General features: G+C 46.6%; 2 protein-coding genes across 2 annotated transcripts; both read left to right on the top strand.

Annotated features, from left to right (window-relative positions):
* Nucleotides 1–12,534: 12,534 nt before the first annotated feature.
* LOC130493422 (zinc finger protein 345-like) lies at nucleotides 12,535–43,024 on the top strand. The gene is made up of 9 exons (XM_056867158.1): nucleotides 12,535–12,655; nucleotides 12,960–13,055; nucleotides 20,598–20,683; nucleotides 20,796–20,922; nucleotides 28,992–29,052; nucleotides 29,491–30,257; nucleotides 30,426–30,782; nucleotides 30,951–31,239; nucleotides 43,012–43,024. The coding sequence occupies exons 1-9, from the start codon at nucleotides 12,535–12,537 to the stop codon at nucleotides 43,022–43,024; spliced, it is 1,917 nt and encodes a 638-aa protein (XP_056723136.1).
* Nucleotides 43,025–46,331: 3,307 nt separating this feature from the next.
* LOC130493421 (zinc finger protein 420-like) lies at nucleotides 46,332–53,145 on the top strand. The gene is made up of 3 exons (XM_056867157.1): nucleotides 46,332–46,391; nucleotides 46,643–46,769; nucleotides 50,783–53,145. The coding sequence occupies exons 1-3, from the start codon at nucleotides 46,332–46,334 to the stop codon at nucleotides 53,143–53,145; spliced, it is 2,550 nt and encodes an 849-aa protein (XP_056723135.1).
* The last annotated feature ends 827 nt before the right edge of the window (nucleotides 53,146–53,972 follow it).

Raw genomic sequence — 53,972 nt, 5'->3', positions numbered from 1 at the left:
AGGATTGGATCCTGCCCCACTCCCTGACTCTGCACCTTCCTGTCACCAGACCTGGTAGGGTTTTCTTGCAGCTCTGGCAAATTATATGGAGGGGTAAGAAATTCCCTAGAAGTGACTGCTGAAGCAGGTTGTGAAACCTCCCATTTGGAAGGTTAACACTTGGACACATATCAGGCACGGATTAGATCATATATCGTTGATTGAATTGGAATACCGGGAAAGAAAAGCCCTCACCTGTTCTGCATGCCTCTTCTCCTGTGCCTGACTCAGGAGGTAGCCTTCGGCCAGGGCCACCGCTTGGCAATTGGTCTCTGGCCCACATCCTCTGACCCAGCGCTGCATTTCCTGGGGCAGGATGGTCAGGAACTGCTCCAGGATCACCAGGTCCAGGATCTGCTTCTTGGTGTGTCTCTCTGGCTTCAGCCAGCGGTTGCAAAGTCCATGGAGCTGGCTGCAAACCTCTCGGGGCCCATCAGCCTCACAGTAGCAGAACTGCCGGAAGCGTCGGCAATGTACTTCTGAGTTCAGGGGCTCCTGATCCAAAATCTCTGGCATAGCTCTCTCCCAGAATTCAACACCATTCCCAGCTTGGATGGGCTGGGTACTATTCCTTTCTCCCTTGCCAGGACCAGCGCCTTCCAGGTCTTGCTCTTCCATCTCCTTCCCCTTCTCTTGGTTCACCTCCAACTGTGAAAATATGTTTGTACTCACTTGCCTGTGAAGAGATGCTTCTCCCTATAGGAGCGGGGGGGGGGGATGAGAGACAGATAGCAAAGTGCTAATGTAGGGCAAGGGTAAATCTGACACTGGCACAGAGTGGGATTGTGTCAGGGGTGTGGTCTGTGCCTGGAACGGGGTTCGGTTGACTTCCTGAAGCCCCTCTGAGTCAGGGCAAAAGGGCCGGCCAAAATCCTTTGCTTGACTGGAACCCACAACCTCCTGTGACTATGACCTTGTGTTCCTCTCTGTTGTGCTGCCTGCGGGGGGGGGGGGAGGTCTGTACCTCTCTTGCCTGTCAAAAGGATGCTGTTCCTCACATCCAAATCCCAGCACAGGAAGGAGAATTTACCTTCCCTCATGGCTGCCTTAGCCATATGAACTGGGGGACGGGGGGACGGGCAGGGATGCCACGATGCTCCCAGTGTTGCATATACCCTGTGCTATTTGTCCCTCCTGACCTTCTGTAGATGGTGGGCAGCAGGCTGATACCAGGGGGCATGGCCTCACCCGTTGATTCCAATGAAAGTAGAAGTTCTCTTCCTCCATGCCCATTATATGCATCAAATCCCAAAAGGCTGGTTGTGTTGTTGTTTGCAGAATTAAAATCACATGCAACAGAATGCTAGTTCCACACATTTAATTTTTATTGTGCTGAATGATGCCAACATTAGCCCGCCCACAAATAAAAACCCCAAACTCAACTTGGATAGTTGAGCAAAATTGGTGTCTGACCGGATTGTCAACCTCCAGGTGGGGCCTGAAGTTCTCCCAAAATTACCACCAGGTGACAGAGATCAGTTCCCCCTGGAGAAAATGGCTGCATTGGAGGGTGGACTCAATAGCATTATACGTCCACTGAGCCACCCCCCTCAGGCCCAAACCCCTCCTTTCTCAGCATCCAGGAATTTGCCCTCCGGGAGTTGGCAACCCCATGAACACCTTGGCTGAGAAAGATCCCAGTCTTCCTCCCTAACAAGATGTAAAAGCTTATCCCCCAATCACTTACTTCCAAGTAAACCTCCCAAGATCTGGCTGCAGGACTTTTCCCTTGTGCTGCGAAGCCCTTCCTGTTCTCCTGGGCAGTGCACAAGCAAACCCTTTCCACTTTTCGTCTCCCCCGCGACTTGTTTGGCCTCTTTAGCAAACAGCTCCTGTCTGTTCAGCCCTTTCAGTGCTGCAGAGAAATTATTAAAAGTTTCCTATCGTTTCCATTGGGAGCAGTGCCCCGACCCAGAGAGACTGGACTTCAGCCGGGCTGCCATCAGAGATGCTTGAAGAGCTCAATGGCACTGCTGTGGAGTTAACTCTGCACAGGGTTGCGTTCCCAGTGTATCCCATCTGGTTCAGCCATCTCAGAAAATGGCAAGGTGGAGTGGAGAAGGGGAAGATTGTGCCTTTTCTCCCTTATGTGGAGTAACACAACTCTTTAATCTCCCTCACAGGAGAACAAGTCTGTCTCTTTAGGAGCCAAAAAGGGCAAGAGTCCAGTAGCACCTTAAAGACTAACAAAAATATTTTCTGGTAGGGGATGAGCTTTCGTGAGCCACAGCTCACTTCTTCAGATACAGCTAGAATGTGAATCCATCGGTCTTTAAGTAGAGGAACAGTATGTAAATGTGAATAGCAGGCTTGATGGGATTAGGTGTGATATGCAGAAGAGTCTGTGATGTCCAGGGGAGAGATGGGTGTGGAGAAATCAGCATTGGTAATGGGCCATGAATGCAAGGTCTTTATTCAGCCCAGGTAAATGCATTGACTTTAGTTTGAATATCAACTGTAATTCAGCAGTTTCTCTTTCCAATCTCCCTTTAAAATTCCTTTGTAAGAGAACTGCTACTCACTGAAGAAGTGAACTGTGGCTCACGAAAGCTCATACCCTACCAGAAAATATTTTTGTTAGTCTTGAAGGTGCTACTGGACTCTTGCCCTTTTTGACTACTGCAAACAGACTAACACGGCTACCAACTGTGAATTATCTTTAGGAGCCAATTCTTTAAAAAAATCTATCTGCAGATAGATGTGTAGACAAAGCAGCAGAGCCCGGAAACGCTCATAGTATTCTGGGCTGGGAGGCTGGGGTCAGGGGGTGTCTACTGTCTCCATGCCCCCTCTTCCTTTGTCCTTTCTCTCCCCCTGAAATAATGCTCTGCGGCTTTCCATCTTCCATGGCTCCTGGAGGGTGAGAAGCATGCTCAGGCCCCACTGGTGGAATGGTTTGGGTTGGGGAAGGATCCTTTCCTTTCAATTCCCAAACTCTTCTGCATACCCCCCCCCCCCACACACACACACCCTGTTTGGGTGCAATACAGACAGGAATTGGACCAAAAAGATTATAGAGATGCCGCACCTCAGTTGAAGTTGGGTGCAAAAGGGGACTGGGTAAAAGTCAGATCGAGATTAATTTAAAATTGATCCTCATGAAATCATGTGATTTATTTTTACATGAATCCTCACTATTTTTTCATTGAATCGTTCCAGATTTACTACCAAATTAAATATCATGTCCATAGCCACAAATTAGGAGCTAAAACTAGACAGTCCGGCTCAAGGGGGCAGGTGGGAGATTCCAACCCGGAACATGGCAACTACAAATGGTCCTTTGCATTACGGAAAACTCCCCACACATAGAAAGCTAGATCTGCAAGGAGAAAGGTTGTGCCCACTGCCTCTGCTTGTGTGAATCAGGTCAAAGACTGTGGTCTCCAGACGTGTCAAATAAGGGCCTTGTCTCTCTTCTTCCATCCAGCACATGGCACTGCTGACCCTGAAGGGAGCCTGCAACTCTGCTTCATAATCTGGTGGAGCCGAAGCGAACCCCTTCCCCTCACACACGCTCAGGGTAGTACAGAAGCAGCCCGCAAGTCAGAGGAAGTGGAGGGGGGGGGTCTCTTCCTCACCTATTTCCCAAAGAGCCAAAGAAACGGCTCCATTTCTTCCTAAGCTGGAAGGAAAGGCCTGCTGGTGCCAGGCTGGCAATCAGCAGGAGGGGGCAGAAGAGGAGGGGGCTCCCCCCAATTCTCTTGCCCCTACTGAAAACTGATCCAGCGGCCCCCTCCCCAGTCTAAAGGGGCTAGAAGGCCCCTTTCCTAGTCACCTCTCCTGTGGGACGGTCTTAATTTCTCAACTCTTCTTTTCTTGGCGAATTCTTGGTCTTGCACAAAGAGGCTCTTTCTGGCCTAGGAAGGTGGGGAGGGGAGAACGGGGGGAAGGGGGGTCTTCCCCCAGTTCACTGTCCCCCCCTTTTTCCCCCTATGCTTTGGGTCTTGCATAGCAGTCCCTGACCCTACATTCCTCCCCCTCCCCAATGCCCCTTTCAGTTCACCAGACCCCTCCCACACATTCCTGCAGCAGCCCGGAAGACTCAAGCCTTCCTTCTGTAGGGAGGGAGCGGGAAATGCATCCCCCCCCCACCCCGTGCACTCATGTGTCCCTCTAGGACTGTGGACGCTCTCCCTTAAGGTATTCAGAGGTATTCTGTCCTCTCCCCACCCCCCACCATCAGAGCAAGGAAATAAACTGGTTTTTGTCCTCATGGGGTCCCAGAGTCAAACACTGTGACATCTCCCGTGCAAAGGAGGAATGCGGAGTCCTTCTTCTCCCCTTGGGCCTCGCCTGTTCCCCTCGTTGCTCTCTGCTCGGGGCTTTGCCCCCCCCCCCAGGAATGAGCATGGACGTCCTCTGCAGACCCATCCCCGTCTGGATGCACCTCATTTCCCAACACGTTGTTGGATGTAAATATACACTCTCCTCTGTGACCAGATTTATTATCACAAAGTAGAGACGACGCCAGGTTTAAGAAGCAAAGGGAGAAAAAAGCTTTTTTTATTTTGCCAGGCAAAAGAGGAAGACATTTCAGCCCTTTTTGGGTTCAAAAGTGAAAGTCTCCTAACAGACTCCGCCTAGTCCTCATATTTATACTTCTCCAGAGTTCTTTGTTCTAAGAGGATTTGAATATCTCCTCCTCTCAAATCCACCCTAACTCTGATCTCATTTTTGTGGTCACATGTATATGATCTCATCTGTTATTTGGTGATATCCTGTACCAGATACGAAAGATCACCTGCTTTGTTCAGTTTAAGTTAGACAGGACTATTTTCTACTGACTTATATAAATAACCACAGCTTACAAATATAATAGAAAAATAACATTTTTCCAATATGCTAGAATTAAATTAATTAAAATCTTACACATCCCACAACGTGACGTGCCCAGAGTCCTCCCCCCCCTCCCCCAGATTCCTTCTCTCAAAACAGCCCCCTACTGGGGGTCTGGCTCCAAACAGTCGCCCTCCAAGCACAGCCCCCCTCTTCACCCTGCCTTTTGTTGACTCAGTGACCCCCCACCCCAGGAATCAAAAGCCCCCCCTCCCCCAGGACCCACCCAGACTCTGCTCTCCTCCCTCCCACCCACCCACCCACCCTGCAAATCTGGATCAACCGCAAAGATGCAGGGAAGGGGCTGCATCTCCCCCCACTCCACTCCCAGCCTTATGCAGAGAGGAGGGAAGAAAGAGGAGAGCAGGAGGGAGCAGCCACCCCCCCCAGGCCTTTCGGTGGGGGCTCCCTCCCTTTCCCAGGTGGGGGCCCACCTACCCCTGACCTCGCTTCCCTTCCCCCAACCCCACCCTTCCCACCCTCGGGACCCCCCTTGGCTCACTTGGAAAGAGCTGCTGTTTTCCCGCATCAGGACCACAAACGCCGCCTTCCCATGGGCGGACTCCGGGAAAGACCGGAAGAGGCCTCTCTAGGGTTTTAGGCTCGCTGCCCTTCTGTGGTGCAGAGACCACCAACAGAGGCCACCCTCCGCCTAAGAGACGCAAACAGGACACAGGGTCTTATTCCAAGACACTGAAAGACTGGACAATTCCACCAACTATTTTGTCAGATTGCACAGAGAAGCCATTGAAATCCATAAACATCAGCGCAACTTTAACAGAAGAGAGTTTAAGAATGAATAAGGCTTGGCTTCCTGTCCTGAAAACCTCCAGACTAACAAAGACTACAGTCCACAATAGCCATGCAGATTAGTTTTGGATTCCACATGTTAACAGACCACTTCAGGATACAATGGTTCCATATTAACATACCACACCCTCATTCGCACATTATCTGGATACTTACAGGACAATGATTAGCACATTACCTTTGATACTTTTTGCAGGACAATGATTCAGCTCAAACCCAACCCCTTTCGGGCTATATATTACTCTCCCTACACACTTGACACTGAGAGACACTGTCCTTCAGTGTTACTCCTCTGAAGATGCCGGCCACAGCTGCTGGCGAAACGTCAGGAAAGAAAACACCAAGACCACGGTCACACAGCCCGGATAACCTACGAGAACCAAAGTCACCCCTCTGTTGGGGATGCAAAGCACAGACATCCCCCCTCTCCTTTCTCTGTGCAAAACGGGCTTTGCATTTGCTTGAGGAGTGGGAGAGGCAGGGCCAGGAGAGACGGGAGATTCAACATGGCTTACATCATTCTGCCAAGGAATTTCCCCTGAGGGAGTTGGCAATCCCACAAACATCCTGGCTGAGACAGTTCCCAGCCTTCCTCCCTTCCAAGATCTAAAAACTTATCCCCCAATGACTTCGAAATATACTTCCCAGGATCTGGCTGCAAGACATTCCCCTTGTACTGCGAAGCCCTTCCCGTTCTCTTTGGCAATGCAGAAGTAAAGCCTTCCCCTTCACACAGGACAGTAGCCTTTCCTCTTTTCCTCTTCCCCAGGTCTCTCTAGCAAACAGCTCCTGTCAGTTTAATCCTTTCAGCACTGTAGAGAAAAATTTTTAAACTTCCTGGCCTTCCCATCAAGCACCAAAAGATGCTTATTAATGGTTCTTCATCCACTTGGAGGGAAGTGGCTAGCAGAGTCCCTCAGGGGTCTTTAAAAATGATTTGGATGAAGGAATAGAGGGGATGCTTATAACATTTGCAGATGATACTAAATTGGGAGGGGTAGCAAATACGGTAGAAAACAGAGCCAGGATACAGGATGATCTTGACAGGCTGGAGAATTGGGCTAAAACTAATAAAATGCACTTCAACAAAGATAAATGTAAAGTTCTGCATTTAGGTAGGAAAAATCAAAGGCATAATTATAGGATGGGGGAGACTTGTCTGAGCAGTAGCGTGTGTGAAAAGATCTGGGGGTCTTAGTAGACCAAACACTGAACATGAGTCAGCAGTGTGATGCGGTAGCTAAAAAGGCAAATGCGATCTTGGGCTGTATCAACAGAAGTATAGTGTCCAGATCACACGAAGTGATGGTATCGCTTTACTCTGCTCTGGTTAGACCTCACCTAGAGTACTGTGTTCAGTTTTGAGTACCACAATTTAAGAAAGATGTAGACAAGCTGGAATGCATCCAGAGGAGGGCAACAAAGATGGTGAGGGGTCTGGAGACCAAGTCGTATTAGGAAAGGTTGAAGGAGCTGGGTATATTTAGCCTGAAGAGGAGAAGACAGAGGGGATGTGATAACCATCTTCAAGTACTTGAAGGGCTGCCATATAGAGGATGGTGCAGAGCTGTTTTCTGTTGCCACAGCGGGTTGGACCAGAACCAATGGGTTGAAATTAAATCAAAAGAGTTTCCATCTAAACATTAGGAGGAATTTTCTAACAGAGCGGTTCCTCAGTGGAACAGGCTTCCTTGGGATGTGGTGAGTTCTCCTTCCCTGGAGGTTTTTAAGCAAAGGTTAGATGCCACCTGTCAGCAATGCTGATTCTATGACCTTACGCAGATAATGAGAGGGAGGCCATCTTGGCCATCTTCTGGGCATAGACTAGGGGTCACTGGGGGTGTAGGTGGGAGGTAGTTGTGAATTTCCTGCATTGTGCAGGGGGTTGGACTAGATGACCCTGGTGGTCCCTTCCAACTCTATGATTTTAAGAGTGCTCAGACCTGGAGACTGGGCATCTCAAATTGTTAATGTTCCTCCCTCCAACTTTCACTCCACCTTCATCTAACTCTAACCCAACTTTCCTAATTATATGTTCTGCATAGAGATTGAAGAGATAGGGAGATAAAATACATCCTAGTTTAACACCTTTGCCAGTTTGAAACTATTCTGTTTCTCCATATTCTGTTCTAACTGTGGCCTCTTGTCCAGAGTTCAGGTTGCGCATCAGAACGATCAGATGTTGTGGCACACCCATTTCCTTTAAAACCAGCCATAGCTTTTCATGATCCACACAGTCAAAAGCTTTGCTGTAATTTATGAAACACAAGCTGATTTTCTTCTGAAATTCTCTCGTATGCTCCAGTAACCAACGTAAATTTGCAATATGATCTCTAGTGCCTCTTCCTTTTCTGAATCCAGCTTGAACATCAGGCTTTTCTCGTTCCATATATGGCAACAGCCTTTGCTGTAAAATTTTGAGCATCACTTTACTTGCGTGAGAAATTAATGCAATGGTCCAATAGTTGCTGCAATCCTTGATTTTTCCTTTCTTGGGAATCGGAATGTAAATGAATCATTTCTCGTCTGTAGGCTATTGTGTTTTTTTTTTTTTTCATATCTGTTGTCTACTCCGTTTTGATGTACTCCGTTTCTGTGGCTTGGAATACCTCTATTGATATGCCATCTGCTCCTGGTGATTTATTTCTCCCAATTGCTCTCAGTGCAGCTTTCACTTCACTTTCTAAAACTGTAGGTTCTTCTTCAAAAGATTATTCTTGGAAGGAATCTGTCATCCTTTCATCTCTCCTGTATAGTTCTTCAGTGTATTGTTCCTACCTTTTCTTTATCTGTCCTGTTCAGTTAATGTATTTAGTAAAATATTATTTTGAGAACGTTATTACAGTCCCATACATGAAAATATATATTCTCACACATCAAAAGACTTAAAATGCATTAATGAGAAAATTTTCCTTGATAAACCTTTATCTTGAACGTTGATCCCATGTCAGATGGACAGATGACTTAGGAAATACATATATCAATATGCATTCTCAAAATAAAATTTCCACTTCACACATCCTTCTTCAAAGGCTATTGACTACGAAGACAAAACAAATCATTATTATATATTTGCATATAATGCTTTTCCATATATTTTAAAGTCAGGTAGAAACCACATAGGCAGGAAAATCTTTCTATTCCCATTGGGGTGGGAAGGAGTGAGAGAGTGAGTTTCAAGTGTTGGTTCTTGTGGGTTATCCGAGCTGTGGGACCGTGGTCTTGGTATTTTCTTTCCTGACGTTTCGCCAGCAACTGTGGCAGGCATCTTCAGAGGAGTAACAGTGTCCTTCAGTGTTACTCCTCGGAAGATGCCTGCCACAGTTGCTGGCGAAACGTCAGGAAAGAAAAGACCACGGTCCCACAGCCCGGATAACCCACAAGAACCCATGAACTCTGACCGTGAAAGCCTTCGACAAAGAAAGCAGAGTCCTGCACTTCCATTTAAGGCAGCTCGCAGATGCCCAAATTCAAGACATATACATCTGTTTACATTGTGGCACACAACAACCCCCCCCCCCCCAAATGATTATTTTAGATTTTGGGAGATTTTTCCATTTCGGCCTTTACACCACCCCATTAAAAGAGGGACCATATCGATCCTGGCCCTCGGTTGTGGGATCTCGTGTCTCTGTATTGGATGTTGGGAACATCTCCCTGCCCTTTGGCCAGAGATGCTCTCTGCCTGCCTGGTCTCGCCTGGGTCTCTTGCACAGCTGAAAGGCTCTCGAAGGGTTAAAGAGGGGAGGTGGGTCAATCCTAAAGGGGCACATGGGGAGGAGGAGGGGAGGGGGAAGCCCTTTCCTGTCCCCTCCCCTTCGCAGGAGCCCCCTTTGTCTTTCCAGGGCTGCCGCTTGAATGGCTTGGAGGGATGCAGTGAGTGCAAAGGGGAGGGTTTTGGAGCAGGAGAAGGGGGGAAATGATGGGTCGGGGGCTGCAATGCAAGACCTAAACCAGAGGGAAAGAAGGGGAGAAGAACGGGGTGTGTGTGTGTGTGGGGGGGTGTCCAGAAAAACCTCCACCCCAGATACCCCCCCCGCCTCCTGCCAAAGGAGCGCCCCTTTGTGCAGAGCCACGAGGTCCCTGCATGGGCTGGAGAGCAGGATCCGAACCTGGCGCCTTTCGTGGCTGGACGGGCTCAAGTGGCCTGAGGTTCCGGAGGCGCTTTTAGACAGGAGAGGCGGAGGGCGAAGAAGGAGACGGGGTATGAGACTTTTTACAGTTTGCTCTTTGTTTGAGGTTTCAGGGAAGTGTGTCTATAGGGCGAAAACGCATGGTCCTTATATCCCCCTTTAATCCCTGTTTTAGCCAGGATCGAACGCACATTAGGCGAAACGCACGCAATCGATCCAGGCTGAACCCTGGATGAAACAGGGATTAAACGAGGATAAAGCAACCATGCGTTTTCGCCCTTGGTTTCTGTCCCCCCGCCCCAGTATTGTGGAGTATTCAGGCTCCTCCAGGAGTTTCCTTCGGCTTTTCTGTGATCTTTCCCAAACCTGCTTTACTGTGGTGCTGAATTTCTCACCCAAGCCACATGGCTGCCTTTTCAAATTCAGCTACCCACCCCGTCAGATGGTATCCAGTTTCCTTTCCCCTGCCCTGGAAAGGTGTGGGAGAGATGCCTTTCTTGGTGTTTTAACCAGCAGTTCTATCCCTACAACCAGGTGTGCATTACAGGGGTCCCCAGCCTTATCGAGCCTGTGGGCACATTTTGAATTCTGACAAAATGCTTGCCGCAGGAGGTGGGCGCAGCCACAAAACGATTGCCACAGCTTGACTTCAGCAACACAGTGCAGATCCTTGTGCTGTGGTGGCAGCTTCTGGCAAAGCGACGTTTAAAAGAAAATCTGCACCGCCAATCAAATCTCCAGTAGTCAATCCGAGTCCTTGCTGGACAAAAGCCTCACCTAGCTTCCCCCTCCAGTTCCATAAACCACAACGTGGGCACCAGGAAAGGAGATGGTGGGCACGATTGCTCCCACGGGCACCACGGTAGGTGTAAGTGCTGCCAAGTCACTTATGAACTTCTGGCGACCCGATGAATTAACGACCTCCGAAACCTCTTATCATTAGCAGCCTTCTTTCAGGTCTCGCAAACTGAAATCAGGTTATAGTGACACAAAGATACTGGATTGCTGATTTTATAAACCTGCTAAAAAAGCCCCAGTAGCATGTGGGAAGGGGTGGCCACTGCTGGGGCTTTGGGGGAGGTAGAAGAGGGGGGGGAGCCTGCATTGCAGAAACCCCGTTGCCCCTGGATTGTCTCTGCATGGCAGCAGCAATGAGGGAATCCCAGAAGCCTTTCGCCTTGTAGAAAAGGCCATAGAAGGAGCACCTGCACCCCCTCCTCTCCTTCTCCCTCGTCCTTTTCAATCTCCTCTTGTCTGGGGGCTGTTTTTCCACACTGGGCATACGTGAAGGGGAGTTTTCCCTCCAAGCCCCTTAGTTACTTCTTCAGGGACAGCAGGGAACAGACATGTGTATAAGTCTCAAAGCTGGACACATATCCAGGAGGAGGAGCAGGCAGAGGCCTGAGGCTGGGCCAGGGATTCATCCCCGCAGAATGGATTTGTAGAGTTGGGGAGGAAGCATTTCAGAGAATGGCCATCTGAGCAGAAAGAGGCTTGGGGTCAACGTTTCATTTATCCTTCATTCATCAAATCCGTTCCCTTGCATTGTGCCCCAAATCCAGGATGAACAGATGTTTACTTCAGGGACTGGCACAGAAAGTGTGCCTAACAAAACGGGTTTTCTACCCTCTTTCTTCCTCTCCCTCCCAGGTAGCAGTGGAAAGACACCCTGGATGCTTCCTCCTCTATGTGGTGAAGGGAGAAGAGCTGCCATGCAGCCGGCTCAGGTAAGAGGGTGTCCCTGGGAGGCATGGAGGGCAAGGAGGCTTCCTTCTCTGTGGGGATGCTCAGAGGAGGGGGCTCCTGGCCCTTGATTCTGGAGCAGCAAGAAGTCCAGTCTGCTCACTTTGGAGGCCGGAAAGTGGCCACCGGCCTGTCCAGAATGGCACCAGCAGAGAATCATAGAAAAGAATCATAGAAACATAGAGATGGGACCTCGAGGATCATCCAGTCCAACCCCCTGCACAATGCAGGAGATTCACAACTTCCTCCCCTCATACACACACACCTTCAGTGACTCTTGCTCTATGGCCAGCAGGTGGCAAAAAACCCTCCAGGATCCCTGGCCAATCTGGCCTGGAGGAAAGTGCCTTCCTGACCTCAAAGTAGTGATGGACATTACCCTGGGCGTGTAAGAAAGGGCCACCGTGAGAGCCGAGCACTGGCTCATCTCTTCCTCCCCTCGCTCTGACAATCTGCCTAAAGTTCACAGAACCAGCCTTGCTGTCAGATGGCCACCTAAACTCTTCTTTAAAATGGCCAAAGAAAGAGAGCCCACCACCTCCCGAGGAAGCCCAAGCTGGGACTGTGAAAGAATACTGGCCCAAGAATATCCCACAGAAAACCATCCCTTCCCTGTATGGACACCTCTGGCCACAAGAAGCACCCAAGGAAGACCAGCTTTCTAGTCATGTAAAGAAATGCCTCCCTCTTTTTCTTCTTGCAGGACGTGGTGTCCTTTGAGGAGGTGGCTGTGTACTTCACCCAGGGGGAGTGGGCCCTGCTGCGCCCCGCCCAGAGAGCTCTGTACAAGGAAGTCATGCTGGAGAATTTCGGGAATGTGGCCTTTCTGGGTGAGGATCTTTTTCTCCTGGGCTATTTCTCTCCTTGTTGCTGTGGGGAGTGACTGTGAGGAAGGTGCTCATGAGCCCTACGGCTGATGGTCCTGAGGTCCTAAGTGAGGAAGGACATGGTCAGGCTGTCTGCCCGGGGCCCGATGGCTGACCACTTTGCCGAGAGAGAGAGAGAGAGAGAGAGAGCCTTCCTGGCAGTGCTGTTCTTGGACCAACGTGAGAGGGCATTGGAAGAGGTGCCAAGTGATGCCTGGTCTGGAGAAGGTGAGGCCGGGCTACCCTCCAGTCTGGGCCTTGCTGTTCCTGGGCTGAGATGCGGCTGTGGAGGGACCTCTGGTGGCTTCTCTGTGACCCCTTTGTTCTCCTCAGGCATTTCCATTAGGTCAGAGTGAGGAGTCAGCAGAGAACCACCAGTGCCACATGGATGATCCTTGGCCCCACACTGTATTTCGCCCCACCCCATTAGTTTCCTGTTTTGTGTTTCTGGAGGGACAGAGTTTATCTGGCTTGGAATTGCTCAATTTATGTGCACCAAGAATACTTACAATTGTGTTCTTTCTCCTGATAGAAAGGCCTCTGATTGCCAAACCTGACGTGATATCCTGGCTGGAAGAGGAGGAAGACCTGTTTCTCCTGGTCTCTGATGAAGAGGATGGACTGGCAGGTAGCTGCTTAGATATCTGTCTTGGGCCTGCACTTCCTTCCAAGGGCTGGTGTATGTCTGTGGGCTTTTTTTCCTCTCACACAATGAGTTTGTCCCCATAAGAACATAAGAAAAGTCCTGCTGGATCAGACCAAGGCCCATCAAGCCCCGCAGTCTGTTCACTCAGTGGTCAACCAGGCTTGGATGAATTGTGAATGTCGAAATGGTGCCTGTAGGTCTTGAACCTGTGAAAACAGGCAACCTCCTTCTCCAAAGTCAGATCACTTCTGCGTGGTCTCGCCAAGTGTTCTCCTCTCTGAGAGGCCGGGACTATCTGGCAAAGTTGTTTCCCACCCCTGTTTCTCCTGGGATCCTTTTAACTGGAGACGCCAGGCCTTAATCCTGGGAAGTTTTGCCTGCAAAGCAAAGCATGTGCTTGACAGCAGAGACATGATCCGAAGGAGCTCTAGACAGCTCTCATGCACAGAGCAGGGTTGTGAGTGATTCTGAAGGCTCCAGCAAATACAGTGTGCCAGTATAAAACCCAGCCTCTTCCAGAGGAAATCCTGGTTTTCCTTGCATGTTTGAAACCCTAGCACATAATTGTCTCTTCCGGTTATCAGCTGATTGCAAACTGGTGGAGCAGCCAGCCTGGAAAGTGATTTAATACCCCAATAAATAATTAAACAAGGAATAGAGAATAAAACTGCTGCTATCGTACAGCCCTTGTTCAAATCTATGGTGAGACTACACTTGTAATACTGTGTACAGTTCTGGTCACCACACCTAAAATATATATACATTGCAGAGCTTGAGGGGGTGCAGAAAAGAGCAACCAAAATGAGCAACTAGAGCAGGGGTGGGGAAGGTCAGGCCCGGAGGCCATTTAAGGCCCGCGAAATCATTTGGTCTGGCCCTTCGTGGGTCCTGGCAGATCTGTAGCTCAGAAGATCTAAGACTGGCGATCCGCCCCCTCCCACGGACAAGAACAGCCTCTATTCAAGGCAGATGTGAGTTTGTTTTGCTGAGAAAAGGAACCTTCCCCCCCCCCCCTTGCAGAAGAGTCATTAGCTATGGAGCTGCTAGGACCACCCAAGAAACTGTGTTAACCTTTCCCACCCGGGCCATGGAGAAACATATTCCCTCTGTACTACAAGAGGGTTTAGGGAAGAAGTAGTGACAGTGGAGGGGTTAAAGGGGCTGGGCCAGAATACAGGGGGGGAGGCTAGTTCGTAGTCAGTGTGCCCTCATTTCATCCTTGCAGGCAGAGGTAGCAAGAGCTAGCTGTAGAATCCAGCCCTGACCGTGTGGAGCAGGAGCAACACCGGTGTGCAGCTGGATGGCTATGCCCGGCTGGTGCAACAGACCATCCTGTGCCACTAGGTTGGCGAGTGCGCTACCAGTTGGATGCCTGCCTGCTTGCTCGTGCTGGGGGAGTCATCTGGGGCAGCTGCCTGCTTGGGGCTTTGTCTGCTAATTTTTAAGTTGATAATTTTGTATGGCCCGCGAATGATGTTATAAATATCCACATGGCCTTGGCCTTCAGGGGTTCCCCACCCCTGAACTAGAGCAACTGTCCTATGAGGAGCAATTAAAACACTTAGGGCTGTTTAGCTTGGAAAGAAGGCGGTTATGGAGAGACATGATAGAGGTCTATAAAATTATGCATGGTATGAAGAGAGTTGGCAGGGAGAAGCTTTTCTCCCTCTCTCACTAGAACACGGGTCATCTGCTTAAGCTGGAGGGTGAGAGATTCAAAACAGATAAAAGGAAGTATTTTTTCATACAACGCAGTTAAATTGTGGAACTCCCTGCCCCAGGATGTGGTGATGGTTGCCAACTTGGAAGACTTTAAGAGGCGAGTGGACATATTCATGGAGGAGAGGAGTATTCATGGCTACTAGTAAAAATGGATACTGGTCATGATATTCTCTCCCAGATCAGATACCTATTATGTTAGGTGCTGTGGAACATAGGCAGCAGAATGCTGCTGCAGTTGTCTTGTTTGTGGGTTTCCTAGAGGCATCTGGTTGGTCACTGTGTGAACAGACTGCTGGATTTGATGGGCATTGGTCTTGTCCAGCATGGCTTTTTTATGTTCTTAAATGGGCAGAAGGGGTCTTAGTGGGGGGGGGGAGCTCCCTAGCAGATCCTTCATTGGGGCGGGGGGCAGAACAACTGCTAGCTCTCCCTCCTCCAAGAGCCAGCGTGGTGTAATGGTTATGAGCAGTGGACTCCAATCTGGAGAACTGGGTTCGATTCCCCACCCCTCCACATGAAGCCTGCTTGTTGACCTTGGGTCAGTCACAGTTCTCTCCGAACTCTCAGCCCCACCTAGCTCACAAGGTGCCTGTTGTGGGGAGGGGAAGGCGATTGAAAGCTGCTTTGAGACTTCTTAGAGAAAAGCCGGATATAAAAACCAACTCTCTTTGGAGGTGATGCAAGATTGGCAGCTGCCCCTCTTCAGCTCAAGGAGAGTTGGAGTGTGAATTGTCATATGTGAGATGGGCTTCTCTTTTTAACTGTAAGCGTGACCCTTTAGTTTTTTCTCTCTCCATTCCTGCTTTGTTCCTGTTTTTAATTACTAAAACAAAGGGTGCTGGAGCTAATGTGACATCTAGACTGGACCTGTTTTGAAAAATCCACCCCATGCCCTACCATGTTTGAAAGCCTTCGGCCAATCCCCCATTCTTGGGCCAGGTGCTCCAGCAGGTTGTTGCTTCTCAGCTTCATGGGTTCTTGGAAGAGGCTGTTTTTCTGGACTCTTTTCAGTCTGGCTTCAGGCCAGGATTTGGAAACTGCTTTGGTCGCCTCGGTTGATGACCTCTTTTGAGAACTAGACAGGGGGAATGTTACCATGCTATTTCTGCAAAGAGGCCATGAAGATGAAAACAGGTTTTCATCTTTGGATGCACACATCCTTCCCTCCCTCTCTGCCTTGTGGGCTGCCTTGTGGGTCTGAGTACTGCAGCGGCAGAAGGAGAACTGAGGGAAGGGTGCTCCCCACCCCTCCATCACGTGTCCAAAAGAACGGGAAGGACTGTTGATGGAGGGGGAGCAATCCTTTGTTGCTGGGCTAAAAAGAAGCTTTCCAAAAGAGCTCCCCGGCCGGCCCACACATGCGCAGTTCCCACATGGGACTGGAAAGAGGACCACTCAATGAACAACAGTTACAGGTAAGCAACATTGTTATCCTAGCCTTTGGCTGTGGGATCTCGTATCTTTTTCTTTGATGCTGGGTAACATTTTCCTGCCCTTTCTCCAGATGCTGTCTTGTGTGCCTGGTCTCACCTGGGTCTTTTGTACAGCTGAAAGGCTCTCTTTAACCCTTAGGTGGGGACCTGAGGTTCCAGAGGTGCTTTTAGACAGGAGAAAGAGGAGGAAGGAAAGGGGGTGGATGATGAGATAGGGTGAGAGAATTTGTACAGTTTGCTGTTTGCTTGAGGTTTCAGAGAAGTGTATTTTTGTTCCTGCCCCCCTCACCACCATCACCACCGTATTGTGGAGTATTCAGGCTCCTCCTGGAGTTTCCCTCCGATCTTTCCTAAACATGCTTTGCTGTGGTGCTGAATTTCGCACCCAAGCCACATGGCTGCCTTTTCAAATTCCACCCTCTACTCCAGATAGCATCCAATTTCCTTTCCCCTGCCCTGGAAATGTGTGATGGAGATGTCTTTTTTGGTGTTCTAACCAGCAGTTGAGTGGTGTTGCTGATTGTATAGGCCAATTAAAAAAGCCCCAATAGGATATTGGGAGGGAGTGCCACTGCTGGGATTCTGGGGCAGGAAGAAGGTGGGGAAACCTGCCATGGGAAAACCTTGTTGTCCCTGGATTGTCTCTGCATGACAGCAGCAATGGGAGAATCCCACAAGCCCTTCGCCTTGTGGAGAAGTCCTGAAATGGTGCACCTGCATCCCCCCCCTCTCCTTCTCCCTCGTTCTGCTCAGTCTCCTCTCATTTGGGGGCTGTTTCCCCACTTCATTGCTGGGCATGCATGAAGGGGAGTTTTCTCTCCAAGCCCCTACAGCTTATGAAACACAGTTTCTTCTTCAGGGTACACAGGGAACAGACACGTGTGTAAGACTGAGTCTCAGAGCTGGTCCACATATCCAGGAGGAAAGCAAGGCTGAGGCCTGAGGTGTTGGAGTGGAGGGCATGAATTTTGGCACTTTTCTCCTGCTTTTTTCGAATCTGGATTCAAGGTGGCTTCACTTGAGACTGCGGGTGCAGGAACATGTTTTCCCACTGAAAATCTCTCAACAATGGAAAAGCACAAAAGCAGCAGGGACCGTTTCCTGGGAGGGCTAGAAAAGAGTAAAATTTCTGGCAGGGTATGAGCTTTCGTGAGCCACAACTCAAATACAGCTAGAATGCGACTCCAACTATCCTAAAGTAGAGAAGAGTGAATTCTACACACAATAGCATGTAAATATCAATAGCAGGTAAATGACATTAGCAGGTGTGATTGGATTAGGTGTGTGATATACAGAGGAATAGTAGGCATGGAGAAATCAGCATTGATTGAGACAAGTTCTCCAGGAGAATGCATTGTCTTGAGCTTCATTATTAGTTCTAGTTCAGCAGTCTCTCATGGCGTAATGGTTAAGAGCTGTGGTTTGGAGCAGTGGACTCTGATCTGGAGAACCAGGTTTGATTCCCCACTCCTCCACATAAGTGGTGGAGGCTAATCTGGTGAACTGGATTTGTTTCCCCACTCTTACACATGAAGCCAGCTGGGTGACCTTGGGCTAGTCACAACTCTCTTAGAGCTCTCTCAGCCCCACCTAACTCACAGGGTGTCTATTGTGGGGAGGGGAAGGAAAGAAGATTGTAAGCCGGTTTGATTCTTCCTTCAGTGATAGAGGAAGTTGGCATATAAAAACCAACTCTTCTTCTAATCTCCATGTTTACTACCCCCCTGCATATCACACCTAATCCATGAACACATGAAGCTGCCTGATACTGAATCAGACCCTTGGTCCATCAAAGTCAGTATTCTCCACTCAAATCGGCAGCAGCTCTCCAGGGTCTTGCCCAGTCCCTTTAACTGGAGATGTCGGGGATTGAACCTGGGACCTTCTGCATTCCAAGAAGATGCTCTACCACTGAGCCACAGCCTCTCCCCTATCCAATCACACCTGCTCATGTCATTTACTTGCCTTTGACATTTACATGCTATTACATGCTATTGCCATTAGGTGTCTGAATTCACTCTTCTTTACTTAAAGATAAGAACATAAGAAAGGCCATGCTGGATCAGACCAAGGCCCATCAAGTCCAGCAGTCTGTTCACACAGCGGCCAACCAGGTGCCTCTAGGAAGCCACTAACAAGATGAGTGCAGCAGCACCATCATGCCTGTGCTCCACCGCACCCAAAATAATAGGCATGCTCCTCTGATACTAGGGAGAATAGGTATGCAGCATGACTAGTATCCATTCTAACAGCCATGAATACCCCTCTCCTCCATGAATATGTCCATTCCCCTCTTAATGCCCTCCAAGATGACAGCCATCACCACATCCTGGGGCAGGGAGTTCCACAATTTAACTATGCGTTGTGTGAAAAAATACTTTTTATCTGTTTTGAATCTCTCACCCTCCAGTTTCAGCAGATGACCCCGTGTTTTGGTATTATGGGAGAGGGAGAAAAACTTATCCCTGTCCACTCTCTCCAAACCATGCATAATTTTATAGACCTCTATCATGTCTCCCCTCAGTCGCCTTCTTTCCAAGCTAAACAGCCCTAAGCATCTTAACTGCTCCCCATAGGACAGTTGCTCTAGTCCCCTAATTATTTTGGTTGCTCTTTTCGGCACCTTCTCAAGCTCTGTAATATCCTTTTTTAGGTGTGGTGACCAGAACTGTACACAGTATTCCAAGTGTGGTCTCACCATAGATTTGTACAAGGACAAGATATGATATCAGCAGTTTTATTCTCTATTCCTCGTCTAATTATGGCCAGCATGGAATTTGCCTTTTTTACAGTAGCTGCACACTGGGTTGACATCTTCATCGAGCTATCCACTACCACCCCAAGATCCCTTTCTTGGTCTGTCGCTGCCAGCACAGATCCCATCAGTGTATATGTGAAGCTGGGATTTTTTGTCCCAATATGCATCACTTTACACTTGCTCACATTGAATCTCATTTGCCATTTTAATGCCCATTCTTCCAGTATGCAGAGATTCTTCTGGAGCTCTTCACAGTCCGATTTTGTTTTAACCACCCTAAATAATTTGGTGTCATCTGCAAACTTGGCTACTTCACTGTTTAATCCCAACTCCAGGTCATTGATGAACAGGTTGAAAAACTCCGGTCCCAACACAGATCCCTGAGGCACCCCACTGCTCACATCCCGCCATTGTGAGAACTGACCATTGATTCCTATTCTCTGCTTCCTATTTTTCAGCCAGCTCTCAATCCATAAGAGGACTTGTCCTCTTATCCCGTGACTATGAAGTTTGCTTAGCAGTCTTTGGTGGGGGACTTTGTCAAAAGCTTTTTGGAAATCCAAATACACAATATCCACAAGCTCATTCCTGTCCACATGCTTATTGACGCTTTCAAAAAAAACTCTAATAGGTTAGTGAGACAGGACCTACCCTTGCAGAAGCCATGTTGGGTTTTGCCCAGCAGACCTTGCCCTTCTATATGCTTGACAATTCTATCTTTAATAATGCTTTCCACTAATTTACCCGGAACAGACGTTAAGCTAACTGGCCTGTAATTTCCTGGGTCCCCCCTGGAACCTTTTTTATAAATGGGTGTTACATTGGCCATTCTCCAGTCCTCTGGTACAGAGGCTGATCGAAGGGACATATTACATATCTTTGTTAGAAGTTCAGCAATTTCCCATTTGAGTTCTTGAAGAACTCTAGGATGAATACCGTCTGGTCCCTGTGACTTGTTAGTTTGCAGTTTGCCTAGACATTCTAGGACTTCCTGCCTTGTTACCACTATTTGCCTCAGTTCCTCATTTTTCCCTCTCCAAAATCTCTGTTCAGGAGAAGGAATCTGCCCTGTATCTGGAAGGATTCACATTCTAACTGTATCAGAAGAAGTGAGCTGTGACTCATGAAGGCTGCCAGAAATTTTGTTAGTTTTTAAGGTGCTACTGGACTCTTGCTCTTTTCTTTTGCTACAGACAGACTTATGTGGCTAAAGATCATGATCTTTCTCCTTGGAGGGCTAGTTTTCTCAGTGCGAGGAGACTTTCATTCCTAGCTGGTCTCTCCTATCTGTAGCCATGAGTTCCACAGTCCATCCCATCCTCAGAGCTCTGCTTCCTCATTTGCAGCACACCTAGGAGGCATTGTGGGGCAAGCCAGAAGATTTTGGCTTCCCTCATGGGAGGAGGAAACAGTGCAGCTGCAGGCAGAGCCAGGGATTCATTCCCCCCAAAATGGATTTGCAGAGCTGGGGAGGAAGCCTTCATTTATCGAATCCCGTTTCTTACATTGTGCCCTGAATCCAGTCCGGCTAGAAGTTCCCTCCAGGGATTAGCACAGAAAAGGGATCTAGAAAAATGGGTTTTCCACCCTCTTTCTTCCTCTCCCTCCCAGGCAACAGCAGAAAGACACCCCAGATGCTTTCTCCACCATCTCCTCTGTGTGGTGAAGGGAGACGAGCTGCCATTCAGCCAACTCAGGTAAGGGAGTGTCCCTGGGGAGACGTGCAGTGGAGGGCAGTATGTTTTTGCCCCCCCCCCCAAGACCAGCTTTTTAGTCATATAATGCAATGCTTCCCACTTCTTCTTGCAGGGTGGTGTGTCCTTTGAGGAGGTGGTTGTGCACTTCACCCAGGCGGAGTGGGCCCTGCTGCTCCCAGCCCAGAGAGCTGTGTACAAGGAGGTCCTGCTGGAAAATTTCAGGAACGTTGCCTCTCTAGGTGAGGATCTTTTTCTCCTGGCCTGTCTTCCTTCTTGGTGCGGGGAGTGACTGTGAGAGGAAGGCGCTAATTGGTCCAACAGCTGATTGTCATGAGGTCCTGGATGAGGAAGGACGAGGTCAGGCTGTCAGCCTGGGGCCCAATGGCTGATCTGTGCCACTTTCCATGACCATTCCTCTGATATGGGAGGGGTCCTTGGTTCTCCTTGCAGAGAGAAAGTGAGAGAGAGCACCCCTGCCTGGCAGTCCTGTGCTTGGACTAACATGAGAGGGCATTGGAAGGGATGCCCTTTCTGGAGAAGGTGGGGGGTGACCTAAGCAGGTCTCACAGTCTGGGCCTGGCCTCACCGGGACTGAGATGTGGCAGTAGAGGGAACTCTGCTGCTTCTCTGCCACTTGACTTAGTGATCAGCTGGCATTTCCATCTGACCTGGGAAAAGAATAGGGACAGGTCTGAGTTGGCTTCGAATTTTTGCATTTATGGGCATGCTGAGGGTCCCTCATTTTGTTTGTTTTCCCTGTTAAACAGGACCTCAGATTGCCAAACCTGACCTCATATCCTGGCTAGAAGAGGAGGAAGACCTGTTTCTCCTGACCTCTGATGAAGAGGAGAGACTGACAGGTAGCTGCTAAGATTTCAGTCTTAGGCCTACAGTTCCTTCCAAGGGCTGGTGGATCTCTGTGGCCTTGTTTATCCTCACACGTTTCTTCTCCTTAAAACATTGATTAGTCATGGATTCTGAAATGGTGCCTATAAATCCACAAGTTGTCCATGAAAATGGGCAACTTCTTTCTGCCAGGTCACGTCACTTCTGCCAAGTCTTGTCCACTCTAAGGGGCAGAGTCTTTCCAGCCAGGGTATTTGAGTAGCCAAGACGGGTGGGTAAGGAAATGTGTAGACCAGGGGTGTCAAACAGGCGGGCTGGAAGTGGCCCCCGGAGGGCTTCCCTCTGGCCCGCGAGGCAGCCAGCTCCCCCTCCCCTGCCCCTTTTTGGGCTTCCTGGGGCTGCTCCTTCCCGAGGCCAGCCAGCTGCCTTCCTCCAAGATCGTGCTGTCTCCCCGCTGAGAGGCAGCCCGATCTTCAGTCCCTCCCCGCCCCAACCAAGCTCCCACATGGAGCTTGCCTGGGGTAGGGGACTGAAGATGGGGCTGCCCCTGGCCAGGAAGCAGCCCGATCTTCAGTCTCTCTCCCCCCTCCCAGTCAAGGCTTACATGGACCTTGCCTGGGGTGGGGTGGGGAACTGAAGATCGGGTTGTCCCCTGGGCGGGAGGCAGCGCAATCTTCATTCCTTCCCACATGGAGCTTGACTGGGGCGGGGAGAGACTGCAGTTGTTCACTCCTTCCCCTCTCCAGCCCAGAGGGACCTGTGTGTGTGTCTAAGAGAGAGAGAGTGAGTGAAGTGCGGTGAAGTCGCTTCCAACTCATGGCGACCCTATGAATCAAGGTGTGTGTGTGTGTGTGTGTGTGTGTAAGAGAGAGAGAGAGTGAGTGAAGTGCGGTGAAGTCGCTTCCAACTCAGGCGACCCTATGAATCAAGGTCCCCCAAAACATCCTATCTTTGAAAGCCTTGCTCAGGTCTTGGAAACTGAGGGCTGTGGCTTGCTTTGTAGAATCAATCCATCTCTTGTTGGGTCTTCCTCTTTTCCTGCTGCCTTCAACTTTTCCTAGCATGATTGTCTTTTCCAGTGACTCCTATCTTCTCATAATGTGTTTAAAGTAGGACAGCTTCAGTTTAGTTATTTTAGCTTCTAGGGTCATTTAGGCTTGATTTGATCTATAACCCATTGATTTCTTTTTTTGACAGTCCGCTGTATCCATAGCACTCTCCTCCAACACCCTAAATATGTATTTCCTAAATATGTATTTCCCTCCCTACATTGCACTGTTCAAATTATGCAGCAAGATGAGCAGCTTCCTGCTCACCAAGTGTAAACCTCAGCAGCTGGAGCTCTAGAGCAACTTCTGAGGGTTAGGACTAAGTGAGCAAGATGCTGATCTCCTATCCTCAAGTCTCTGCAATCTTGCACTGCTGCTCTATAGGCAGGAAGAACTTCCCAAATGTTAATTCTCCATGCAATTCCTAAAACAAACAAGGGGATGTACTAAAAGGAATGACAGGATTGCCCATTGGAAACAATGGCTTGCAGGCCCACTGGAGATAATGGGATCCAAGAATGCCAGTTGACTTGCGTGGGCTCCATTGAAATACATTACAGCACAAAAAAGTTGCAAAGAAAATGCAGAATGGATATTCCATTAAAGTTTCTGGGCCCAAATAGACTACTCTGGGACTGGAATGACAGGTCGCAGAGTGGAATGACAACCTCTGGGTAGCAGAAGCGTTCTGGGACTGGAATGACAGCCCCTGGGAGTACCGGAAGTGTTCAGGAATGAAATGACAGCACCCAATTGGAATGACAAGCCCTCTGAGTAGAAGTGTTCTGGGACTGGAATGACAGCCCCCAAGTGGAATGACAGCCCCTAGGAGTAGCAGAAGTGATCTGTGACTAGAATGACAGGTTGCAGAGTAGGATGACAGCCCCTGAGAGTAGCAGAAGTGTTCAGGAATGAAATGACAGCCCACAATTGGAATTATAGCCCCTTCGAAGTAGCAGAAGTGTTCTGGGACTGGAATGACAGTCCCAGAATGCTTCTGCTACTCCTAGGGGCTGTCATTCCACTCTGCGACATGTCATTCCAGTCCCAGAGCACAAATTCTGTTTTCAGACAGCCACCCCACCCCCCAGTCCAGATCAAATTTAATGCCAGGGACCAGAGATATAAACTGTACAGAAGACACAGGCAAAGCCAATTAATGATATTATTTTTACTTAAAATACAAACATGCTTAAACCAATATCCAGTAACAAAAATAATACCATTAACTGACTTTGCCTCTGTCTTCTATGAAGTTCGTATCTCTGGTCCCTGGCACTACATTTTATGGTATTTATTTGTTTGTTTATTTGGTACACATGGCCCAGCCCAACCTATTGACATTTATGTCATATCCGGCCCTCATATGAAATGAGTTTGACACCCCTGGTGTATGTGTGTGTGTGTGTGAAGTGTCGTCAAGTCGCTTCCGACTCATGGCGACCCTATGAATGAAAGTCCTCCAAAATGTCCTATCTTTGACAACCCCGCTCAGATCTTGCAAATTGAAGGCTGTGGCTTCCTTTATTGAGTCAATCCATCTCTTGTTGGGTCTTCCTCTTTTCCTGCTGCCCTCAACTTTGCCTAGCATGACTGTTCTTTCCAGTCACTCTTGTCGTCTCGTGACGTGACCAAAATACAATAGCCGCAGTTTAGTCATTTTAGCTTCTAGGGTCAGTTCAGGCTTGATTTGATCTATAACCCACTGATTTGTTTTTTGTTTTGTTTTTTGCAGTCCATGGAATCCGTAACCCTCTCCTCCAACACCACATTTCAAAGGAATCTATTTTCTTCCTATCAGCTTTCTTCACAGTCCAGCTTTCACACCCATACATAGTAATAGGGAATACGATGGCATGAATTAATCTAGTCTTGGTGGCCAGTGACATATCCTTACACTTCAAAATATTTTCTACCTCCTTTATGTCTGCCCTTCCCAGTCTCAATCTCCTTCTGATTTCTTGTCTGCAGTCTCCCTTTTGGTTGATGGTGGAGCCAAGGAATAGAAAGTCTTGAACAATTTCAATTTCCTCATTGTCAACCTTAAAGTTGTGTAATTCTCCTATAGTCATTACTTTTGTTTTCTTGATTTTCAGCTGTAGTCCTGCTTTGGCTCTTTCTCTTTTAACTTTGAACCGTAGTTGTTTCAAATCTTCACTATTTTCTGCCAATAATGTAGTGTCATCAGCATATCTCAAATTATTAATGTTCCTCCCTCCAATTTTCAATCCATCTTCATCTAAATCTAATCCTGCTTTCCTAATTATATGTTCTGCATATAGATTGAAGAGATAGGGAGATAAAATACATCCTTGTCTGACACCTTTGCCAATTGGAAACCATTCCGTTTCTCCATATTCTGTTCTAACTGAGGCCTCTTGTCCAGAGTACAGGTTGCGCATCAAAACGATCAGATGTAGTGGCACAGCTATTTCCTTTAAAACCAGCCATAGCTTTTCATGATCCACAGTCAAAAGCTTTGCTGTAATCTATGAAAGACAAGCTGATTTTCTTCTGAAATTATCTCGTATGCTCCAGTAACCAGCGTATATTTGCAATACGATCTCTAGTGCCTCTTCCTTTTCTGAAACCAGCTTGAACATCAGGCATTTCTTGTTCCATATATTGTAACAGCCTTTGCTGTAAGATTTTGAGCATCACTTTACTTGCATGAGAAATTAATGTGATGGCCTGATAGTTGCTGCAATCTTTGATGTCTCCTTTCTTGGGAATTGGAATGTAAATGGATCGTTTCCAGTCTATGGGCCCCTGGTGTAGACTCTCTTAAACAACTTTATTTCTACAAGGCACAAATGCAGGGTATTGCAGGACAGATCTAGGTGCACAAAATAAACAAAGTAAGAGTTACTAACTAGATGTTTCCAGTCCAGGGCACATTTGGCCTTTGTTGGTTGCATGATGCTCCTCTCCCTGGGTGCACCTGCCAACATCTTTTACGTCCTTCCCCTCCATCGTCCTTCATTGCAAAATGCATTCAGGAGAGTCAGCCCCAATAGACCGACCAGCAGCTGACCCCCAAACCAAGGAGCAATTGCCCTTTTCGGGGCCCTCTCCAGGTGGACTCCAGGGGCCTTCATCAATCTAGGTGCCAAGCTCTAGCCCACCAGAACATGGACTTGCCAGTCAAGAGGTTTTGACACATCCAAGAGCTAGCGTGTTTTCCATTTTGGTAGTAAATGGTGCTCTCTATCCAGAGAAGAGCAGTTTTCCCACATTCCCCCAGTGTGCTCTTCTGTCACCATAACTGTGACAGCATCTGTTGCCCTCTTGTCCACAACAAGGTGTCTTACTAGAGAGGCATGACTCCAAACAGCTCCAGTCAGCTCTCAGGATAGCGTATTTTACCACCCCTCCCAGCACAGAGCAGAGCTGATTCTGAAGGTTCTGGCAGATACAGCGTGCCAATATAGAATTCAGCCTCTTGCAGAGGAAATCCTGGATTTCCGCTTATTATCTGAAACCGTAGCCAGGATTCGACTCTTCTGATTAACAGCCAATTGCATCCAGTCTAGATCAGCAACTCAGGAAGGTGATTTTGTACCCCAATAAATGTGCAGAAGGAGTCTTAGAAGGGGCCGGGGGATTGAAGGGGATGTAAACAGCTGCCTTTTGTGGGAGGCAGGAGCGCTTCTCCCTTTAAGGAAAAATTGATGAGTTACAGCTGCCATTCTGTGGGACTCCAGGTGAATGGAGAGTGAAATCATTTCCCATGTTTAGTTGTGTTTTTGAACGTTATTTCAATGCTTTGTTTTTTTATTTTTCTGGGAGTTCCTCTGCCCATCCTGAACTTGTTTCTAGACCACAAGGAGAAACTGGGGCATACTCTCTGCTGGCCCCAACTGAATTATATTTGCAGTCTGTCAGCTGGTAGAAGGATCAGCCAATGCAGGGCTAGTCCGTCCACTAGGTGACCTTACACAATCTCTTGAACTGCCAGTGATCGAGGGGTGACAGCTCTATCTCCCTCCCACCCTCTGCTCAGCCATCCTCCTGCCTGGCTGCCTGCCAGGGCATCTGGGCATAGAGAAAATCAAAAGGTTAAAAACAAAATCCCTCTTTCCCGTGATCTGAAACATACCTCTGTGATGAACTTTCATGAGTCACAGAACACTTCTGCAGTGGCTCACAAAAGCTCATAACCCTGCTAAAAAAAATTGTGTTCGTCTTTAAGGTGCTACTGGAGTCTTGCTCTTTTCTACTGCTACAGACAAACACAGCTGTGTGTGTGTTAAGTGCCGTCAAGTCGCTTCCGACTCATGGCGACCCTATGAATGAAATTCCTCCAAAATGTCCTATCTTTGACAGCCCTGTTCAGATCCTGCAAACTGAAGGCCGTGGCTTCCTTTATTGAGTCAATCCATCTCTTGTTGGGTTTTCCTCTTTTTCTGCTGTCCTCAACTTTTCCTATCATGACGGTCTTTTCCAGTGACTCTTGTCGTCTCATGACGTGACCAAAATACGATAGCCTCAGTTTAGTTATTTTAGCTTCTAGGGTCAGTTCAAGCCTGATTTGATCTATAACCCACTGATTTGTTTTTTTTTGCAGTCCACGGAATCCGTAACCCTCTCCTCCAACACCACATTTCAAAGGAATCTATTTTCTTCCTATCAGCTTTCTTCACTGTCCAGCTTTCACACCCATACATAGTAATAGGGAATACGATGGCATGAATTAATCTAGTCTTGGTGGCCAGTGACACGAGCCATTGTGATATACCTCCCTGATGCTAAAGTAAAATAAATTAATAGTTCCAACTTATTGTTCACATTAGACTACCACTTTCTCTATTTGGCTGGCCACCTCTCTTCAGACACTCTGACGTATATGTTAAAGCATAAATGGCTTTCCCTCTCTTAACAGGTGTACCTCATTTCCCCACAACCTTCCCAAAACCGCTCCACCCTGTATATTCACCCGGATAGGAAAAGAGAAACTTAAAACCATTCAATCAGGTTTTTTTTATTTTTCCCTTATTTTAATACTTGAAAAAAATCAGTTTTGAAGTCATTTGGTGCATATATTGATGCAAATGTCCATTGGAAGCTGAGTTTAATCCATTTAAATTCACAGAAATTGTTTTTAACCTATCTATCGTTATTCTTTCATTTTGTCAGTCCTTCTGTTTCTGTAGATTTGGGTCCTGTGTCTTCAAATTCCAGACTTTGAGTACTTTCTTCTCTTTTTTCCCTTTGTTGCCCCTCTGTGGCTCAGCAGTAGAGCATCTGCTTGGCATGCAGAAGGTCCCAGGTTCAATCCCTGACATCTCCAGTTAAAGAGACTAGGCTAGTAGGTGATGTGAAAGACCTCTAGCTGAGACCCTGGAGAGACGTTGCCAATCTGAGTGGACAATACTGACTTTGATGGACCAAGGGTCTGATTCAGCATAAGGCAGCTGCCTTATAGAATCATAGAATCATAGAGTTGGAAGGAACCACCAGGGTCATCTAGTCTAACCCGCTGTACAATGCAGGAAATTCACAACTTCCTCTCCCCTCACCCCCAGTGACCCCTACTCCAAGCCCAGAAGATGGCCAAGATGCCCTCCCTCTCATCATCTGGTCATAAAATCAGCATTGCTGACAGATGGCCATCTAACCTCTGCTTAAAAACCTCCAGGGAAGGAGAGCTTACCACCTCCCGAGGAAGCCTGTTCCACTGAGGAACCGCTCTGTTAGAAAAATTTTCCTAATGCCTAGACAGAAATTTAATTTCAACATGTTGTTTCTGGTCTGACTTTCTGGAGCAACAGAAAACAACTCAGCACCATCCTCTACACGACAGCACTTCCAGTACTTGAAGATGGCTATCATATCCTCTCTCAGTCTTCTCCTCTTCAGGCTAAACATACCTAGCTCCTTCAACCTTTCCTCATAGGACTTGGTCTCCAGACCCCTCACCATCTTTGTTGCTCTCCTCTGGACACATTCTAGCTTTTAAGCCACTAGTCAGTGAGCCTTCTATTTCAGAAGGGGCTAGGGCTAATCTAATTAGATGATCCTGGTGGTCCCTTCCAACTCTATGATTCTATGATAGCCCTGCCTGGCAATTAATGCCTCCTAACAGGAGATGCAAGAAGGCACATTTTGGTATGCAACTTCACTCGGTCGCTATGAAAGCTCCTCCTCACAGTTGCTTCATGATGAGGCAGGAGTTCTCTATTGTATATTCTCTCTCTTTGGTTCTCTTGCTGTGTTCATTACTGATTGGCTATTCCGTTGACTTACTTCACTTAGAATTTAGAAGGTACTGAGAAAGCAAAGTGAAGAACTGTCTACAGAATGTTTGAGTTTAACCCCTGAGCATTCACAAAGTGCAAATATTCCCAAAAAATTCTGACACAGATACTACGGGAAAATGTGTGTTCTCACAACAGGTTTCTTTTTTTCAACAGGTGGAGTGTGGGAGACAGCAAAAGAAACATCTGAGCATCCAGTCATGGAGAAAGTAGATATGTATTCAGATGTGAAAGAGAAAGATGAATATTGTGATTCACTGAGGAAGGAGGGGGGAACACACACACACAAATGGAAAAATACTTCTAGTGTTTTACAGAGAGGTGACTCTCTTCTGCAGAAAATATACCAAAGAGACAATAGAAAGGAGCCTACTGCAAGCAGAGAAAATATTCCTGAAAAAGCAGATATTAATATTCACTGGAGCACCTACAACAGCAAGAAAAAATATAATTGCCTGGGATGCGGAAAAAGGTTCACTGTAACTGGAAGTCTAAGTTCACATGAAATAATTCACAATAGGGAGAAACTGTACAATTGTCTAAAATGTGGGGAAAGTGTCAGTCAGATTGGAAAAGATACTTCCCATCAGAGAATTCAGAAAAGGAAGCAACCATATGAATGCCTAGATTGCAGAAGCAGTTTCAATAACTGTAGAGGCCTCACTGTCCATCAAAGAATTCACATGGGGGAGAAGCCATATAAATGCCTAGAATGTGGGGAAAGTTTCAGTGATCGTGGAAGACTTACTTCTCATAAAAAATGTCACACAGGAAAGAAACCTTGTAAATGCCTGGAGTGTGGAAAATGTTTCAGTCAGAGTGGACACCTTAATATCCACCAAAGAATTCACACAGGGGAGAAACCATATAAATGCCTGGCGTGTGAAAAAAGCTTCACTCAGAGATCATATCTTACTATCCATCACAGAATTCACACAGGTGAGAAACCATATAAATGTTTGGAGTGTGGAAAAAGCTTCAGTTGTAATGGAAGCCTTACTTCTCATAAAAGAATTCACACAGGTGATAAACCACATAAATGCCTGGCGTGTGAAAAAAGCTTCACTCAGAGATCACATCTTACTATCCATCACAGAATTCACACAGGGGAGAAACCATATAAATGTTTGGAGTGTGGAAAAAGCTTCAGTTATAATGGAAGCCTTACTTCTCATAAAAGAATTCACACAGGTGATAAACCACATAAATGCCTGGAGTGTGGAAAAAGCTTCAGTCACAGTCACGGTTTGTCTTCCCATCAAAGAATTCACACTGGGGAGAAACCATATAAATGCCTGGAGTGTGGCAGAAGGTTCAGGAACAGTGGAAACCTTACTTCTCATAAAAGAATTCACACAGAGGACAAACCATATATATGCGTGGAGTGTGGAAAAAGCTACAGAGATAATGGGAGCCTTACTTGTCATCAAAGAATTCACACAGGGGAAAAACCATGTCTATGCTTGGAGTGTGGAAAAAGCTTCAGAGATAATGGAAGCCTTACTTCTCATAAAAGATATCACATAGAAAAGAAACTATATAAATGCCTGGTATGTGGAAAACATTTCAATCGCAGAAGTTCCCTTACAGTCCATCAGAGAATTCACACAGGGGAGAAACCATATAAATGCCTAGAATGTGGGGAAAGCTTTAGTCGGACAGACAGGCTAACTGTCCATCAAAGAATTCACACAGGAAAGAAACCACATAAATGCCTGGAGTGTGGAAGCAGCTTCAATAGCTGTTGGCACCTTACTGTCCATCAAAGAATTCACACAGGGGAGAAACCATATATATGCTGGGAGTGTGGAAAAGGCTTCAGAGATAATGGAAGCCTTACTTCTCATAAAAGAATTCACACAGGGGAAAAACCATATAAATGCCTGGATTGTGGGAAAAGCTTTAGTCAGGGTTCACACCTTACTGTCCATCAAAGAATTCACACAGGTGAGAAACCATATAAATGCTTGGAGTGTGGGAAAAGCTTTGGAGAAAGTGGAAAGCTTACTTCCCATCAAAGAATTCACATAGAGGACAAACCATATATATGCTTGGAGTGTGGAAAAAGCTTCAGTGATAGTGGAAGCCTTACTTCTCATAAAAGAATTCACACAGGGGAAAAACCATATAAATGCCTGGAGTGTGGGAAAAGCTTCACGCAAAGTGGACACCTTACTGTCCATCAACGCATTCACACAGGGGAGAAACCATATAAATGCTTGGAGTGTGGAAAAAGCTTCAGTTATAATGGAAGCCTTACTTCTCATAAAAAAATTCACACAGGTGATAAACCGCATAAATGCCTGGAGTGTAGAAAAAGCTTCAGTCACAGACACGGCTTGACTTCCCATCAAAGAATTCACACAGGCGAGAAACCATATAAATGCCTGGAGTGTGGCAGAAAGTTCAGGAACAGTGGAAACCTTTCTGTTCATCAAAGAATTCACACGGGAGAAACCATATAAATGCCTGGAGTGTGGAAAAAGCTTCAGAGATAATGGAAGCCTTACTTGTCATAAAAGAATTCACACAGGGGAGAAACCATATAAATGCCTGTTGTGTGGAGAAAGCTTCAGTCAGAGAGCCAGTCTAACTTCCCATCAACACATTCACACAGTAGAGAAACCGTAAGAATGCCTGGAGCGTGGGAAAAGCTTCAGTCCTAGTAAAACCTTGTCTTCTAATTAATGAATTCACACAGTGGAGAAACCATATAAATGTTTGGATTGCAAAAAGAATGTAAAATGGCTGATAGCATTACAAAGGTATTTAATAGTACCATATAATAATAGATTTTTAAATATTAGTGTAATCACATAAAATGTTTCACAGCCAAATTCTGAAAACTGAGAAAACACTGAAAATATCGAGCTGCTGGTGTGGCTCTCCTATGATGCTGTTCCTGATGGATGGAATCAAAGAATCATAATAAAGTTGGAATAATAAAATCATAGAGTAGGAAGTGACCATCAGGGTCATCTAGTACAACTCCCTGCACAATGCAGGAAATTCAGAATTGCCCCCCACACCCCTTTGACGCCTACTCCACAGCATCTATACAACAACCCTTCAAGTATTTGAAGATGTTATCATATCACCTCTCACTCGTCTCCAGGCTAAACATACCCAGCTCCTTCAACCTCTCCTCATAGGACTTGGTCTCCAGACCCCTCACCATTTTGTTCCAACTTGTTTACATCCTTCTTAAATTGTGGTGCCCCAAACTGAACACAATCAGAGCAGAGTAAAGCAATACCATCACTTTGCATGATCTGGACGCTATACTTCTGTTGATACAACCCAAGATCACATTTGCCTTTTTAGCTACCACATCTCACTGCTGACTCATGTTCAGTGTTTGGTCTACTAAGACCCCTAGATCCTTTTTGCACAGCTAAGGCAAGTTCCCCCATCTTATAATCATGCATTTTATTTTTTTTGTACCTAAATGCAGAACTTTACATTTATCTCTGTTGAAATGCATTTTATTAGTTTTAGCCAAGTTCTCCAGCCCGTCAAGATCTTCATGTATTCTGGCTCGGTCTTCTATTGTATTTGCTGTGTGTGCGTGTGTTAAGTGCCATCAAGTTGCTTCCCACTCATGGCAACCCTATGTCCTCCAAAATGTCCTATCTTTAAAAAATATTTTAAAAATAATAAAAATTTTATGAAAAAAACAAAATGTCCTATCTTTGACAGCCTTGCTCAGATCTTGCAAACTGAGGGCTGTGGTTCTTGTAGGTTATCCGGGCTATTCCTGTCCTGAAAACCTCAAGACTAACAAAGACTACAGTCAACAATAGCCATGCAGATTAGCTTTGGATTTCACACATTAACAGATCACTTCAGGATACAATCGTTCCATATTAACATACCACACCCTCATTAGCACATTATCTTGATACTTACAGGACAATGATTAGCACATTACCTTTGATACTTTTTGCAGGACAATGATTCAGCTCAAATCCAACCCCTTTCTGACTATATATTACTCTTCCTACACTCTTGACACTGAGAGACATTGTCCTTCAGTGTTACTCCTTTGAAGATGCCTGCCACAGCTGCTGGCGAAACATCAGGAAAGAAAATACCAACACCACGGTTACACAGCCCAGATAACCTACAAGAACCAATGAACTCTGACCGTGAAAGCCTTCGACAAATTTTGAGGGCTGTGGCTTCCTTTATTGAGTCAATCCATTTCTTGTTGGGTCTTCCTCTTTTCCTGCTGCCCTCAACTTTTCCTATCATGACTGTCTTTTCCAGTGACTCTTGTCTTCTCATAATGTGACCAAAATATGATAGCCTCAGTTTAGTCATTTTTGCTTCTAGGGTCAGTTCAGACTTGATTTGATCTATAACCCACTGATTTGTTTTTTTTGGCAGTCCGCGGTATCCATAACACTCTCCTCCAACACCACATTTCAAAGGAATCTACTTTCTTCCTATCAGCTTTCTTCAATGTCCTGCTTTCACACTCATAGATAGAAATAGGGAATACAATGGCATGAATTAACTTAATCTTGGTGGCCAGTGACACATCCTTACACTTCAGAGTCTTTTCTAGCTCCTTCATGGCTGCCCTTCCCAGTCTCAATCTCCTTCTGATTTCTTGGCTGCAGTGTTAGCCAAATTGCTCTTTGGGGAAATTAGCAAGCAAGATGGCAACTTACAATATTTATTTTTATAGCGGTATCGCAACCTTTGTATACCAGAGCCGGTAACTGTGACCTTTAAATAAAGACCGAGGCAAAGGATTCCGAATTAAGAGAGTTTATGTTTCCTTTCATTCAATGGTGCAACACAAACATACAGAGAATCTAAGAATTCAAAAGGTAGTAGAGTAGCGACATATGCCCATGTGGCAGGTATCGTTGGTGGGGGAACATTTACCGTTCTTGTAGAGGAGTTGTCCCAAGTTCCAGTAGACTAAGATAGCACAAAATAGAATAAAGGTGAGGGCAAGGGGTTCCCGTAGACTCGGCCAGCGAGGCGGGAGGGAGAGTGGTCGGGCTGCACGAAACCAAACCAACAGAGTAACGGCGAGTGTGCCAGGAAAGACCTTAGGTAAGGTTATGAGCTGTGGGCACCCCAGATATACTGTTTTTCTGGGGGCGAGGTAATTGGATTACCCCTCCTAGGTTCCCAGGTGACAAAAGGTGACAAAAGGATTAATGGTCGGCTGCCGGGGTGGGCGTACTGAGAATTTGGAAATCTATTCTAATTCCAGTGGTTTATGCAACACAGGAGGAACCGGGAGATCCTTGCTGATGTGCTTAACAATCTTAAACAAAAGGCGCAATCTCTGCTAACGTCTGGGGATCATTGCTGCATAGCTGGAGGAACGACTCATCGCTGATATCAGGATCGCTGCTGATTGCCCATTATGCTGCTGATGTTGCAATGGGAGGGGGGATATTGGCACTGACTACGTGACTGTCTGCTTGCCATGACATGGCGGCAGCTGGAACAGGGACGAACAGGAACATGGAGTCTCTCAGGTTCACTGGAGGTTGCCCTTGCCTCTGCTTCCCAGCTGCCGGCTGCTCGGAGCACACAGGAGCGGCCGTGTCAATTTCAACGGTGAGCGCTGTGGCCATTCCAGTAGCGTTTGGGGCAGGCGCTGTAACAATAGTCATGTGCCTGCATATCGGGGTTGCCATGACCAGTCCAGGAGTTAGGCGGCCTGTATGATTACAGCAGTCTCCCTTTTGGTTGATGATGGAGCCAAGGAATAGAAAGTATTCAACAATTTCAATTTCCTCATTGTCAATCTTAAAGTTGTGTAATTTTCCTGTAGTCATTACCTTTGTCTTCTTGATGTTCAGCTGTAGTCCTGCTTTTACACTTTCTCTTTTAACTTTGAACCGTAGGCGTTTCAAGTCTTCACTGTTTTCTGCCAGTAATGTAGTATCGTCGGCATATCTCAAATTGTTAATGTTCCTCTCTCCAATTTTCACTCCACCTTCATCTAAATCTAATCCAGTTTTCCTAATTATAAGTTCTGCATATAGATTGAAGAGATAGGGAGATAAAATACATCCTTGTCTAACATCTTTGCCAATTGAAACCATTCCGTTTCTGTATTTGCTACCCCATCCCAATTTAGTATCATCTTCAAATTTAATAAGCATCCCCTCTATTCCTTTATTTAAATCATTTATAAAGATGTTGAACAACACAGTGCCCAGGACAGATCCCTGAGGCGCTTCACTAGTTACTCCTCTCCAAGTGGATGAGGAACCTTTAACAAGCACTCTTTGGGTGTGATCTGAAGTGGACTCTGTGTTCAGTGAATAAACTTATAGAATGAATCCCTTCCTAAGAAGTGATATTTTATCTTACTTAGCTTAAACACCTACAATTTAGGCAGGACACAACTTATTTGAACTTAATCAAAAGTTATTTTTATTGTAAAGCTTCAAACAGAATAAATGAATTATAAAAATATTAGTTACAAAACATAATTGTTACAATATAGTATGTCTACTATGTCTATATACATACCTGTGATATAATTTATTGAAGTCATAGAGTCAATTAAGAACTGACTTTCCCTATTTAACCGCAGGGCCAGGCTGCCCCTGCCTCTAGTAAGTTCAGTCTAGCAAAAAAGATAAACACCTATGCTGCACGTGATTTAGATGATTAGTTTCTTCCTTGAGAAACTGTGGTTCACAGATCCGTCTTGCACGGTCCATTAATGTTTTGATTATTCCTCTTTTCTGTTGGGGGTGGTGGTTGGAGTTTTTGTGTAAGTAGCAATCTGTGTGAGTATGTTTCCGGTAGACCTTGTGACCTAACTGAAAGTTTGTTTTACAGATGACAAGGGTATCAAGAAATGGGAGTTTACCCTCAATTTCCTTTTCCATGGTAAACTGGATGTTTGGATGGATATTATTAAGATGGTTTAGAAAGTCCATTAATTTTTCTTCACCATGGCTCCAACCACCACCCCCGACAGAAAAGAGGAATAATCAAAACATTAATGGACCGTGCAAGACGGATCTGTGAACCACAGTTTCTCAAGGAAGAAACTAATCATCTAAATCACGCACTGCTAGCAAATGGCTATTCCAAGAATGAAATCAGAAGGGCCATTAAACCAAACAAAAATCAGAAAACTCAGGAAAAACAGTCTCCCATAGGAAAGGTATTCTTGCTATTTATTAAAGGAGTCGCTGATAGGATGGAGAAACTTTTGAAAAAACATAACCTACAAACAGTGTTTAAACCCACCAAGAAACTACAACAGATGCTACGATCAGCAAAAGACAAAAGAGACCCCCTCACCTCTGCAGGAGTATATCGTGTACCTTGCAGCTGTGGACAAGTTTACATCGGGACAACAAAACGCAGCATACAAACAAGGATAAAAGAACATGAAAGATACTGCAGACTTGGCCAACCTGAGAAATCAGCAGTGGCTGAACATGGACTGACACAAACAGGACACAGGGTCTTATTCCAAGACACTGAAAGACTGGACAGATCTACCAACTATTTTGTCAGATTGCACAGAGAAGCCATTGAAATTCATAAACATCAGCACAACTTTAACATTAAAGAAGAGAGTTTAAGAATGGATAAGGCTTGGCTTCCTGTCCTGAAAACCTCCAGACTAACAAAGACTACAGTCAACAATAGCCATGCAGATTAGCTTTGGATTTCACACATTAACAGATCACAGATACAATCGTTCCATATTAACATACCACACTCTCATTAGCACATTATCTTGATACTTACAGGACAATGATTAGCACATTACCTTTGATACTTTTTGCAGGACAATGATTCAGCTCAAACCCAACCCCTTTCTGACTATATATTACTCTTCCTACACACTTGACACTGAGAGACACTGTCCTTCAGTGTTACTCCTCTGAAGATGCCTGCCACAGCTGCTGGCGAAACGTCAGGAAAGAAAATACCAAGACCACGGTTACACAGCCCGGATAACCTACAAGAACCAATTTCTATTTCTGTTTCTAACATTTTTGAGCCTCGTGCTGTACTTTGGTCTAGTAAGTTCAGGCCTGAAGTTTCCTTGGTCAACTGAGACCTGATGCTCTGAACTTCGGTGTTGTCTGGTGTTCTGCCACTTCGAAGATATTTTTTTATTTATACTTAGATGTAGTAGAACTGCAGGAGAGATAGTCAGGCTGACTGAATGCCCAGTTCCTGGAAGTAAGCCCAGTCTCTAGTGATGATTCAGTGTCTTACAGAACAGCCGTCACTGTTGTCCGACACTGGCTGAAAGCTTTAACACAGAGAAGTTGGCTAAATGTAAACCAGGTACAGACTTCACCTTTTAAACCAGGGGTGAGAAACCTTTTTTCCGCCAAGGGCCATTTGGATATTTATAACATCATTCACGGGCCATACAAAATTATCAACTTAAAAATTAGCCGACCAATACGTATCTCCACGGCCCGGGTAGGAAAGGGTTAACATGGTTTCTTGGGCGGTCCTAGCAGCTCCATAGCTAACAACTCTTCTGCAAGGGGGGAAAAGGGTTCCTTTTCTCGGTAAAACAAACACACATCTGCCTTGAATAGAGGCTATTCCTGTCCGCGGGAGGGTGCAGATCACCAGTCTTAGATCCTTCTGAGCTAGAGATCTGCCAGGACCCACAAAGGGCCAGACCAAATGATTTTGCGGGCCTTAAACGGCCCCCGGGCCTGACGTTCCCCACCACTGTTTTAAACTGAAAAATTCTGTGGAGGTGCAAACAAATAAGAAATATATGGATCCCATATGCCTAGGCCTATGACAGATCTGTCAACCAGTTAGGATCTAAACCACATTTCCCCAGTTTGTCAACAAGAATATTATGTGGAACCTATCAAAAGCCAACCCAATTCAAGATAAACTATGTCTACAGCCTTCCCCTGATCCAGCAAGGTAGTAACTTTGTCAAAAAAAGGAGATAAGATCAGTCTGACCTGACTTGTTCTTGAGAAACCCATTCTATGAACTTGTTTGTGTTTTAATTAAAAAACAATATTATTATTCGACTTTGCCTGTATCTTGTAGAGTTTGTATCTCCAGTATCTGGCATTATATTTTATGGTATTTATTTATGTACACATGGCTCAGCCCGACCAAGTGACATTTATGTCATACCCAGCCTTCCTAACAAATGAGTTCAACACCCCTGCTTTAGACTCTACCCCTCTCAGTAGGGAATCCCCAATAACCAGAACATGCCTCCTCCTAAATTGGAGAGGACTTTAACACCTTCCCCCATAGTCCTCTGGGGAAGAGTGCCCATGTATCAAGGGGAATATGTGGGTCTGAGCCAATGGGGGCAGGGATGGAGGGTGGCTCAAAGGCCATGCCTGGCAATGGCCTGAGTGGCAGCAAAACCCAAGGCAGAGTCTCAGCTTGAATCCCTGCTCACCAGGCCCTTACCACCTGACCAATCAAGCATGTGCAAAGGAGGGATGGCATCAGATCTTAGGCAGCCCTGGCATGACCCCCCACCATATGGGGCCTGGCAGGGACTTTGCAAAGAGCAATGGCTCATGGCTCAGTGCTCTCCACCCCCTTGTGAGTTTTCTGTGCAACAGTGGTGGAGGGAGCCAAAAGGTTGAAAGGAGCAAAATAGTCACAGTAATACAGAAAGTAAATAACTATTGTATCTTTCTTTTGCTGCCTGCATCTTTTTGCCCTTTTGCTATATTTTAGTCCAACCTCCCCCCCCATCACCCTTTGAACCCTTTCGACTTCTGCCATTCTGGTCACTTTTCCATAAGTTTCCCCTTCCATATTTTCAATTGTCCCTAATTTGACCAAAAATAAGACAGCAAAAAGGGGTATCTCCCCTTTTAGTAACTATTTTTCTACTCATAGGAGCCTTTGAGCAAACAAACACTTAAAACCTTTGGGAAATGGACATATTGGAGCTCCTTCTGTTTGTGCTAAGTGACCAGCCAGTTTCTCAGATAATTTTAATCTTTAAGTTTATAGCCCATCCTTTTTTTAATCTATTTATTTCTCTAGCTTCTCTTTTCTATTTCTCAAGACTCTGCTTAACTGTTTCTGTTGTAATGGGGCTTATTGCTCCTCACACAATGGTAACTTGTCTCTGGTAATGGGCTTCTGTAGTAATGGTCTGATCACTCAAACAACGCTAATAGTAACTCAAATCTAATAAGCTTCAGTTTCCTAGGCCTCCATGCCCCTGTTTCCAGACCTGAGGGTCAGTAGCCGATTCATTGCTCTTCAATTGCAAATAAGTTCTATTTTTGGCATTATAACCTTGCTCTGAATATTGAATGACGTTTAGCAAGAGAGATTATAGCCCACAAATTACTCATTGCCATAATCATTCATTTTGTTTAGAAGACAAACTTATGTTTAAGATAGAAATATTTATTTCCATTCTGATCTGTCACCTCTATAAGAAGCATCCTGTGAACTTCTCATCTGGCTTTCTGCTGGTGGTTTATATTCAAAGAAGACTTTCTCCTGAGTGAGCATCTGATGTGTGCCGGGCATCCTATTTTACCCAGCATTCTCCTAGTCAGATGAAAACCTGTTTTGCCTTAATCTTAGAGAACAGCCAAACTTATGCATTTAGCTATGTCTGATAAATTTTAAGAGACCTGATTTTTATTGCATGCATTTTTTTCTGTACTTGTAGGATTAATTTGCCCCTGTTTATATTGATCAAGTTCTTGCCTAAGAAAAAGAGTTCTTTATTTAAAAAAAAAAAAATTCAACACAAAGGAGATCTGTTTCTTGTTCTGGCAAAAAGATCTGATGTCTACCATTTCACTGTGCTGGAAGAGAGATGTCTCTGTCAGAAAGTTTGTCTTAAACAGAACTAACGGGTGATTTTGCAGCCAAGTTCAGCTAGGAGGCTTTAACTGTCCAAGAGCTGAGTTTGCTTCCAATCCCAAGATTGGGTACAAATTACAAAATCCATCACGACTTCAGCACTGGATAGGTAAATGAACATTTTTTTGGGAAACACCAAACCCCTTACAGGGTTTTGTCTCCAACTGCTTCCATTGTTACCTGTCGTTTCTGACTATACAGCTGTTTCTATCCTTTTTCCTCAACAGCAGGGAGCAGCTACCACAGGGTTAATTTCTTAACAGGTTTTCACAGTCCCAAAAGGAGTGAGAGGGAGACTGGTATCTATCTGCTTACTTCTCCCATCCTCCCTGGCCCCTGGAGGTTGATGGGGGGGGGTAGGTTTGTGAGATCATGGATGGGAAACTCCTGGAGATTTGGGTATGGAACCTGGGGAAGTCCGGGATCTCAGTGGGGTACAGTGACATAGAGTCCACCCTCCAAAGCATCCATTTTCTCCAGGGGAAATGATCTCTGTGGTCTGGAGATGAGCTGTAATTCCGAGGGATCCCCAGGTCCCCCCTGGAAGCTGGCATCCCTCGCGGCCCTTCATGGGGTTTTTCAAGGCAAGAGACTATCAGAGATGCTTTTCCTTTGCCTTCCTCTGCGTAGTGAACCTGGACTTCCTAGGCAGTCGCCCATTCAATTACCAAGGAGGGCTGACTTGACGGCACTTTCCTCCACCACCACCTTCTAAAGGCTTAGCTCAGATGCCCACTATCCAGAAAGAGGAGAAGAAAAAAATAAAAAGCAATCCACATTGCTTAGGTTTTCCCTTAGTGTAATCTCACAGCCAACGATTTGCTAGCAGACAAGCAGGCATGCCCATCGCTACAAAGGAGAAAACAGCTGTGGAATCTGCCAACTTCCATCCCCTCCCAGGTGTTAAGTCAGCTTGCAGACTGATGAAGCTGCCAGGCCTTATCCCAACCTGCTGTTTGAGAATCTGGTCCAATTTATAGGTGATGCAGGGCCCATTCACGGGCCACCAATGTTCCTGTCTGCTAGGTGCAAGGTGGGTTTCTCTCTCCCCTTCCACAGACAGTTCTTCTCCCGTTACTGTAGGCAGCCCCTGGTCCCCCAGCCACAAGCAAGAGGTCAAGGTCCATTTCCTCTTACCTTTTGCTCCTGCCTCTGGCCCAGGGCAGGCTTCAAAACAAAGATGACCTGGTAGAGAACGAGAGCGAGGCACTTAGTACCAGATGCCCAGCCTCCAGGGAAATACACTCTTGACTGAGAAAAAGGGCAGGCAGGCAGGGAAGGCTGTGACAGAAATAGGGGGAAGGCAGAAGGAGAGATGCTCCTGTTCTCTGGGAGCCAAGAAAAAGTGCCACGCTTGTCCTGGAGGCAGAAGGCACATGGTTGTTCTCAATGTTCCTGGCATAGAAACAGGACTTTATAGAGATATTATACACAAGCCGCTATAGCAGCAGAAATGGCAGGAATAATGTGCCTAACAGGACAGCCACCGGAGCAGTTGGCCTGGCAGAAGAGCTTGTTTTTATACCCTACTTTACTGTAAGGAGCATCAAAGCAGCTTACAATCACCTACCACCCCACAACAGGCACCTTGTGATGTAGGTGGGGCTGGGAGAATTATGAGAGAACTGTGACTAGCCCAAGATCACCCAGTAGGCTTCATGTGGAGGAGTGGGAAATCGAACCCAGTTCACCAGATTAGAGTCCATAGCCCTTAACTGAGGGCTGGTCAGGTTTTTTGTTTTTTTTTGTTGGGGGAGAACAGACGGGGGTGGGTGGGTAGAAGCCCCTGTGTTTGTTCCAATTGATTGCTTTGTTCCCTCCCTTCATTGCAATCACTTCCTAGCAGGGAGGTTGGCCCCCCAGCTGGCCCTTCCTTCTAGCCTCTGCTGGTGGAAATATAATTTCCTTATGAGGACAGAGGCCCTGAGAACTTTGCTTCACTTTGAAGGTGTGGAGTAGAGGAACTGCGACTATGGTTGGGCCAGTTTCTGCAAGAAAAGAGCACTTCCAGGACATTGGCTACAGGACTGCAGGAGCTGCTTGTGACGTGACCTCAAGGGCTGTGGCTCAGGGGTGGAGCAACTGCTTGGCCTACAAAAGGTCCCCGGCATCTCCAGTAAAAGGAACTGGGCAAGTCAGTGATGTGAAAGACCCCTGCCTGAGACTCTGGAGAGCCGCTGCCGGTCTGAGTAGACAATGCTGACTTAGATGGTCCATGATGGTCTGCTTCAGTATAAGGCAGCTTCATGTGTTCAAAAAAAAGTCACAGCTGACTTTACATTGACCCCCTAGGGCACTGGCATTGGGGGAGGGGGTTGCCATACTGTGGTTGGGAAACTCCTGGAGATTTGGGGATGGGGCCAGGGGAGGATACAGACCTCAGTGGGGGGAAATGCCCTAGAGTCCACTGTCCCAAGCATCCATTTTATCCAGGGGAACTGATCTCTGTAGTCTGGAGATGTAAATTTGTGGGGGTCCCCAGGTCCCACCTGGAGGCTGGCATCCCTTGCAACCCCTCCTGGCATTTTTTTAAGGTAAGAGAGGATCAGAGGTGGCCGGCCTCTGTGCAGCAACTCCGGACTTCATTGGCAGTCACCCATTCGATTACTAAGGAGGGTCGACATGAAACATGACAGGAAGAATTATTACCTGTTGAATAAGTCCCCACTTTTGCAGCGCAAAAGTTAAAAGGCACAGTTATAATGTTTTAAAAAAACAAACAGAACATCTGTATAGGCGAGCTATTAGATGACTTGGTATTGATTTATTTGTGGAAGTGGCCACGGTTACTGGCAGAGACATTCTGAAGCTGCCCAGACTCAAGTGCACATGTCATTTTCTTTTGGGGCCAGAAGCCTCAAGGGCCCTTTGAGTGGAACGGCAGTGCCCAAATTACGAAAAGCAATGGGAAAAGAGCCGAGTCCTATTCTTCTATTAAAGGCAGCTAACAGGCTCCCAAAATCAGAACATAAACCTGATTTCCTTCGAGGCACCGCCTCCCCACCACCAAAGTTCATTTTAGGTTTAGGGAGATTTTTCCATTTCGAGTTTTTGCATCATCCCATTTAAGAGGGTCACAATAGAGATCCCGGCCCTCGCCTGTGGGATCTGTTATCCCTGTATTGGATGAGGGGGCACATTTCCCTGCCCTTTGGCCAGATGCTTCTGCCTGACTGGTCTCACCTGGGTCTCTTGCCCAGCTGAAAGGCTCTCAAAGGGTTAAAGAGGGGGGCTGGGTCAATCCTAAAGGGGCACATGGGGAGGAGGGGAGGGGGAACCCATTTCCTGTCCCAGCCCCTTCCAGGAGCCCTCTTTGTCTTTGCAGGGCTGTCGCTTGAATGACTTGGAGGGGTCCGGTGAGCACAAAAAGGAAGGGCTTTTTGGGGGGGGGGATGATGGGTTGGGGGCTTCAATGCAAGACCTAAACCGGAGAGAAAGGAGGGGAGAGGAAGGGGGGAGGGAAAAAGCCTCTGTCCCCTCCAGATCCCCCCAGCCTCCCTCCTTCTGCACCAGGGAACCCCCCCCCCCTTTGTGCAGAGCCACGAGGTCCCTGCATGGGCTGGAGAGCAGGATCCGAACCCAGCGCCTTGGGAAGTTGGACGGGTTCAAGTGGCCTGAGGTTCCAGAGGCGCTTTTAGACAGGGGAAAGAGGGGGCGGAGAGGGTGTGATAATTTTTACAATTTGCTCTTTGCTTGAGGTTTCATGAAAGTGTATTTTTGTTCCTTTGGATTCCTTCTTGTTTTGTAGCAATTTCAGCCTTTCATATATCAATAGTGTTTAAAATAATAGCCGTGATAAACAATATGTAATAAGAGAATGGACATCATTGATTAATGATTATCCTGATATTTTCATCATAAATCATAAAATTCTTTGATTAGCCACAATTTTTATATTCGCCAATATATTAAAATGACTTATAAAATTATATAGCTAAAATAACATATTGTTAATTAATTGTATTTCTACTTAAAGTTAACTGTTGTTTATATTTCTAATAATTATTCCCAATATTAAAGTATTGAGTTTTTCCTACCATATTTGACATGTATTCAGTGAGATGTATATCAATGAGCTTTTTCAAAGTTTGAACACCTGAAGCTGCCTTACACTGAACCAGACCCCCCTGGGTCCATCAAAGTCAGTATTGTCTTCTCAAACCGGCAGCATCTCTCCAGGGTCTCAGGCAAGGGTCTTTCACATCACCTACTTGCCTAGTCCCTTTAACTGGAGATGCCAGGGGTTGAACCTGGGACCTTCTGCATGCCAAGCAGATGCTCTACCACTGAGTCACAGCCCTTCCCCTAAAACGTTTCTAAATATATCAAATCTGCCGTTTCTTTGCTCTGGATTTTTAATTTAGTTCACAATCCAAACAAAGCCAGCTACTTTATAATATAGTATAATAGTTCCTTTTCTGATCTTGATTTTTTAGGGATAATATAAATAATATGCTTTCCAATTGTCTTGGAACTCTTTGTTTGGCTTTTTATTGACATAATTTGTCAATTTTGCCATTACTGCATATTCATCTAATTTGCTCTTCCAGTCCTCTCTGTCTGGGTGCTCTTCTGCTTTACATTTTGTTGCAAATGTATCTCTAGCTGCCATCATCATATATCTGAACAGTTTTTGAGATATTCTTTGGCAAGAAGCTCAATAGCATACTCTTAGTTTCCACTGGGAATTTGATTTTTAATATTTTCTGAATTTCAGCATGTATCTCTTTCCAATATTTCTTTGTCTTAAATAAGTGGGTTTTGGGTTGCAGTTTGGGCATTCGGTCTCTAAAAGGTTCGCCATCACATATCTAAGGGCTAAGAAGGGAAAGTCTGAACTCCTAGAGAGGCATCCACCGAGAAGACCATGTGACCTCCTAGTGCTTTTCCGGTGAAGAGGAAACGAGCCCGCGCCAGAGCAAGAGATGAGCCGTGAAATGAGGTTTCTTTTGCAAAAAACATGGAGCAGCCCGGAGAAAGAGGAGCTGCAATTGGGGTCTTGCAAAGAGCCCTGAGGGATTCATCCACTGGGGACCCCAAAGTGCAGCAAGAAGACCCCCCCCCCTTGGCATCAGTGAACCGGCGGGCTCCATTTTCCAAAATGCCCTTCCTCCCCCCCCCCCCCCGGTAGCTCTCTGTAAGAGCTCCTCTTCCCCGGAGACCGGGCTGAGCTTCTCCCTGCAACCCGGTCTCTGCACGGGCGGCTCTTTGCTTCTGCTCCATCGGCTGCGGTCTGCAAACTCCAGCAAGAAATCATCTCTCTTTTGGCATTTGGTTGTGATCTCGCCCATCAGCCTGGCTTTGTGGTGGGGCAGGTGGGGGTCCCTAAAGACCTGCAGGGGTTTCTTCTTGCTGTTCCGAAAGAGCAGGGTTGTTTTTTCTTTGAAAGGCTCCCTTCTCCACTTCAGCAGCTGGGCACACTTGGGTGGCCTTTAGTGATGCGAGATCTTTCCTTGCTGGAAAACTGCCTCTCCTCTTGGGGTCACGGACACCTGGGACAGTCCAACCCCTTCTTAATGAGCCACCAAGATCTCAAAAGTCAGCCTTGGGTTTCTCAAACCAGCCACAAACTGAAGGATCTCTGCCTGCCTTTGCTTTCTTGTAGGGCAAAAATATTGATCTACAAATGGGAACCCACAAGGATTTGTGCCCCACCTCCACTATTTCCTCTTTCCCTTTTCTGAAAGCCCCTTTAGCCTCCCCCCTTGAAGGACTGTCATGTAGAGAATGGTGCCAGTTGTTTTCTGTTGCCTCAGAAGGTCGGACCAGAACCAACGGGTTGAAATTAAATCAAAAGTGTTTCTGTCTAGACATTAGGCAGAACTTTCTAACAGCTAGGGCAGTTCCTGGGTGGAACAGGCTTTCTCGGGAGGTGGTAAGCTCTCCTTCCCTGGAGGTTTTTAAGAAGAGGCTAGCAGAGGCTAGATGGCCATCGGTCAGCAATGCTGATTCTATGATCTTAGGCGGATCATGAGAGGGAGGGCATCTTGTCCATCTTCTGGGCATGAAGTGTGGGTCACTAGGGGAGTTAGTTGTGAATTTCCTGCATTGTGCAGGGGGTTGGACTTGATTACCCTGGTAGGTCCCTTCCAACTTGATTATCTTATGATTCTATATTTGAATTTAACAAAGATTCTCAGTAAGATGCAATAATGTATTTGGGCTAGGACTGTAGACGGGGGAAATTCAGAAGAAGTGAGGTGACTCTAATGGAGAGGATGTGTCAGTGGCCTCTTTTCACTGTGTCGCCCAGCTGGGAAGTCAAGAGGGGAAGTGTTTGGTAAGGCTGCCTTTTCCCATAAGTTCTCTTCTTGCCCACCATTGTGAGATTTAGTACCTGTGGTTCTGCCCATGGGTTTAGTAGGGCCTGTTAGTTCTTCCTTGTGGATTCTGGACAGACCACAATTTTGTATATGATAACGATTAAGACTAGATTTGTCAGAAGTGTGAAAGCAAAAAAAAAAAAAATATGAAAGCAAAAAATTATCCGAAATAGGGATGCAAGGATAGTTGCAACCCTGAGCCAATACAGGGAGAACCTTATTCCATTCCCCCCTCAAGGAACTGAAAGGCAAAGTACTAGGAAAGCATAAAGTGCCATAGAGCTACCTTTTTATACTTCCAGGTGGTGTCTTAAAACCAACGATGGATTCTTTGCCGTCTCTTTCTGGCAGAGGGAAAGCAGCTTCCATGCGGCCTTATCAGGTAAGTTTGGAAATATGGCTCATGCCCCTGGGTGCAACCCCCACCCTCCGTAGACCAGGGAGAATCTCTCTGTCTCTTTTCCTCGGCTGCTATTTCTCCTGCTTGCTGGATAGAAAATGAAAACATCTGATGGAGGTCTGAGTTTTGAACATCAACATATTATTATCATCCTTTTGGATTGCACTTAGAAGGGGAAGAATTCTTATGTTATCTGTGACAACAGAGAAATATTTGTTTGTTTCTCTTTTCAGGGTCTGGTGACCTTTGAGGAGGTGTGTGTTCGTTTCACTGAGGAGGAGTGGGCTCTGCTGGATCTGGACCAAAGAAAGCTTCACAAGGAAGTCATGGAGGACAATTATCAGAATGTGGCCTCTCTTGGTAAGGCTCTCCTTTCCCTTGATTCACAGATGCTGAAGGCAAAAGTCTTTCCTTCTAAGAAGGGCTCCAGCTCTGACCTGGATGGCCCAGGCTAGCCTGATCAAGGAAGCTAAGCATGGTTGGCCCTCTTTAGTATTTCATTGGGAGACCACCAGGGAAGTCCAGGGTCACAGTGCAGAGGCAAGCAATGGCAAACCATTTCTGAATATCTCTTGACTTGAAAACCCTACAGGGTTGCCTTGTCAATTGCATCTTGGCTATCTTCTGGGCATGAAGTATGGGTCACTGGGGGTTGGGGTTGGGGAGGTAGTTCGAATTTCCTGTATTGTGAAGGGGGTTGGACTAGATAACTCTGGCGGTCCCTTCCAACTCTATGATTCTATGCAACCTGACAGCACTTTCCACCACCACCACCAATAAAGGACCCTGTTAGAGCCAGTGTGGTGTAGTGGTAAAGATCAGACTCTAATTGAGAGAGTCGGGTTTGATTCCCCACTCCTCCACATGAAGCCTGCTAGATGACCTTGGGCCAGTCACAGTTCTCTCAGAACTCTCTCCAGGCATGCAACTGCAAAACACCTCTGAATATCTCACCTGGAAACCCTACAGGGTTGCTATAAGTCAGCTGTGACTTGACAGTACTTTCCCCGACTTCCAGGGCTCTTCCGATGGATATTCTCAGAAGGGATATGTAGAAAGTAAAATATCAGTATGTAAGCTCGTTTGTAAAGGAAAAGGAACACAGCAGAGGAGGAAGGCCCACACCTGGTTGCCCATAGAGGACTGAGAGGGCTCATTGTTCTTCATGGGGAACAAAATCGTCACTGCAGGTGAAAATCCACGGAAAGCAGAGCAGGAGGGGGATTGTCCTCAACCACAGTTTACAGTATGTCAACAGGTCATCCTCTTTGGCCTTTCAGAGCAACTATGGAAGTGATCCCTGAAAATAAGATTTGTATTGGTCCAGGGCCCTCAGTATGCATTTTCCAAAGTTCAAAGAATTTACTGGCCTCAAGGCATTACAGCCTCACATAGGAATTGAGGGAGGGAAAGTGTGGGGTGGCAGAGGAAATGAATGGGGGTCCCTTTGCTTTGTTCATTCTACTTGCGCCACTGTAGGCTTAGGCATGGTTCACTGAGTAAATGAGGCTGCAGAGCCCTGAAGAACATAGTAAAAAACTGGGATTTTAGCAGGGGAAGTTTGACTCTGTCGTGATGAACTTCACTTGCTGAATTCCTGGCTGCCTGGCTTCTCTCGAGTTCAGTTGGGCAGGTGCTGTTTTCCTATTCTGGGCTGGAGAGAAGGAGAAGAGAATGTATGCCGTTCTGAGCACTTTTCAGGTTGAGTGGTATGAAAAATGTCCTCAATACAGACAATGGAGTACAAGTCTTTAAAAAAATGTAAATGGGAGTTTGGGGTATCCCATCACCACCTGTTCCCATCTTGGAGGGACTGTAGGATCTCTTCAAAGGGAGAGGAGCCCTTAGACAGTGGCTCTTCGTCAGAGCCACAGTGGACTGGGATGTTGGATCCTACTTGCCTTGGGAGGGTGCTAAGATACCGTATCCTGGTGGTTGTGTATGGGCTCAGGCTTGGTTTGAAAATCTGGATATTTCTTGGAGTTGGGATGTCTGGAAGTCACCGGTCTTCTTCTTTCTCCCAAAGAAGGATGTCTGGTTCCCAAACCAGATTGCATATCCTCATTGGAAGGAGCAGATCATCTGCTTGTCCAAGATGCAGAAGAGAGAGATCAGCAGATACCGTATTTTTCGCTCTATAAGACGTACCGGACCATAAGACGCACCTAGTTTTTAAAGGAGGAAAAAGAAGAAAATATATTTTTCTTCTTTTTTCTCCTTTTTCCTTCTCTTTCCCCACCACCCCGCTTCCCAGGACTCCTGGGAAGGGGGGCGGTGGTGGTTTAAACTGCTCTGCGCTGCCTGCCCAGGCAGCGCAGAGCAGTTTAACCTCCGCACACATACACACCGCGCTTCCCGACCAACAGCTGAGAGGTTATTATGGCCAGGGCTGGGTGGAGGGATTACTGCACTCCACTTCCAGTTTCCTAGTCCTGCTCTGTGGAGCGTGCACACAGCAGGGTTAGGAGGAAGGCTCCAGCCTCCCTTTCCAGGCTGCAAGCCGGATTGGGACCAGTCAGGCTTGCAGCGTGGAAAGGGAGGTTGAAGCCTTCAAAGCCCCACTGTGTGCACGCTCTGATCTCTCAGCGCGTGCACACAGTGGGGCTTTAAAGGCTTCAGCCTCCCTTTCCAGGCTGCAAGCCTGACTAGTCCCAATCCGGCTTGGAGCCTGGAAAGGGAGGCTGGAGGCTTCAAAGCCCCACTGTGTGCATGTGCTGAGAGATCAGAGCGTGGGCACAGCGGGGCTTGGGGGAAGGCTCCAGCCTCCCTTTCCAGGCTGCAAGCCGGATTGGGACCAGTCAGGCTTGCAGCGTGGAAAGGGAGGCTGAAGCCTTCAAAGCCCCACTGCGTGTACGCGCTGAGAGATCAGAGCGTGCGCACAGCGGGGCTTGGGGGAAGGCTCCAGCCTCCCTTTCCAGGCTGCAAGCCGGATTGGGACCAGTCAGGCTTGCAGCCTGGAAAGGGAGGCTGAAGCCTTTAAAGCCCCACTGTGTGCACGCGCTGAGAGATCAGCGTGCGCACAGCGGGGCTTGGGGGAAGGCTCCAGCCTCCCTTTCCAGGCTGCAAGCTGGATTGGGACCAGTCAGGCAAGCCCGATCAGGAGGGGCGGTGGTCCTTTCAACTGCTCCTCCGCACCCCCCCCCCACTTCCCGGGTCAAGGCTCAGCTGAGCCTTGGACCAGGAAGCGGGGGGGGGGGAGGAGAGGTTAAACTGCTCTGCCCTGCGCTTGGTCGCTGGGAGGGGCCTCCCAGCTTCAGCTGACGGCGTCCCAGCCGGCTCCCGGGGCAGCCGGCTCTGCATTCGCTCCATAAGACGCACTGACATTTCCCCTCACTTTTGAGGAGGAAAAAAGTGTGTCTTATAGAGCGAAAAATACGGTATCTGCTTACTTGTGTGGTGGAAGTGTGTAGGACTCTTCTTGGGCTAAATTTCCCCAGCTGGAGACAACAGCTCAAAGAATGACCAGGAAAGCTTTCTGAAGGGTGAAAGAGAAGTTAAAACTGGGGGGTGGGGAATGCTGGCTTAGCTGGACATGTCTATAGAGTGCTCGGCTTGATTTATTTGTATGCTGCCTCTCTACAGCCCTCTCAAGTTGGCTCAAAAATAAAAACATTAGCATAAGATCCTAAATTCTTGTTAATTGATCAATTTAAAAAGCCATTGGCACAAGAAGAGCATCAAAATAGCCACTCAAAAATATGCCGAGAACACTTCTCAGGTCAGAAGAAGACCATAACAGAGCTCAACTCCAAAGTTAAAGCCTGGTTGGAAAGACATGCTTTGGCCTTGCTTTGAAAAGATAGGAAGATAAGCTCCAGTTGAACTTCAGAGGGAGGGTCATTCCCCAGATGAGGGGCCACCACTGAAAATGCCCAGTCTAGACACCACCTGCCTCAGCACTGCAAGCAGGGTCTCAGAACACAGAGCTTGGGAGGCCAAATTTACCTGGGGGTAGAGAGTATGGTGAGTTATATAAGTTTGGAGCTCAGATTGGGATTCCATACTTCAGGAGTATAGCTCTACTTCAAACTCTCCAGTCAATGCAATCAGTGCTGTGTTTGAATCCAGGAAGAGATTGGCTAGAGATCCCTGAAATCCAGCCTCCCCTTCCACACAGTGGTCAACAGGAGTCCCTGGAGATGCAGATCCAAAGCATCTTTCTTTACAGAGAGATTGCTTCTAAACATGGAGGTTCCACTGAGCCACCGTGTCTCTGATCGAACTACCCACCAGAATCAGCAACAGATTAATACAGGGCAGGATTTGTTTCCCCTTCAAAGGATTTTTGTTGTCATTATCAGAGCCATTAATGGCCCTCTATTCTTGATTCCGCTATTCCTTGAATGTCTTACCAGTCTTTCTCTTTATTCCAGAGGCTGATTGTCCAAGGAAGAGATCTGAGAAAGAAGCCAAACACCTCCTATTCAACATAAAAGAGCAGGAAAGAAACACTGGAACAAACCCGAAGAGGGTGAATGAATGCTCCACCTCTGAGGGTACTGAATCCCAGGTCTCTGATACACACAGAAGAAATAATCTAGGGGAGAAATCTAATAAATACTCGGAGAGCAGAAGGAGTTTGGGTTGGAAGAGAGACTCTTCTGACCATCAACGACTCTATAACAGAGAGACACATGAATGCCTGGAGTGTGGAAGGAGCTTTGCTAAGAATTGCTTTTTTGCTGCTCATCGACGAATCCACACTGGGGAGAAACCATATAAATGCTTGGATTGTGGAAAGAGCTTTGCTTCAAGTTCACAGCTTACTCAGCATCAACGTATCCACACGGGGGAGAAACCACATAAATGCTTGGAGTGTGGAAAGACCTTTGTTCAGAAAGGAAATCTAGCTACTCATCGACGAATCCATACTGGGGAGAAACCATATAAATTCTTGGAGTGTGGAAAGCGCTTTGCTCAAAGAGGTAACCTAGCTATTCATCGACAAATCCACACAGGGGAGAAACCACATAAATGCTTGGAGTGTGGAAAGAGCTTTGCTACAAGTTCACAGCTTACTCGACATCAACATATCCACACAGGGGAGAAACCACATAAATGCTTGGAGTGTGGAAAGAGCTTTGCTTCGAGGTCACAGCTTACTTACCATCAATATATCCACACTGGGGAGAAACCATATAAATGCTTGGAGTGTGGAAAGCGCTTTGCTCAGAGAGGTAACCTAGCTATTCATCGACGAATCCACACTGGGGAGAAACCACATAAATGCTTGGAGTGTGAAAAGAGCTTTGGTTCAAGTTCACAGCTTACTCAACATCAACATATCCACACTGGGGAGAAACCACATAAATGCTTGGAGTGTGGAAAGAGCTTTGCTACAAGTTCACAGCTTACTCGACATCAACATATCCACACAGGGGAGAAACCACATAAATGCTTGGAGTGTGAAAAGAGCTTTGCTTCGAGGTCACAGCTTACTTACCATCAATATATCCACACTGGGGAGAAACCACATAAATGCTTGGAGTGTGGAAAGAGCTTTGGTTCAAGTTCACAGCTTACTCTACATCAACATATCCACACAGGGGAGAAACCACATAAATGCTTGGAGTGTGGAAAGAGCTTTGCTTCAAGGTCACACCTTACTTATCATCAACATATCCACACTGGGGAGAAACCACATAAATGCTTGGAGTGTGGAAAGAGCTTTGGTTCAAGTTCACAGCTTACTCGACATCAACATATCCACACTGGGGAGAAACCACATAAATGCTTGGAGTGTGAAAAGAGCTTTGCTTTGAGGTCACAGCTTACTTACCATCAACATATCCACACTGGGGAGAAACCACATAAATGCTTGGAGTGTGAAAAGAGCTTTGCTTCGAGGTCACACCTTACTTACCATCAACATATCCACACTGGGGAGAAACCACATAAATGCTTGGATTGTGAAAAGAGCTTTGCTTCGAGGTCACAGCTTACTCGACATCAACATATCCACACAGAGGAGAAACCACATAAATGCTTGGAGTGTAGAAAGAGCTTTGCTACAAGTTCACAACTTACTCAACATCAACATATCCACACAGGGGAAAAACCACATAAATGCTTGGAGTGTGGAAAGAGCTTTGCTACAAGTTCACGGCTTACTCAACATCAACATATCCACACACGGGAAAAACCCCATAAATGCTGGGAGTGTGAAAAGAGCTTTGCTTCGAGGTCACACCTTACTTACCATCAACATACCCACACTGGGGAGAAACCACATAAATGCTTGGAGTGTGAAAAGAGCTTTGCTTCGAGGTCACACCTTACTTACCATCAACATATCCACACGGGGGAGAAACCACATAAATGCTTGGAGTGTGGAAAGAGCTTTGCTCAAAGCTCAACCCTATCTGCTCATCAACAAATCCACACTGGGGAGAAACCACATAAATGCTTGGAGTGTGGAAAGAGCTTTTCTCAAAGAGGTAACCTAGCTATTCATCGACAAATCCACACTGGGGAGAAACCATATAAATGCTTGGAGTGTGGAAAGAGCTTTTCTCAAAGAGGTAACCTAGCTATTCATCGACGAATGCACACTGGGGAGAAACCATATAAATGCTTGTATTGTGGAAAAAGCTTTACTACGAGTTCACAGCTTACTGACCATCAATATACCCACACTGGGGGGAAACCATGTAAATGCTTGGAGTGTGGAAAGAGCTTTTCTCGAAAGACTTATCTTAAAGTACACCGAAGAATTCACACAGGAGAAACCATATAAATGTTAAGCCATGTTCTGCATAAAAGAATTCACCCAGGAGAGAAACCCTACAAGCATTTCCAGTGTTGCAAAATCTTCAGCCTCAAGCCCACCCTTTCTGAGCATCATCATCTTGAGTTTTAGTGCTAAATCAAGTCTGAAGTACCGTATTTTTCGCTCTATAAGACGCACCTGACCATAAGACGCACCTAGTTTTTAAAGGAGGAAAAAGAAGAAAAAATATATATATTCTAAAAACCTGCTGCGTCTTTAAGAAAATATATTTATCTTCTTTTTCCTCCTTTTTCCTTCTCTTTCCCCACCGCCCCCCTTCCCGGGACTCCTGGGAAGGGGGGCGGTGGTGGTTTAAACTGCTCTGCGCTGCCTGCCCAGGCAGCGCAGAGCAGTTTAACGTCCGCACACACACACACACCGCGCTTCCCGACCAACCGCTGAGAGGTTATTATGGCCAGGGCTGGGTGGAGGGATTACTGCACTCCACTTCCAGTTTCCTAGTCCTGCTCTGTGGAGCGTGCGCACAGCAGGGCTAGGAGGAAGGCTCCAGCCTCCCTTTCCAGGCTGTAAGCCCGATTGGGACCAGTCAGGCTTGCAGCCTGGAAAGGGAGGCTGAAGCCTTCAAAGCCCCACTGTGTGCATGCGCTGAGAGATCAGAGCGTGCGCACAGCGGGGCTTGGGGGAACTCTCCAGTCTCCCTTTCCAGACTGCAAGCCGGATTGGGACCAGTCAGGCTTGCAGCCTGGAAAGGGAGGCTGAAGCCTTCAAAGCCCCACTGTGTGCACGCGCTGAGAGATCAGAGCGTGCGCACAGCGGGGCTTGGGGGAACTCTC

Source organism: Euleptes europaea, chromosome 1 (assembly GCF_029931775.1).
Source record: "Euleptes europaea isolate rEulEur1 chromosome 1, rEulEur1.hap1, whole genome shotgun sequence".
Taxonomy (NCBI): domain Eukaryota; kingdom Metazoa; phylum Chordata; class Lepidosauria; order Squamata; family Sphaerodactylidae; genus Euleptes; species Euleptes europaea.
This window is presented reverse-complemented; position numbering and strand designations above follow the sequence as displayed.

Bases quoted from the DNA above. Each gene is read 5' to 3' on its own strand.
- LOC130493421 (XM_056867157.1), top strand. From the start codon at position 46,332: ATGGATTCTTTGCCGTCTCTTTCTGGCAGAGGGAAAGCAGCTTCCATG. The intron at 46,392-46,642 runs GTAAGTTTGGAA...TTCTCTTTTCAG, and splicing joins CTTCCATGCGGCCTTATCAG to GGTCTGGTGACCTTTGAGGA. The intron at 46,770-50,782 runs GTAAGGCTCTCC...TCTTTATTCCAG, and splicing joins TCAGAATGTGGCCTCTCTTG to AGGCTGATTGTCCAAGGAAG.
- LOC130493422 (XM_056867158.1), top strand. From the start codon at position 12,535: ATGGCTGACCACTTTGCCGAGAGAGAGAGAGAGAGAGAGAGAGCCTTC. The intron at 12,656-12,959 runs GTGAGGCCGGGC...TTCTCCTGATAG, and splicing joins TGATGCCTGGTCTGGAGAAG to AAAGGCCTCTGATTGCCAAA. The intron at 20,684-20,795 runs GTAAGGGAGTGT...TTCTTCTTGCAG, and splicing joins CTGCCATTCAGCCAACTCAG to GGTGGTGTGTCCTTTGAGGA.